This window comes from Dipodomys spectabilis, unplaced genomic scaffold, assembly GCF_019054845.1.
Source record: "Dipodomys spectabilis isolate Male_0828 unplaced genomic scaffold, ASM1905484v1 ptg000319l, whole genome shotgun sequence".
Lineage (NCBI taxonomy): Eukaryota > Metazoa > Chordata > Mammalia > Rodentia > Heteromyidae > Dipodomys > Dipodomys spectabilis.
Genome location: NW_024870996.1, coordinates 2,558,575 through 2,630,663, shown reverse-complemented (window position 1 = coordinate 2,630,663; position 72,089 = coordinate 2,558,575). Strand labels below are relative to the sequence as shown.

The following is a 72,089-nucleotide window of genomic DNA, read 5'->3' as shown; positions in this document are numbered from 1 at the left end:
ATTTGTCATAGCTAAGGTATAGAACCAACCCCGAAGCCCCCCAGTAGATGAGTGGATTAAGTAAATGTGGTAAATACATGCAAAATGGAATTCTATGCCTCTATCAGAAAGAATGACATTGCTCAATTTATTGGAAATGGAAAGACTCAGAAAAATTATATTAATTTAAGTAAGCCAGGCTCAAAGAAATATAGATCCATTGTTTCCCTTATTTGGAAAAAACTAGTGTACATTTAGGTTAAGCAGAAATGTTCAAAAGTGATGTACAGAGGCTTATAAAAAATGAACTCTGCAATTAAAGAGAGGGTTAAGGCAGGGGTAGAATATAGTTGTGAGGTTGGAATCAAGGTCAGAAAGAAGTACATTGCGCCATTTGTTAGGAAATGGAAAGAGTTGGAAAAAATATTAAGTGAAGTAAGCCAGGCCCAAATAAACATAGGTCCCATAGTTTCCTCAATTTGCAATAATTAGTATATATCTGCGATAAGCAGCAAAGATCAGATAAGATGATGTTAAGCGAAATGGACCCAAGGTTAGGGACAAAGGTTTTTAATTTTCCTCCTTGGTATGGTTTCTAACCTATTTAAAAGAGACCATGTGCTTTTTTTTGTTGTTTTGTATGTTCCTCCCCCATGGTATAATCTCTGTTTTCACTGTATTGAATGTTGGTTTGATTTCAGTAGGGTTAGAGAAATAACAAAATGTTTATACAAGTTGACCCATTACCACAATCAGATGTACAGGATGTTATTTTGAAATGCAAACTTTTCAATTTCGGCAGAGGTGGAGATGGGACTGAGGGGATGTAGTTGAAGAGTTGGGAGAAAGGGGATAGTAGCAGAAAAATAAAGGAGGAGGAAACAATTGTGGATAAGAAATGCACTCATTAATTGTAACCCTTCTATACAATATTTTCACAGTAAAAATTTATTTAAAATATGCTATGTCAAAAATGAACTTTATCATTTAAGCAGGGTGGGAGGGGGGTAAATGTAATTCTGGAGATAGGGGAAGGGATGGCAGTGGAAACTCAACGGAGGAGGCAACAATGTTTGATAAGAAAAATACTCATTATCTTACTCCTGTAACTGTAACCACTCTGTAAAGTATTTTCACACTAAAAACTTATTTAAAAAAGATGATAAATCAAATAAGATAGGTATACAAGTGGTTATTTTCCCCTTCTTGTTATTGTTTTTAACATATTTTTAATGAACTATTTGATTTTTTTCCCTTAAATGTGTTCCTCCCCATGGTAGAACCCCTGTTTTCACTGTATTTGATTCTAGTGCACTGCATTGTGTATATATTTATCTAATTTGGGGAGGGGAAGGTAAAAAAAAAATAATAGTGCATCCGTTTGCAAAGGGCTAGACTTCTACAATTTTCATAGAACTTCTTCTATTCTCATTTGAGAGGGGAGATAAGAAGGTTTATGACTCTCCTGCATGTGCTGGCATTAAAAAAATGATATAGTGATATCAAACTCTCAGGTTGATATTATTTCTTTAATGAGGAAATAGGGCCAAGACACACACAAATTCTATATGGAACTTTAGAAATGCACATAAGTGTTCAATTTAGGCCTATGTTTACTCAAATATGGGTTATTTATATAAAACTTACAAATGCATAGATAGGGTGATTGAAAACATACTTGAAAATATCCAAAATGAAGGGTCATCACATGTGTCTTCTTTACAAACAAAATAGCAGAAACTATGAATTTCCTACAGCTCTGAAACTTATTGTAGCAGTGCTACATGAAGAAAAAAAATAAATTTCCTACCCACAGTTCATTGAACCTTCAAATATTGTGTAATTTTTGATGAAAATAAGAGCAATTTCGTAATAAATACCTTCAATATAGAAAATAGACACAATGCATCTCCCATTTTATCTTTATAAACATGGCATGAAAAGTCAAGTACTCAAACTGAATTCTAGACCATAAAATACAGCGGTTGTTTTAAGAAAATAATATAAGAATAACTTCATTTACATTTTGTACATTAGGCAATGGGGAGGAAAACGAAACCACCTCTAATATTTGTGAGGTATGTAAAGTTCTCTGTATGTTATTTTCACAATAAAAAGACAAAAAAAAAGAAATATGGCACACAGAGTTAGACATAATTACCGACACAAAACATATGCCTTTGTCCTGCTTTGAATAGAGATCTAGAAATATATCTCTAGAAATAAATTGGATTAGGACTGTCTTACTTTCCATTACATGCTGCAGAGATTTCAGAAGAAATACAAAAATCTCACTATGGTATTTATGACTACATTCTCTCACATTTTCATATATATTTCCTACAATTTATTATAAAAACAATACTCAAATTTATCCATGAACTAAAGAAATTATGTAATATCAACATGTTCCAGTGAAACATTACCTCTTTGCATTTCACAAGATGGTATGGGAACCTGCATGATCTGATTTTGTGATTTTTATCATAGGGACACTGCAACAACCTCTCAGGATCCACAGATTCCTCTGAAAGAGAACAAATACCTCGGGAAAATCAATATATTGGGGAACATACAAGTCTTCAATGTTGCTTCCATTATTAACTAGACCTTAATTCAGGAATCCTAATTTGGGGCATATAGATTCAAAATATGACAAAGAGTATTACTCTGGAATTTAACTTCTGATGTATTCTCAGTTCCTATTAGTTAGTTCTTAATTTTTATTATGAAAAATATTTATTCTAGTTGAAAAAATATTAATTTGAGTCAAATGGAGCTCTTAGCATGTTTTATCTTCTGAAAGCAAACATCCATTGAGCGCCCTTGATTTAATTACTTTCTTACATTTCAATCTAGAATGTGCCCATAATTTATATTCTTTTTCACCTTTCAATCTAGAACATCAAAAGTCAAAGTTATAATTATCAAAATGTCTAAAGTTTCAGATTCATATCATGACGAATCCTATTATCCTATTCTCTCAGTCCTGTCAATATACTTTCTATGATTCCAAACAAGAAAAAAAATATAGCATGAACTAGACCATTTAAAATAATTTTCAAAACAAATGCTTAAACATGTTTACCTTTTTCCATTGTGACAGACAGATATAAGCAATTCCTGCGGATAAAAAAAAAATTCTCTGAGAGAAAACAAGACTAAATACTCCAAAATCACGTCTTAAATGTTGTGATTTTGCCGTTGATATGAAAAACAACTGGGTAGAACCTATTCATCTCTAATACTTATTTTTGCTAGACACACTTGTATTGAAGTACATTGATAACTGTTTACTTCACAAATTATGGTCACTTATAATAAGCTATAGAAATGTATAACCTTTGAAGTCAAAATTAATTTCATATTTTTCATACATTTTTCTTCAACATACAAAAACAGAGGATAATGCATCATGACAACTTTTAAGCGAATGGGGAAAAGGTTTTCTAAGTTATTGGTGTCTGAATTAACAAATTCCAATTTCCATTTTACAACCATCTAATACCTATTGAAAATAGGCACTTGTCTGAAGGAGGATTTTCCTTTTTCATAGATATATCGTGATTCCTATTCAGATTATAAGATCAGTATGGAGTATTATTCAGGTAACTGATTCTTAGAGAATATATGCATCACAAAGCAAAGGAATAATTGAGACTAGTAAGAGTCAAAGTTTGAGATGGGTGCTGTCATTCAATAGGTAGTAAATTTTAGTAGTACAGTGTCTAGTGGCCATGAAGCAGAGCCAGAAGACATTACACTATGACTAACTCACATAAAAGTGACAGTAATAAAAGTAAATTTTAAATACCCCAAAATGGAAATATGTATTTTCTTAAGTCTAAGGAAGTAAAGAATTTTCATTATTTTACCAATGAAATAATACTGCCTAGTTGGAGAATACTATAAGAACTACATTTGGGATGTCAGCGAGAAATGTCTCAGTCACATACAAAAAGATGATTTACATGTCTATGTCGTGGAAGTCGGGAAAGAAATCTAGGGACTGTTACCTGTCTCCTTCAGTTAACTGGATTCACCAAACCAGTCAGGATGTCTTCCTCCCCAGGTCAGACGATGTCCCACTAGTAGGTTTTCCACAGCAACAGCTACTTCTCTATAATGACTTCTCTACATGGGGCCAACGCTATTGTGATGTAGTTCCTCAATCTCACTTCCGTTTACCAACTGATGGAATTCAGCCATACTTCCGCATATGACAACGCAAGTGCTGACTTCCGGCTTGAACCCGGAAGACAATGTCACATTTCTTTTTGGTATGAATTGTTGTACTCCAATTCAGTATAATAGAAATGTGTGAGTATTCAGTAGAGCACTAATGTGAACGGATATGTCACAATTTTTATCTACACACCAACTACTGGTTCTGTGTAAATTGTCCTGCCCACACATCTGTAAACTTACTATGGCTTATATAGCCACAATAAGTCATTCTTTATGTATTATTCTTTCCTTGTTTAGTTTCCTTACCAATCAATATTTTTATTAGGAGACAGTTTCACAACAAGACTCTTAGAGAAATTAAACACCTTCTGCCAAAAACGTTCCTTAGCCTTCCTTGTAGATAACATGGATCTTTATACATATTTCTTTTAGTTCACATTTTTGATAAAAATTAATTTAAAGTAACATTGATGTTTTCTCGGATTTCACAAAGCAATTAGTCACAAATATTAAATGAAAACAGCAAGAGAAAAACAAGTTCCCAGATGAATTTCTTCATTTATATACCATATATTTCACTTACAAAAATATTAATGTTACTAAATACTATACAATAAACTATAAAAGCTATAAAAAAATCCTTGTGAATGTATGGCTTTAGGAATGCCTTTGCATTATTTAATCACCAATAACATAAACTACATGCAAATTTCCTGCACTATAACTTCCAATTACAGAATTTGCAACTCAAGAATCTATTGACAGGTTTATGTAGAACAACACAAATTCAGTTAGATTTTAATAAAAGAGGAAGGTATTATGCCAGGTTTTGGAAAGGTGTATTGAAGCGTTTCTGATATATAAAAGGTGGTACAACATATATGTCACATATTATGTAGATTTTGTATCATCATTTTTCATAAACACCAAGTCATTTTATTTAAAAATATGCCAAAGAGTTTTTGTTATACCCTAAGGAAACTTTGAGCATTTTGTATATCGTACTAGCAAGGATCTTCATTAACAAGTAGACAATTGGTGCCAGGGGCTTACAACTCTAATCCTAGATTTATATTGCAGTCCAAAATGCAGGAAAACCCAGTGATTCAACTCCAATGGCTTAGAAAACCCAAGAGTGCACTATCCTAATATAAGTATGTATAGGAACAACCTAGCGTAAATTAAACTATTTGATGATATAATAATGAGGCCAGGATGTTTTTGGTCTATAATTTTGTCTGTTTTGAATAGCTGTGTTTTTGTGTTTTGAGGCCTGAACTCTGGGTCTGGGAGCTGTCCCTCAGTTCTTCAGCTCAAGGCTAGTGCTCTACCACTTGAGCCACAGCGGGACTTCCGGTTTTTTTCTTCTTGCTTATGTGGTGCTGAGGAATCGAACCCAGGGCCTCGTGCATGCAAGGCAAGCGCTCTACCACTGAGCCACCTTCCCAGCCCCTTGAATAGCTGTTTAATGATTCTGAGGAACTGAAACATTTCAGTATTTCTATCGGTAGAAAAATGTAAAAAATGGTTTAAGATAATTGAAACAAGGACAGACACTGGTGGCTCATGCCTGTAATCCTAGCTATTCAGGAGTCTGAGATTGAGGATGACGGTTCAAGGCAAACCTGGGCAGGAAAGTCCGTGAGACACTTATCTCCAATAAAGCACTAGAATACTACATGTGGTACTGCGGTTCCAGTGGTAGAGTGCTTGCCTTGAGCTGAGGAGCTCAAGGACAGCGCCCAAGGAAATACTTCAAGCCCCATGACCGACCAAAAAAAAAAAAATAGATAATTGAAACTAACCAACATGGGAGAGAAAAATAAAAGTCCATGATTTGTCATTAAATGGAGGATCTGGAAACATCTCTAATTAAAATAAAAAACATGGACAGCTTGGTACAGATAAAGAAAGGGATGTGTGGCACTGCTGGATATCTCAGGAAGTTAATCATAAACACCAAAGCAAAGCAGGAAACCTCTCTGAAGTAGATACAAAGGATTCCCATCAGAGGGCTTCTCCAAAGTAATGATGAAGGTTTGTAAGTTCTATCATGTGTGCTTGGGATTTGACAGTGTTCATGTAAGAATCATTATTTTAGTACTCTAAGGAAATCTTGTGCTTCTGTCAATTGAATCAAATTCTAAGACATTATCCCACTTCTTCTTATGCATGAATGAACTCCAATATATTTCAATTGTATTAAAATTCAGTAAATTTGGTTTCTACATAGAATTCTTCCTGGTATTGGCCAGCACACACACTGATGCTCATTGGCATGCTTTCTGTTAAGCCAGCAGGGTTTTCTCTGCCTTCCATATGTTCCAGGAGGCTACAATACACATGATACTTTTATTGAAAACTTGTTTAAGTGCAAGTAATAGAAATAAATTTAGACATAAGGTCTGAAAGAATTAAGCACATTTTACAGAAGGAGTAGACTTTGACTGGTTTTATTGATAGAATTTGCCTAATGATAGTGTATCATTTTTAATTGTCATTATCATTAGGCAAATTCTATGAATGTAACTAGATATATATTCTAATAATATAACTATGTATATAACTAGATATTATTTCTACTGAAGAAATAGTAAAATCTCACTGAATTTGTTTTCTAGTAATTGACATTCAAGCATTTATGAAAGATTTCAATTTAAATTAAAATATTTCTACCAAAAGTCAGACAGCCTTACCAAAAGGGAAAATGAAATAATGAACCATTTCCTTCTTCCCAATACTAGACTCAGAATTACAGGGAGCTATGTGATACATTATCCCAAACTCGATCCTCAACAATCACCATTTTCTGAGGAAAACATCTATGAACTGATTTATGTTAGAGAAATTATGTTCCCTCTAAAATGGAGACATGCAAATAATTCTCAATGAATATACTGACATTCAGTTTCTTGTGAGGTAGTTTTGTGCCTGGACAATAGTATTGCACATATTCACAAAATATAGTCATTGATAGTTCCTCTACTGATGATACATAGGCTCCTATTTTCCTGCAATGAACCCTTTTGGAAAATGGAGAAATTTACAAGCAAGGATTTGTTTCCTTATTTACATTTATTACTGTATGAAAGGGCAGAAATAGTCTCTATTTTCAGAAATTTTCACTATAATATGCCTTGTGACAGTTTGCTCCTTCCTACATTGATTCCTTGAGACTTTTACAGTCTCTACTATATCCAATATGAATAGAAAATATTGAGATTCACACATAGACTTTCTTCACCAGGAGTTCAAGTAAATATTCGTGTTGAATCAATCACAAGAATTGTATTTACATTCAAATATTTCTGCAAAGAATGCACATAATGTTTTACATCATTCATTACCAAGATTACTGCTGTCTAAATATGCACATCGTCAGATACAACCTGGTTTCAAAACCACCATATATGTTGACCTTCTTCTGAATTCACATTTCTAACCTACATCCTCACTACATAGTTCCAACATTTTTTCCAAAGATTAATACTCATAAAATGTGCTTAAACCATCAGCCTAACTTACAACAGGAATGTTTTTAGTGTATTATTCATTCATGTGCAATACTGTCTGAAAATAAAATGCGTTTTCAGAAAGAAAGATAAATAATACCGGCTTGTATGAACAAGGAAATACCTTCTGGGGAAAACAAATATTAATGATTGCACTATTGTGTAAACTAATTGCTAAAATTTGTATGAATATTTTTATTGTGTTTATGGCACATCAGTATCTGCAAAATGTAAAGTTCTTAGATGGCTTAGCCTCAATCCCAATGTAGAAGATTTTAGATTTTAGTAGAAGATTGTAATTTATCTTTTCTCAAGAAAGAAAATTTATCACATCAATTACTCTAAATTTCTCATGAAATCGAGGTGCCAGCTTTTCTACTGAATGAGGTCAGAGGATTGCAGTTCAAAGGCATCCAATGCAGGAAAACACATGTGACTCAATTCCCGTAACCTTCTATAACACCCAAAGTTGAACTGTGCCTCAAGTAGTGAAGGGATCTCCTGCAGTGAGTGCAGGGATACAGTTTAATATCCAAAACCAACAAAAAAATTCTCTCAGGAAGAAGCATTTTTGAAATGTCATTCTTGCAACATAATATCATACCCATATTCCTGTTGCATTCTGAAAGACATAGAATGATAGCTTTCCTTGACTCTCTTTCTCCTTCATATTTCTTGCCATTTGTTTGTCCTGGCATGTTTTCTTAATATTAAATAAACAATTTCACTTTGTTAATTATTCTTTTATTACTATGGGTGTTCAAATGTCAATGTATTGGCACTGATGACACTCACATCATATGAAGCATAGAGAATATCTGAAAGGAAAATTTGAAATATTAATATAGATGCTTGGATTCAAATTTATTGCTGTTATTACATTGTCGAATTCATTATTTCATACTACAATCAGTCAAACAACGTTTGTGTCCCTTTCGTCAATTTATTTTGAACCAAACATATTTGAACTAAAAGAATTTCATGACGTCTAGTAGCATCCAGAGTAAATAAAACTTTAGGCCCTATTATGTTTTAATACCGTCATTTGACAATTCTCATAAAAGGAGTCTCTACTGAATGTTTATGACCATTCATTCCTTTGGACCCTAAACTATGTTAAAACTTATTTTGTTTTTCTTGCTCTGAGACATACTACTATAGTACTGTACATTTACCACGGATTTTATTACTACACACAAAATAGAAGAAAGTAAAACAGTGTTATAGATACATAAACAAACAATAGTGAGAAGAAAGATATAATATCCATTTGGAGAATTTTGAAGAATACAGAAAATTACACCAAGGTGCATATCTTCTAATCCTAAGATAATTTTCAGGAAATTTCTTCTATAAAAGAATAGTAAAAGGGTATTAAACCTGCTGGGTAGTTTGTGCCCTTATTATCTGTTTCAGTTGACACAAGCACAAGTTGATCTGAGAGTTCTGGCATCAGGAATTGAAATTGAGCAATCTTTGCCCTATCACTTTAAGAGAGACCTATATCAAGGGAGGCATTCTAAAAGGTGACAATTGTTGTTTAAAAACCCAACTAGTGGGGTTGTTTTCTTCCTTCTTATATAAGGTATCCAGCTGTATTTTACTGACTCCGATTTACTTTAGAAGATACACAAGATATACCGATTTTGCCCACCTTCCTAACACTTTCTGTAGGTTTTCTCTTGGATGTTTCTAGGTTATGCAATAATGAACATATAGTACCATTCTATCTCCACTTTCCCATGTCTATTATCGTCGTTCTTTCTCAAAAATTCGTGGTATGTGCAACAGCATCAGAATGCTTCTCTTCCTACCAGTTTAGAATACTATAGTATCAAGCAAGCATAAATGCAAAAGTTACTGATATTCATGTTATGGTTTTGAACACAAGAAATATTTGTATGTCTTCTCTTTGGTGGTTCAGAATCACTACACATGTGTATTAGGAGTTTTGTTTCCAATTAAAACTGAGTTCTAAGTCCAGTTTTAAGGGTTAATTTCCCCAAAGTTTCTTTTTTGTTTCTTTACCAATTTTTATTTTGGTATTCTTGTGCAAAATTTCACACCTAAGGAATTCCGGGAAGATGGCGGAGGAGAAGCTGGAATCTGAACAAGCTCTTGCATAGAAAACAGTTTCAGAGTTCCAGTGAACAGTCCCAAGCCAGAGAATCACACCAAGTGTGCCATCACAGGACAGAGAGTTAGTCAAGAGGGGGGAAGCCAAGCAGACACATCTGAGCAGCTGCCGCTGTGGCGCCAGGGTCGCGGCAGCGACCACTGCCGCGGGGGCATACCTGAGACACAGTCCGGGACGAAGGAGCCAGACGAAGCAGATGAGCGGATTCTACTCAACACCAGCAAGAACCAACAAGGAGCGGACAACTTCATCCTGCACTTTGCAGACCAGAGACGACCCAGGATCCAAGACTCGGCGTGAGCAGAAGCCCGACTTCCTCACTCCTTTTCAGGCAGCAGAGGAGGGAAGGACACCCCTCCACCCCCAGCACCGGTGATCTCCATCTTGGATACCGACAAAGCTCAGAGGAGCGGCTAGCTCCAGCTCAGGCCTTGGAATAAAACGAGTCATTTAGCAGGTCACAAGAACTTAACGGCCAAGTAACCTCACAGACTCAGTTCCATCCAGGTAAAAGTCACCCAGCTCAAGCGCCAGCCATTGGAGTGGCTCTCCTCACCGGGTACCCAGAGCCAGAGGCTGCCCCTCCCTCTAGCAGCCACCACAATCAATTGAAATACAGAAACCCTGAGAATGGCTCCAGGCTGGGTGCTGTGAGTTTTTTTTCACAAAATACCCCCAGGGAAAAGCTACTGTTTGTTGAAAGGCCTCAACTCTACCCAGAACCTAGCCCCATCACTGCATCCCCCTCTTGTGTGATTCTCAAGGCAGATCACCCTCCCAGTAAACTAATCTGGGAGGGGCATCTCAAAATCTTGGGTAAAGCAGAGCATTTTTCTGCCTGTTCCAACAAACTGACTTAAGAAACCAATCAAGCCACAGGACCTCAACCTGACCAGAGATTCCAACCAGACTCTGGTTACAGACAAACGGGAGATACAGGACTCTTCCCACCCCTCCCCCCCGCAAAAAAATTAAAGAACTTTTTTTTTTCTTCTTCTTTTCTTTTTTTGTTTTGCTTTTTTTTCTCGTTTTTTGTTACCTTATATATATAAAAACATTTTTTTCCTTTTCTAAAAGTTTTATTAATCTTTCATTTTTGCCTCTTCTGAAAATATAATTGTTTTCCAGTAACTTTTTTTTTTCTCATAAATTTTATTTTTGGAATAACGTGAATGTGTGTTTTCCTTTCTTTTCTTGTCTTCTTTCTTTTTCTTTCATTCTTAATTATCTTTTTGTTTTTTGTCTAGCTCTACTGAACTTCTGATCTTTTCTTCTCACTTTCCTATCCTTTCCACCTTTTCCTCTTTTGTTCTTCTTTATGTGACTTAACTCCTGTCCTGCACATCCTCAGATAAACCCATAGTTAACTAGTAGACCCTATCCCGCATTGTGTACACACTTAATCCACAAACTTATTACTCAATTCAAAACCTCTGAGACTTAAATTCATTAATAGCAGTACTACCTCTTTATACCTATATAATATTTTAAGCATGTTTTTAAAGTTTTTCACATCTCCTCTATGTCCCTCCCTTTTTCTCAACATATTCACATTCCTCTCTAAATAGATGGTCTTTTAATCTCTATAATAACATTAATTTTTACGTTTCCATTTTTTTCTGGTCTCTTTTCATTCTCCTTTCCCTTTCTTCTTTTTCTCTCTCTCTCTACTTGCATCCTACCCAACCTATTTCCTGCATTGAGATTAGGACATAGTTAACTCTCCCTGTGCCTCCCCACACCAATCTATTCCTATTTTTTACCCACATCTCTCCCTAACCCTAATAATTTCTGGTTTTCCAAATTCTTCTCTGCGGTTCCAAGTCCTTTAACATATAGTTGTTTGATGTCGAATAGATGTATCTGTTGAACTAGATTGTATCTGTAGACTATTGACTGTACAAATGCAAACTTTGGTTGATGGTTGCCTTAAGATAGTGTTCTAGCACAAAACTGGTGCTATCTTCATCTCAAATGGGCAGAGTAAGCCGGAAAAACACAAGAAAAATGGCAAATTCGGGTTTCTCAATTTCCAATCTTGATAATCAGGGGTTAGAACAGATAATGAATAATCCAGAGGAGTGTTCCCAAATAGCTCTACAAACACTGCTGGCAAACATGATAAATGAGAAGTTTGACAAAGTACAAAGGACTCTGTATGAGCGTTATAGGGAGAGAGAAGAGGCATCCCAAAAGGAATATCATAAGCATGAGGAAGCTACTCAAAAACTGATACAGGAGTTGCGTGAACAACTTGAGAATACTCAAAGAGAAAGGGAGGAATGGCTGAGCAGGCTGAGAACACTCAAAGAGATCTGCAGGAATCCCACGAACGGGAGGAAGCTAATCAAAGAGTAATACAGGAATTGAGAGACCAGGTAGAGAACACAAAGATCACTAAAGGCATTCATGGAATCCATTAACAAAGAGTTGAAGGAAGTCAGGGAGACCACAAAGGGAATGCTGAATGGAACCCAACAGAAGGAATGGGAGCCCAAAGAAACCATAACCAATCAACTAAGTGATTTGAGGACAAACACTGAACACCAAATTAAGGAAGTAAAGAAATTCATACAGGACCTAAAACAGAGCTTCAACAAAGAACTTGAAGCCATCAAAGCTGACCAACTAGAAGGAAAAGAGATAAAAAACAAAGTAGAGAGTCTTGACAGCAGGTTAGACCATGCAGAAGATCGAATCTCAGGGATTGAAGACAGCCTAGATATTATAGAGAAAGTACATACAACCATCCAAGACAAGTCCAAGAAATATGATAGATCTATCCAACACCTGGAAGACACCATCAGAAGGCCTAATCGATAATGTGTGTAGAGGAGCACCTAGAAACAGAAGTTAATGGTCTAGGAAATTTGTTTAACAGGATCCTAGCAGAGAACTTCCCAAACATGCAAAAAGATAGGCCTGTCGAGATACAAGAAGCCTTTAGAACCCCAAATAGACCAGACCAGAATAGGACATCCCACTGCCACATTATAATCCACACAGGATCAACTCAGAACAAGGAAAAGATCCTTAAAGCTGTCAAGGAGAAAAGGGTAATCACCTATAAAGGGAAACCAATTAGAATCACCTCAGATTTCTCAGCAGAGACAATCAAAGCAAGAAGAGCCTGGAATGATGTATGCCATGCCCTAAAAACAAACAACTATCAACCAAGAATACTGTACCCAGCTAAACTCTCCTTCATAACTGAAGGCCAAATAAAAACCTTCCATAGCAAAGAAAAATTGAAACAATACATCTCCACCAAACCAGCCCTACAAAAGATTCTTAAAGATGTCCTACACATAGAAAACCAACAAGACCGCAATAAAGGCCAAGAAACTGCACCCAAACTGAGAATCCAAGAACCACAGGAAGAACCCAGTTTTCGCAGCCCCCAAGAAGGTAGATAACATGGCAGGAACTCCCAAATACCTCTCAGTCCTATCTCTTAATGTTAACTGACTGAACTCTCCAATTAAGCGACATAGACTGCCTAGTTGGATTAAAAAACAAGACCCTTCTATCTGCTGCCTGCAGGAGTCACATGTTGCCCGTAAAAACAAACACATTTTCAATGTTAAAGGCTGGAACAAAATCTACCAAGCAAACGGACCCCATAAACAGGCGGGAGTTGCAATCCTAATATCAGGTAAAATAGACTTCAAATTAAAATTCGTGAGAAGAGATAAAGAAGGTCGCTACATACTAATTAAAGGATCTCTCCTTCAGGAGGATATTACAATTCTAAATATCTATTCGCCAAACAATGGAGCACCCAAATTTATCAAAGAAACACTACTTTCCCTCAAATCCCATATAGATCCAAAGACATTAATTGTGGGGGATTTTAACACACCACTCTCCCCACTAGATAGATCAACTCGGCAAAAACTCAACAGAGAAACCGCAGATCTAAACAGCTGCATAGATCAACTAGACTTAACAGACATCTACCGAACATTTCACCCTGCAGCATCAGAATACACGTTTTCCTCAGCAGCACATGGAACCTTTTCTAAAATAGACCACATTTTAGGCCACAAAGCAAACTTGTCTAAATTAAGAAACATTGAAGTTATACCGTGCATTCTCTCTGACCACAAGGGAATAAAATTAGAACTCAACACCCAACGCCACCAAAGAATGTCCGGTATCACATGGAGGCTGAACAAAACACTGCTGAATCATGAGTGGGTCATGGAAGAGATTAGAAAGGAAATTCAAATGTTCATGCTATTCAACAAAAATGAACACACAAAATACCAGCTCCTCTGGGACACAGCAAAGGCAGTACTCAGAGGCAAGTTTATAGCTCTGAGCTCCTACATCAACAAATTGGAGAGATCTGAAACTAACAATTTAATGACACATGTAAACCTCCTTGAAAAAAACCAGCAAGATAAACCCCAATCCAGTAGACAGAAAGAAATAATCAAAATTAAATCAGAATTAAATGAATTAGAATCCAAAAAAACTATAGAAAGAATCAACAAAACAAAGAGTTGGTTCTTCAAAAAACTTAACAAAATTGCCAGACCCTTAGCAAATCTTATCAGAAAAAGAAGAGAACACACCCAAATAAATAAACTCAGAGATGAGAATGGAAACATCACCACGGAAACAACCAAGATTCAGAACATTATAAGGGAATACTTCTCAAACTTTATGCTAATAAGTTTGAGAACCTGACAAAAATGGACCCCTTCCTGGCAAAACTAAACCAAGATGAGTTAAACTATCTTTACAGGCCTATATCAAGCATTGAAATAGAAAGAGCAATAAGAGGCCTCCCAGCTAAGAAAAGTCCAGGACCAGATGGTTTTACAGGGGAATTTTACAAGGCCTTCAAAGCAGAGCTCACACCAATTCTCCTCCAACTCTTCAATGAAATTTAAAGAGAAAGCTCACTACCGAAGACATTCTATGAAGACATCATAACCCTCATCCCAAAACCAGGCAGGGACCCATCAAAGAAAGAGAACTATAGACCCATTTCTTTGATGAACATTGATGCAAAACTTCTCAACAAAATTTTGGCCAACCGACTTCAACAATTCATCCAAAAAATCATAAACCACGATCAAACAGGATTCATTTCAGGGATGCAAAGCTGGTTCAATATACGCAAATCAATTAATATTATTCATCATATCAACAGGAGCAAGAATAAGAACCACATGGTTATCTCAATAGACGCAGAAAAAGCATTCGACAAGATCCAACACCCCTCTTTGATGAAGGTTTTGGAAAAATTAGGAATCCATGGAACATTCCTCAATACAATAAAGGCTGTATATGACAAACCTACAGCCAGCATTATACTCAATGGTGAAAAACTAAAGCCATTTCCCTTTAAGTCAGGAACAAGACAAGGATGCCCACTCTCTCCACTTCTCTTCAATCTAGTATTAGAATGCCTAGCTACAGCAATAAGTCAAGATGCAGACATAAAGGAGATTCATTAGGGAAAGAAGAAATAAAACTCTCCCTCTTTGCAGATGACATGATCTTATATTTAAAGAATCCCATAGACTCCACTACCAAATTACTCAAGCTGATTCAAAACTTTGGCAAAGTAGCAGGTTATAAAATTAACCCACAAAAATCAATGGCTTTTCTGTATGCCAACAATGAGAAAAGTGTGGCTGAAATTAGGAAAGCAACTCCATTTGTAATAGCCCCACAAAAAATAAAATACCTAGCAATTAACTTAACTAAAGAAGTGAAGGACCTCTATGATGAAAACTTTAAAATCTTGAAAAAGGAAATCAACACAGAACTTAAAAAATGGCAAAACCTCCCATGCTCCTGGATTGGAAAGATTAACATCGTGAAAATGGCAATACTTCCCAAGGCTATCTACAAATTCAACGCAATACCTATCAAAATTCCACCCTCATTCTTCAAGGAAATAGAAGAGTCAATCCAAAAATTCATATGGAACAATAAAAGACCCTGAATAGCAAAAACGCTCCTCAACGGAAAGAACACTGCTGGAGGAATATCAATACCAAATTTCAAACTCTACTATAAAGCCATAGTAATCAAAACAGCTTGGTATTGGCATAAGAACAGACCTCAGGAACAATGGAATAGAATTGAAAACCCAGAAATGAACCTACAGACCTATAGCCATCTAATCTTCGATAAGGGAGCTAAAACAATAGAATGGAAGAAAGACAACCTCTTCAGTAAATGGTGCTGGCAAAATTGGTTAACTACATGTAGAAAATTTAAGCTAGATCCTTATATATCACCCTGCACCAGAATCAACTCCAAATGTATCAAAGACCTTGAACTCAAAGCAGACACTCTGAAAACATTACAGGATGGAATAGGAGAAACCCTGGGTCTCCTTGTCTCAGGCCGAAATTTTCTGAATAGAGACCCGGAAACACAACAAATCAAAGAAAGGTTGGACAAATGGGATTGCATAAGGTTGCAGAGCTTCTGCAGGGCAAATGACATAGCTAGCAAGATCAATAGAAAGCCCACGGATTGGGAGAAGATCTTTATTAGCCATACAACGGACAAGGGTCTCATATCTAAAATACACTTGGAACTCAAAAAATTAAACCCCCCAACAACAAATCCTCAAAGAAACAACTGCCCAATAAGTAAGTGGGCGAAAGACTTAAAGAGAAGCTTCTCTGAAGAAGAAAGAAGGATGGCCAATAGACACATGAAAAAATGTTCAACATCCCTAGCCATAAAAGAAATGCAAATCAAAACAACATTGAGATATCACCTCACTCCAGTTAGAACAGCAAAAATCAAGAACTCTAACAACAACAGATGCTGGAAGGGATGTGGACAGAAAGGAACCTTACTTCATTGTTGGTGGGAATGTAAACTTGTTCAACCACTTTGGAAAGCAGTATGGAGGTTCCTCAAAAGACTTCACATAGAACTCCCCTATGACCCAGCAATCCCACTATTGGGCATTTACCCAAATGTTTACAAACAAGACCACACTAAAGCTACCAGCACAACTATGTTTATTGCAGCATTATTTACCATAGCTAAGATATGGAACCAACTCAGATGCCCCTCAGTAGATGAATGGATCAAGAAAATGTGGTATATATACACAATGGAATTCTATGCCTCCATCAGAAAGAATGACATTTCCCCATTTGTTAGGAAATGGAAAGGCTTGGAAAAAATTATATTAAGTGAAGTAAGCCAGGCCCAAAGAAACATAGGTCCAATGGTTTCCCTTATTTGCAATATCTAGTATAGGTATGAGTCAAGCAGAAAAAGTCAGATAATGTGATGTTAGGAAAACAAACCCTGAAATATGTATTTTAATGTATTTGTTTCTTTCATGCATGTGTTTCTAACGAATTCATAAGATTATTTCTTTGTTGCTTTGTATGTCACTCCCCCACAGTGTAACCCCCGCTTTCACTATATTTGATGTCAGTATAACATGTGGAGGAGACGGGGCAAACAAGTCGTTTAAGGATTCAGGTGGACCTGTTGCAACAATGAGAAGTACAAAATGTCATGTCAAAACCAGCTTTACAATGTCGGAGTGAGGGTGGGGAGGGGGGATAGGATTTGGTCGGGGGGAAGGAGGAGGGTGGGAAGGGAGGTGAAGGGTAAACAAAGGAGGAGGCTGCAATGCTTGGTAAGAAATGTATGCATTATCCTGCCCGTGTAATTGTAACCCCTCTGTACAGTATGTTCACAAATAAAATAAAATTAAATTAAAAAAAAATAGCATGGGTAACCCATGCACAGCAGGAGGACCACGTATGTCAGGAGTCAATGAAAATCAGGTTAAAATCATGGGTTAAATGTTCAAATCGAGGCATTTTGACAAAAGAATTCAATTAAGTTCTATTTATATGTTTTGTTTTTTTAAAATAAAATAATGTCAAATGTATTTCTCTGGTTTGGAAATAAATAACCTGAATATTTATGGGTAGATCTAAAGGTACATGAAATTAGAAAATGACAATGACAAATATACTCAAATAATTATGTGCTCTGTTCAACTTATTAATCCATGAAAAGTTGATAATTTCCCAATGAGAAAATGAAGAGTAATCCTCAGACATTGTCTCCCTAAACAACTCTCCAGGGGGTTCCTTCAATTGTTTCTATGATAAGAGTTCCACTTAGAATATTTTCCTCACGTTACAAAATTCAAAATAGTATACTTCTGTAAGGTGATCATGTTCATGTAAATATTTTTCATTCCATACAATTCTTTTATCTTTTATATAGCAAACATAGACATTTATTTAAAATAGAGTAATTTTTTTTCAAAAATATATGAACAATATTTCATTGATTCTAATACGATAAAAGAATTGATCAGAGAAATCCAGAAAAATATTTCCGTGTTTACTTGGATATTCCTATTGAGTTGATGAGTAAATTTAAAAAGTGTAAAGAGTTTTAAATGTTTAAAACGTTTAAAATAGTTTAAAATGTTTAAAATGATGATAGTGATCATCACCTCATATAGATTGTTTTTCTTTAATTAGAGAATCAGTGTTCAATCCAAAAAGTATTGATTGTTAGGAAGAAAGAATTTTATTGAGAACAGTACACTTTTTAGTCATTTTATATAGTTTGTTTATTTTCTTCTTACCCAGGAACATGAGATCCAGATGAAAGTTGCATTTCAGTTGCCACTTGTGAAAGTATTTCATTGTGTTCCTAAATTTTGGGGCTAAGGTATATCCAAACATAATTGCTATGTATGATACAGATATTCAGTTTAGGTGCTAGATGATGTCTGAGTTCAGGCACTTTGCTGAGCAAGATATAAACAGGTGTATTGAAGAAACTAAACTAGTACCATGAAACAGTGACTCAAAAATAATTAGAAATAGTTGTAAAGCTTCAAGAAGAAAATTTAAAAATGCCTCTTTAAGACATGTTTTGTTCACTTTGGTTAGAATTGCCAGACTTCAAGTAATAGGATGATAGGATTTAAAGATTTGCACTAGTAAGGATGAAATTATTGAGCAAAATATTCAATGAGTGACCATGACAGATAAAAGTGTCATCATTATTTAAAGGGAGATTTATGGATGAAACAAACTGTTTACATAGTGATACAGGTGGGCCCATTGCAAAAATGAGATTGTCATACAAGATGTTATATCAGAAAACAAACATTACAACTTTGGCCTCCGTGGTGTGGGGTTGTTGTTTTGGGTGGGGAAGTGGAAGGAGGGGATATGAGAAGGGATGATAATGTGAAACAAAGGAGAAAGAAACAATGCTTGATAAGAAATGTACTCATTACCTTTCTCATGTAATAGTAACCCCTCTGTATAGTTTTTCTCAGTTAAAAATATGGAAAACTGAAGGAGCTCTTTATACTAAACTCAATCATCCTAAGAGAATGTTACCAAGAGTTGATTACACAAACAGGGAAATAATCATCAAGCATTGCAATGGTCTAAAGGGGCTACGTTATTGTAGGACTTGTACTAGAAGTGAAACAAATATACTTTCCTTTCAAACTTTCCTTCCATTGAGCATATAGTATATACTTATTGGTTTGATTCCATGGAACTCAATGGTGAACATTGAGAGGACACACAGCCATATTTGCAGAAATGTCAACATGATTCTATGCAACGAATTTTCTCATACAGAAATTGAACATTTTATATTTTGATGAAATTTGTTTCTAGATTATGGATTACAGCATTAAATAATTGAAAATTACTCAACAAAATTATGAATCACACACTGTGCATCAGTAGACTTAAGCAGGTCCCTTTACCAGTGGCATGTCATTTACCCAAACTGTAGCACAGTCTTGTAACTTGATTAACAGCAAGAAGTCTGCCTTACCAAGTTCTTATGAAAGATTTAATGTATAACTGTGAGGAAAGTGAGGAAATATTTAGACTCACTTTCAGAGATTTCAAATGTACTTCCACAGGGAGAAAACATTTTAATTGTGTAGTTAGTTGCTTGGACTTACAGAAAAATATAGGAAATGGAATAGGACACTGAACCTGTGAGAAGCCAAACCGCTGACGTTACAGAAACTAAGAACAAAGTATGGTTTTTATTTATGACAGGGTCGTTAAAAATATAAGATTGTACGTGCAAGGAGAGTGAAGATAAACCGCACCTTTCTGATGTCTGTCAAAGTAAACCACCAAGCAGAGCAAGAAACCTTACCCTCTCGATAGATAAGGACTAACATCAAGTAGCTGTCTCAACAGCAGAGGTCACGTGCTTACCATGTGCCTTCAAGATGAGGCTGCAGTTATTCTAGCATTGATAGAACCATAATTTCTTTGTCATGATAAATCAGTTTATTGAACATCATCCCACCTTATGGCAAGTCAATGCTTCCCCGTAGGTAAAAATGATAAAAGCAAAGGTTGCACAGCATGCTCTATTTTTTCCCCTTTTAAGCTTTCTGAGAACTCTGCTGTTGTTCAGTAGAATTGAACACTTGGTGGCTTTCCTATCCTTTCTAACACATATAAAATATCATACTGTTTATATCTATTTGCTTGGGTCTGACCTTCTGTCTGGTTTGAGTGGTACACTAATTGCCAGTGCAGGTTTCATTCTTTTTTTGTGGCAGTTTTCATAAGAACAGGAAATCAGAAATTCATATATCATAAAGTAGATCTAAAATTGTGTGCATACAGGGCAATAGAAGACTTTTCTTTATAATGACACCACAAATTTCTTGTTCACCTACTGAAGACATGTACTCATATGAAGAAGGTTTAATCACTAACATATCATTTATGCAATACTTACCATGTTCTTCTACCTGGACCATGAGGCAGCAGGAACTACTTCAGTTCCTTCAAAAGATAGTGTAAAAATAGTGTATAGAGGGGTTACAATTACATGAGTAAGGTAATGAATACATTTCCTATCGAGCATTATCACCTTCTCCTTTGATTTTCCCCTACAATTGCTTACCACCCCACCTCCTCAATTACCCCACACTCACAAATTGTAAAGCTGGTTTTCAGTATAATGTCTCATACATATTATTGTTACAACTCGTCAGCCAGGATCCTATTTCAGCATTTGTTATTTCCCTTCCCTCCACAAACTAGAAAAATGTATAAAAAAGACCCAGGACACCTTCATCAACTACAGTGAAAATATGGGTTATAGTTTGGAGAAGAACATACAAGAAAAATAAATAAATCTCATAGAAGAGTTTAGAATCATTAAAAATAATAGCAAGAAATTAGGAACAACTTGTGTCCCTAGGTATTCATTTCATTTATCCTCTTCTTGTATAGTCATATATACATAACTTTTGGACCTTTCTGCTTCTCCTCGATTTATACTATTTACTGTAAATGAGGGAAATCATGAGACCCATGTTTCTTTGCGCTGGCTTATTTCACAATATAATTTTTTCCAAGACTTTCCATTTCCTAACAAATGGGGTGATATCATTCCTTCTGATGGAGGCATTTAATTCATTCTTAACTTCGGATTAGAAGGATAAATAAGGGGAAGGTGGGGAACAGTGAATGTTGTGAATTAACGTGTTTTGTCCAGCCTTGAATAAAATTAATTGTTTACAAAGTAATTGTCTTCAGAAAGGGAATATTAGATAAGAAATATATTTCACTTTTAGATAGTAAATATATTGTAGAAACTGTGTCGAATCTTCTAACAAATAGGTAAATATTAGCACCCTTTTCGAGGTATATCTTTGATCATAATACAATGATTAAAAATAAAAAAAACACTGGCTATTAATGTAATGTCACTTAAATGAATTCTGTCCAAATGAAAGATTATTTTTCCTACAATATCTTCAGTGTTTTGTAAATGTGGTTAGTGATTTTAGATCTACATGTCTGATAATTTTCTTTTCCTTCTCCATTAATATCTGGGTTTCCTCTAGAGGAAGCAAAATAAAGTGAATTGGAACACTTCACTGAAAATTTTCTCTTCAGAGATGCTGTGAAATTTCGTCGATGTTGTTTAAATACCTGTGGATAATTTTTAAGTTGCTACTTTGGTATTTTATTAGATAAGAGTATGAACAGGTGAGCGACATTGGCTAAAACCTATAATCTTAAGTACTCAGGGAGGTGAGATCTGAGGTAAGGTTCAAAGACAGCACATTCAGGAAAGTCCATGAGATATTTTACTCCAAATTACCATCAGAAAATTCAAAGTGGCGAACTTTCTCAAGGGGCAAAGCTCAAGCCTTGAGCTAAAGTATGCAGAGACAAAGCCCACGCTTACAGTACAAACTCCAAGACAGACCAATAAAAATAAAGCCAGAAGAGAAGAATTTGCAATATTTCTGTGTAACATTGAAGGACTAAAAAGCACAATGTTTGACAGAAGTGTTTCAAATTGCTCCCTGCCGTATGATGATATGACATTTTTGCAGGAAATATATAGAGAGCTTTGCCAAGTTCCGAATCTATCAATTCAAAGTTTTCCATTAAAATCATCTCAATCTCATTACAAAGTGGTTTCCATGTGAGGGAGAATGTGTGATATTAATGGGCTTTTCCTACATATACCTTGGTTCTTAATAATGTGTTATATACTATCAAGAGTCTTCCATGAATGTCTTACTGACAGTAGATATTTACAAATGTACAAAGTAATTTTTGTGAATATTGAGAGGCGAACATTGAATTGCATTGGAATCAATGCAGAAGTTATAGGATTATTTTGTCTTGCAATGACAGAGACAAGAGTTACAGGGAATTGTCAATGGAGATATAAAAAGAATCAGCTTATTTTGATCTTAGGGGGACTCAAGAATCTTGACTATTTTACACAATGAATAATTGTGCATAATTGAAGAATATTCAATCAAACAAAATGTGGGATTGAAGTGCATACAAGCCCAAAGCGCGTCTTTCAGGGACACCTTGGATTTAGCCAAGTGTACATTACTTAGAATGCCTAGGATATTGGGTGAAGAAAGAAATCCGACGAAAGGACTGTTTCCTAAGTTCTAAATGTAGGTTGACCTCTCAGAATAGGTACGTTTGTCTGGGAATAATATGTTCCATTTCACTAATTAATAATGTAGAATATGATTAAAAATAGAAGAAAAATATATAAATAAATATAGTATGATAATATTATATTTATAATATATAATGATTAAAAAATAATATATAATTATAATATAAATAAAATAATATGTGGCTACTAATACAAATTTCCCATCAATTTATGTGTTCCAAAAAGAAGAATGGGTAGGAAAATTTTACAGATTTTTTTAAATCACCTAATTTTGCAACGTATTTCTCAAGACACAAGACTCTAAATCATGTCAATATTTTTCATGTGTCATCTATTCTGCAGAAGAAATGGGACTTCTTCCCATTGTCTGTGAAAGGGAAAAATAGATTTTTGCAAGAGTATAAACAATCGACATTTATTAGTTTGGGGGGACAATGTGCACTCTTTGAAGATACCATATTTTGTACAGAGAATTTGTGATTTATCAGAGAAGAATTTATGCATCGTTTGAGAAATTTTTAGCTACATTACTAAAATATTCTGGAAAGATTAATCTGTAAGTTTGGATTGTAATTCAAGATCAGTTTATGAAGCCATATGTAATGAATATTTGTTTTCGACTGGTGTATAAATTGCCTGTCATATTTTGGACCCCAAGCCCACCATATTTTAGTTCATTTGGCATTCTTGATCCACAAAGTTCTTATGGCCAAAAGGGATAAATTTTCAAGAATATTTTAGGAAGATCTCCCTTGCCAAAAAGTATTTATTACTGGTTAGATTTCTATGTAATCAAAAGAATTGAAGTAGTTGACGACAGACGAAGTTTTACTTGGGACAGTCTTGCTTACATATATGATAGGTGTGAAAATGTGAGGTTTCTGCTTTGGAGCATATTTGAGCATCAGGATCTCCTGGTTTGCAATTTCAAATGACTATTTAGATTCCTATATAAATTTTTGACCAAAAATTATTTCAACATTAATTTGTCAATATTGGCTGGAAACCTGGTGACCCAGGGAAACCTGTGCATTCTTAGGAACCTCAAGAAATCAGAGCAATTTTCACGTGTATGTATATGTAATACAAACACATTGACTTAAGAATCTACATGTAAACCTATGAGAATTGAGAAGAGTGTATGTATCAATACTCTTCTTTCTAAAGGAATATTGTCAAGGTGATGTACAGAGGAATTTGAATTACATATGTAAGCATGAATGACTACTTTTCTCGTCATATGTTTTTACCCATTGTTCACTTTTATTGGTTTTTTTTTGTTTGTTTGTTTTTTTTACCTAAAATCTCTATCCTCTCCCACCAGGTGTAATGTTTATTACTAACATGTAGTTTTGTTGTGATTGTTGTTGTATGGTTTGCCCATTATCCTTTGTCTCAGATTTTGTTGTTGCCCTTCCCATACCTAATTCTCATTAACTTACATGGAATACAGTGTGTACCAAAATCAAATACAGTGACAACATTGTACAAAACATAGGAAAATAAAATAAGAAGGCAAGTAAAGTGAAATACCTTCACACAGTATATTTTTAAAAATCAAGTAAACCAAATGATTTTTTATTTCAGAGCTTATTTTGTTTAGCCTAATATTCTATGGTCATATGTACATTACTATTAAGGTATTGTGATCCTCTATAAGGACTAAAATGGACAAATACCAGTTTTTAGAAGTAAAGGAAACCATGAAGCCTATGTTAATTTGGGTCTGGCCCCCTTTAATTAATGTTATATATTTAACTTTTTCAATCTCGTTACCAATAGCTCTATGTCATTATTTCTAATGGCAAATAGAATTCCATTGTGTTTATATCGCACATTTTCTGATCCATTAATCTGCTCTCAGGCATCTGGAGTGGTTCCTGGTTTTCCCTATGGAATGAAAATAAATTTGTCATTCTAATGGAATGTGGTGTAATGTAAGTATTGACTTTATTCGGCTTCATTTCATTGTCAGAGACATTGAGCTTTTCTTCATATGTCCTTTGGCTATTCTCAATTTGCCCTCAGTGAAGTCTGTCTTTAAATATTTAGACTTCTTTTCATAGAGTGGGGTTATTGTTCAGGTTTTTCTTTTAGGGTGGTGTTTGACTTGTTGAATATTGCTTATATTTCAGCTCTAAGATCTTCGTCTTTCTTGGCTAGTGAAGAACTTCTCCCAGTCTTTTGGCTGTTTATTTACTTATGTAGTTATGCCCTTTGCTATAAAGAACCTGTGCAGGTTCAAGAAATATAGTTGGTCCAATGATTCTTTGACTTGATGTATTTGTGCATCTCTAATGAGAAAGTTTCAAAATGTTCTATGAGACCTAGTATTTCTCTATTTCTTCCATTCTGAGTATTGTGTTTAACCTCGAGGTCTGATTCATTAGGAAATTGGTTTGACATGGTGATGTTTAATCTAACTTTAAGCATCTACAGGAAGTTAATGAGTATTACAACACTATGTATTGAATATTGCTTTTCCATTTTACTGCGTTTACCATGCTTCTACTTAAACTTACCTAATGAAGAGTCATAATGTTTTCTTTAGAAGTGGCACTTAAAATACTGGCGCTCATCGTTCTTTTTTATTTTTTTGTCTTAATTGGTATATGTCCAGTTTCAGCCAAAGAGGATTGCAAGAGCTTAATTGCAATGTGTATATGAAAAAAAGATTAGGGTAAGAAAAATCAACTTCAAGAAACATGAGGTTTATAATGGTTGGTGACTTTCTTTAAAAAAAAAAAAAAACCTATGAAAAACTCTTTCTTTTTTCTTGCTATTTTTCCTTTATTTTTCATAGTGTTTCTTCATTCTTGTCACTATATTTGATTTCATAGCCTGTGGACTGTAAACTTTAATAAAGTGTAAGAAAAATGGGGGATAAGGTAACATGTAACAAGAAAACATTTCACTGTGACACATATATACTTATAATAACTCTGTACATAACACTGACTGTAAGTTTAATGAAAAAGAAGAGTATTGATACATACATTTATTTTAATTTTCATAAGTTTACACACGGATTTGTATGTAGAATGGTTGTCAGTCTATACACAGACATGTGTTGATAAATCTGTTCTCTTCATATCCCTACTGGAAAAGGCTCAGGTTTCCCTGAGTCTAAAAGTTCCAAGCTATCCTTCACAAATTAATGATGAATTCATTCCTGCTCACAATTTCTGAAAGAAAACTAAGAAATATTTGCAATTATACACTAGGTGCAGAAAAAAGCCCATAATCAAAAAGTCTCCCATTTCAACACCAACAATAAATATGAGCCACATTCTCACCTCTTTAACTTCCTCATCTGTATGCAAAAGATTCAACTCTATTTATAGCATTGGAGTCCTAACAACCATTTTCACAAAGTGGATCTTCCTAAAATATGCTTCAAAAATTATTCCCTTTTGCATCTGGAATGTTTTGGTCAACAGTGCCAAATCAACTATAAATATGTGGGGGCATATATATGTGGGGCAAATTACACACAAATTGAATATGATGATAGTCATTGAAGATGGTTCCAAAAAAGTGCTTTTGATAATCTACAGATAACAGTCCACTCTTTCATGGAACATTTTAGAATCCTCTTGCCCTAAAAATATCGCATTTTTAGCACACAATCATGCTATCCTCACAAATTGCAATTTGCCCCCTCAACAGAATAAGATTTTCATGTTATTTTGTGTATATATACATTAACCTGGTTTTTTCTGCCACATGTTTGGGAAAGAACTCCTAGAATCTTGTTTAGATGAGATTATACATGGAAATCATTGAGATGGATGAGAAGCCTATATAGTAAGAAATATATTTCAGAATTTGGTTGAAAAGTCCCTGTGAAATTTTAATGGCTTTTCTATATGGGAATATATAATTGGTGTAAGATTTTTATAAGAGGTCTAATATCATTACAGTTTTGTTATGTATTTATTGGGCTCTGCAATTATATCAATATATGAAATGGAAGATGATATTCACAGGTAAACTGAAGGCGAATAAATAATGAGTATGATTTGTTCTCTATTGGGAAACAAATGTAGAATTTTGAATTGATTATTGAAGTTTCTATATTCCAACCTTGCCAGGTCTATGTGGATAGTGACATGGTGATTTCCAATGAGGACATAAACACCCGGCTTTGCTTCTGAATTCAAGGTAAATGTGAATAGGGTTTGAAAAGGTAGTAGAAATTAAAACAAATTCACTTGGATGAGTGAGCATCAACAATATATTAATGAATGTAAGATGTAGATGAAACAATGAGAAATAATTTGATCTCATGGCTTGTTCATAGAATGATTCCTGCAAAGAAATACAAAAAATATTATTTTACTTTCTATGGAAAACACTAGAATATTTATTTCTGTATTCTGCATATGAACAAGAACTAAACTAGCAGTTTGAGAGATATTCAAAAACTAATGAGAGCACATCATCAGTTATTTCCAAAAAATTTCATGCTTACTTCCACTTCTCTTCTCATTTAAATTTGATCATTGTATACAAACCTAACAAATAATGACCCTTGGACACTCTCTGCCTCAACACATTGTAACTTCATTGAACATTTGAAGTGTGAACCTACTCAATCTATTAATTCAGCGATTATTTTACAATTCTTCAAAATTTACTCTAATATCACCCATTCAGGCTCAGCCAGGGCTTGACACAGTTTCTGACTAGGTCCTTTGCAATATATTCATGGATGTATCATGCATCCAGGAAAATAGGAAGAAATACTTCACGTGGTTGTACAGAAAAGAAAATCCAGAGTGGTTTTACTATATAGTGTTATTGCAATGAACTTAAGCCAACACTCCATTTCAATATTTGTGAACGGATGCATAAAAAGAAATCACAAGGAGTGATTGTTTTATGAGATATATCCTACCAATGGATACATGCTTTATGGACGCAAGTAAAATATGAAGGGATACCATGCAAATACCTTCAGGTACAATTACAAGAAATATTCCATGGCTGAAACAAATAAACGGCTTTTCCATTCTTATTTGTGCACAAAACAAAGTCTATTGTGAACTCATAAGTACATTGTGATGTTGTATCAGCTAAATATATTCAGCAGTTCAGAAAAATAGTTAACCTTTAAGACACATATGCATGTCACCTCTCAGTAATATTGGACTCTAAAAAATATTGGACTTTGAAATGAACATAGAAAATTTCCATTAACTTAGGGTAACATTCCTACATTAACAGTGCTTTCTCAAATATGTATCGTTATGAGAATTATATGCCAGAAACATACCAACATTTGGAAAATATCACTTGGATCAAGCCCAGGTTAAGAAGCTTGAATATCAATGGACCAAGCAAATATTCAACACTCATTGACAAAAAAGACACATGAAAAAATCCATGATAACCTGTATTTAAGTAAAATCAAAAACTGAAAGCAGAAAAAATACCCTCACTTTTCAATTCCAAGAAAACATAATAATGTGTGCAGCATCTACTTATGGGTATTGAAACAGAGTAGGAAAAAATGTACACCATTTCAGTTTGTACACACACATCACAAAATTTCCACCCATAAATGGACAGGTAACAGATATATCTGATCACAAACACAGCTCACACACACACACACACACACACACACACCACTACACACACACCTACACACACACATATATATAATAGCAAAGTTAGGGTTGGATAAATCTTCAAGAGATACATCAACAAGTAGCACGGTGTTCTACACTCTCAGATTCAAGAATTTACAGGTTCTTTAGTATTATCTATATTTTAGATGCTAGAAAAATTATGATTCCATAAGCAAGACTTATTAGCATAAGGGAACAGAATTAGTAATCCCATTAGAACATATTAAGTGTTCTACGAACCAATGAAGTAAGTAAATCCACTGTCTCATCAAACATTACTCAAAGAAATTCAGAGTGTAAATAAATGATATTATACATAGGGAATGAATAAAATCTAACTTGCTCCAAAGGAAAAAATTCAGAGTTTTTGGAAATACCAGTGAGTATGGGGCATTGTTGATGAATATTGCATTACATTCCGATCTTTGGTTATTGTTCTTGCTAGTCATTGGGCTTGAACTTTAGGCTTGGGCAAGGTCCCTGAGCTCCTTAGAGCTCTACTGTTCTACCACTTGAGCTACAGAGACGCTTCCAGTTTTGAGGTGGTTAATTGGTGATGGGAGTGTGACAAATATTCCTGAGATCTGATCCTCAGATCTCAGCCTCCAACAGGTCCCTAAGCAACCTGTACCAGGTTTTTTTCTCTGTTATCCAGAGTGTGCTGATGATTTTTGAGCTTGTCTGTTCCCAATATTTATGCACACTACTTGTCTACGAGTAACCATCGTTTTCCTTAAGTAGAATACATTCTATAGTATTCAATTTTGAGGGGTTTAATTGCCAGAAATGAATCTGCAAAATATTCTTCATTAATCTATAATTAGATCCTTATGGGTCAAACATGTGAGATGCTAGAATAAACATTATCACCTGGCCTGCCTCAAGAATGGTTTGCTTCCCCCAAAATAGTTTTCCACGACATTTTAATTTTCCTCTGCGTGACAGAGGATGAGAAATTCCATAACCCCAAGAATAAATGTATTGGGTTGATCAAATACTAATTGATCTGTTCAGTTTGTAAACAGATCAAATACTAATTGATCTGTTCAGTTTGTAAACAGGATTTTTAGTCTCTTCTATAATCTTTATGAATGAGCAAATTGTCACCAGATGTAAGGGTGCATTTATCTATTACTATTATTCCTACTCAGCACTGTTTTCACTATATAAACTGCCAATGCATCCTTCACCTAATTTTGTAATATGTTCGACATACAACAGATATTTGAATACAAATAATTAGTATTCTTACTACCATTTCACAGGAAGAATATATGAGGCCTGACTGTGAGGACAGGCTCACATAAATTCCCCTTGGTCTTATATTGAATAAGCTTTTTGGGGGAAGGTCCAGTCATGGGGCCTGAATGCTGGGCCTGGACGATGTCCCTCAACTCTTCCGCCTAAGGCTAGCACTCTACCACTTGAGCCACAGCACCACTTCTTGCTTTTTTCCCTTTTGCTTATGTGGTGCTGGGGAATCAAAACCAGGCCTCATGCATGCAAGGCAAGCTCTCTACCACTGAGCCACCTTCCCAGACATTGTTGTTGTTTTTTTTTTTTCTATACTGATCAGAGATGAAAATTCTTAACATTATCAATATATATAGAATATATTGTCTCACAAAAAGGAAGAGGTCTCATATAGGCAAGCAAGACAAATGACATGATTCCAAATTAAATAAATGCTTATGAAGTATTCCAAGAAAACCCAATTACTGTTCACTTTTTCCTCTATTTGCCATCTTACCATGTCAGAGAGACTTGATGTGTTCAAATTCCATAAAATCAAGAATATAACCTATTTTGTGACTCTAGAAGGACAAGTTCATTCTAGTAATTAAAATTATTTAAACAATCTCATAAATACTCCCTGAGATAGCATAACTTTTGTAATTACACCTCTAATTTTGAATTTCCAATCTATACCATATCTAATGTGTATTTATACTTTAAACAGCAATGTGAAATTTGAAATCCATGTATGTATTGCTGTTAAAAATAGCTCTAAATACATTTTATTAATATGTATCTTTGTAAAGTGAAAATTGTAAATCATCTCAAGAATCCTCAAATATTTTATACTAATTTATGGAGAAAATTTAAATCAGATAGCCATTCCTATAATGTTCATTAATGAATTTCAGAAGGAACACATAGTAACCCACCCATAAGTCTGTAATTTTATCAATTACCAACTGAAGACAATGCCATTTACACTATCATATGTGATGTGATGAGTGAATCCTGAAAACATGAAAATGGTTATAAAAAGATTGGCCCAACATAATACTGTTATCTATGGCTTCCCTGATTTAAATTTATTATAAGAGAATGAGAAGAATATTCAGATAACGTAATCTGATTTGAAGTATTTGGGTGATTGCATTTTGTATCAGTCCTAGTGAAACTGTATTTGATTTTGCCACCTATCACAGGTTCACCAGTTCAGAGAGCAATCCAAAACTTCCTTTGTAGTGAGCAAAATATATGGTTATATAGAAGAGCAAGTTTTTTATTCATTTATCCTATTTCTTTACTTTGAATTTTAAAAGACAATAGTACATCAGAAGAAAACCATTTTCTTTACCTGTTGTTGCCAGATGATTTGATTGTGCCCCAAACAAAACTTGGGCTAGGATCTTCCAAGGCTTCTGCGAAAGGGAGAATTACATACTTGACTGAGGTGCTAGAATAGATTGGCTCTAACATTATACATTGATAAAGAAGAACAACAAGGTTGTTGTCCCTAAGAGACTCCCAAGAAACTTTTAGTTGGATAACAAAGACTGAAATGTATGAATTCTTACCCATGTGCAACAACATATCATTTAAATGTTTGACATGGTTTTTAATCAGTTAAGACTGCATATTTTCATTATGTTATTGATATTAGCATACAAGACAATCAAAATTGAACAAAGAATTTTTAATTTCACTACTAAGGGAAGAAATGATACAACAGTACAAAGTAAGTTGAGAGTAAATAATGGAAAATGCAGGAAGTTCAACAAGCTTTTTACCTTTATCCCAGTCTTCCTCAGAGGACACACATTGCCATGTACTTTTAGAACTCTTGGATTGTTTCTCATTCCATATGATGTTATCTACAAACAAAGAGAAAACTAGCATCACAATAGGATGCAGGTGCAAAGGGCCTACACTGATTTGGATTGTATTTTAATTATCAAGCTTACCTACATCATCTTCAAGGGAAGTTTTGTCCATACAAGTTGCAATATGTTCAGTGAGTTGATCTCGTGGAACCAGGTGACGAGCATTAAAGGGACAAGTAGCCAATCTGGCAGCAATGTCAGGATGATTCTGTATAACAAAAGTTCAAATATGAAGAAACATTTTAAAATTTTCACTTTTTAGATTACTTTGTTCAGGATATCTACCATAGGCTTGACACCATGGTATAGGTACTGTGCTAGTACATTCTTTTTTTAATACATATTTTTTATTGTAAAGATACTGTACAGAGGGATTACAGCTATATGAATAATGTAATGAGTACATTTCCTATGGAGCATTGTTACTCCCTCCTCTTTTTTTCCCCTAAGATCTCTTCCCTCCTCATCTCCCCAACTCCTCTCCTCTACACATCACCCACACAGCTAAAGTTGTAAAGTTCATTTTCAACATAGTGCCTTGTATATTTCATTGTTACAATGGGTCAACCTGTATCCCAAAAAGTATGGAGGTTCATCAAAAGACTCCACATTGAGCTTCTCTTCGATCACACAATCCCTCTTTTGCTCATTTACCCAAATGAATACAAGACCATACTAAAAATACCACCATTATTTGTCATAGCTAAGATATGGAACCAACCCAGAAGCCCCCCAGTAGATGAGTGGATTAAGTAAATGTGGTAAATACATGCAAAATTGAATTCTATGCCTCTATCAGAAAGAATGGTATTGCTCAATTTGTTGGAAATGGAAAGACTCAGAAAAAATTTCATTAATTGAAGTAAGCCAGGCTCAAAGAAACATAGGTCCATTGTTTCCCTTATTTGGAAAAAACTAGTGTACATTTAGGATAAGCAGAAATGTTCAAAAGTGATGTACAGAGGCTTATAAAAAATGAACTCTGCAATTAAAGAGAGGGTTTAGGTAGGGGTAGAGTATACTTGACAGGTTGGAATGAATTTCAGAAAGAAGTACATTGCGCCATTTGTTAGGAAATGGAAAGACTTGGAAAAAATATTAAGTGAAGTAAGCCAGGCCCAAATAAACATAGGCCCCATAGTTTCCTCAATTTGCAATAATTAGTATATATCTGCGATAAGCAGCAAAGATCAGATAAGATGATGTTAAGCGAATGGACCCAAGGTTAGGGACAAAGGTTTTTAATTTTCCTCCTTGGTATTGTTTCTAACCTATTTAAAAGAGACCATGTGCTTTTTTTTGTTGTTTTGTATGTCCCTCCCCCATGGTATAATCCCTGTGTTCACTGTATTGAATGTTGGTTTAATTTCAGTAGGGTTAGAGAAATAACAAAATGTTTATATAACTTGACCCATTACCACAATCAGATGTACAGGACCTTATTTTGCAATGCAAACTTTACAATTTCGGCATAGGTGGAGATGGGACTGAGGGGATATAGTTGAAGAGTTGGGAGGGAGGGGATAGTAGCAGAAAAATAAAGGAGGAGGAAACAATTTTGGATAAGAAATGCACTCATTAATTGTAACCCTTCTGTACAGCATTTTCACAGTAAAAATTTTTTTAAAATATGCTATGTCAAAAATGAACTTTATCATTTAAGCAGAGTGGGAGGGGGGTAAATATAATTCTGGAGATGGGGGAAGGGATCGCAATGGAAACAACGGAGGAGGCAACAATGTTTGATAAGAAAAATACTCATTATCTTACTCCTGTAACTGTAACCACTCTGTAAAGTATTTTCACACTAAAAACTTATTTAAAAAAGATGATAAATCAAATAAGATAGGTATACAAGTGGTTACTTTTCCCTTCTTGTTATTGTTTTTAACATATTTTTAATGAACTATTTGATTTTTTTCCCTTTGGTGTGTTCCTCCCCATGGTAGAACCCCTGTTTTCACTGTATTTGATTCTAGTGCACAGCACTGTGTATATATTTTTCTAATTTGTGGAGGGGAAGGTAAAAAAAAAAAATAATTAGTGCATCCGTTTGCAAAGGGCTAGACTTCTACAATTTTCATAGAACTTCTTCTATTCTCATTTGATAGGGGAGATAAGAAGGTTTATGACTCTCCTGCATCGGATGGCATTAAAATAATGATACAGTGATATCAAACTCTGAGGTTGATATTATTTCTTTAATGAGGAAATAGGGCCAAGACACCCATAAATTCTATATGGAACTTTAGAAATGCACATAAGTGTTCAATTTAGGCCTATGTTTACTCAAATATGGGTTATTTATATAAAATTTACAAATGAATAGATAAGGTGATTGAAAACATATTGGAAAATATCCAAAATGGAGGGTCATCACATCTGTCTTCTTTACAAACAAAATAGCAGAAACTATGAATTTCCTACAGCTCTGAAACTTATTGTAGCCGTTCTACATGAAGAAAAAAAGTAATTTTCTACACACAGTTCAGTGAACCTTCAAATATTGTGTAATTTTTGATGAAAATAAGAGCAAGTTTGTAATAAATACCTTCAATATAGAAAATAGACACAATGCATCTTACATTTTATGTTTATAAACATGGCATGAAAAGTCAAGTATTCAAACTGAATTCTAGACAATAAAATACAGCGGTTGTTTTAAGAAAATAATTTAAGAATAAGTTAATTTACATTTTGTACATTAGGAAATGGGGAGAAAAACAAAACCACCTCTAACATTTGTGAGGTATGTAAAGTTCTCTGTATGTTATTTTCACAATAAAAAGACAGAAAAAAAGTAATATGGCACACAGAGTTAGACATAATTACCGACACAAAACATTTGCCTTTGTTCTGCTTTGAATAGAGATCTAGAAATATATCTCTAGAAAAAAATTGGAATAGGATTGTCTTACTTTCCATTACATTCTGCAGAGATTTCCGAAGAAATACAAAAATCTCACTATGGTATTTATGCCTACATTCTCTCACATTTTCACATATATTTCCTACAATTTATTATAAAAACAATACTCCAATTTATCCATGAACTAAAGAAATTATGTAATATCAACATGTTCCAGTGAAACATTACCTCTTTGCATTTCACAAGATGGTATGGGAACCTGCATGATCTGATTTTGTGATTTTTATCATAGGGACACTGCAACAACCTCTCAGGATCCACAGATTCCTCTGAAAGAGAACAAATACCTCGAGAAAATCAATATATTGGGGAACATACAAGTCTTCAATGTTGCTTCCATTATTAACTATACCTTAACTCAGGAATCCTAATTTGGGGCATATAGATTCAAAATATGACAAAGAGTATTACTCTGGAATTTAACTTCTGATGTATTCTCAGTTCCTATTAGTTAGTTCTTAATTTTTATTATGAAAAATATTTATTCTAGTTGAAAAAATATTAATTTGAGTCAAATGGAGCTCTTAGCATGTTTTATCTTCTGAAAGCAAACATCCATTGAGCGCCCTTGATTTAATTACTTTCTACATTTCAATCTAGAATGTGCCCATAATTTATATTCTTTTCCCCTTTCAATCTAGAATATCAAAAGTCAAAGTTATAATTATCAAAATGTCTAAAGTTTCAGATTCATATCATGACGAATCCTACTATCCTATTCTCTCAGTTCCTGTCAATATACTTTCTGTGATTCCAAACAAGAAAAAAACAATAGCATGAACAAGACCATTTAAAATAATTTTCCAAAACAAATGCTTAAACATGTTTACCTTTTTCCATTGTGACAGACAGATATATATAAGCAAAGCCTGTGGATAAAAAAAAAAAATTCTCTGAGAGAAAACAAGACTAAATACTCCAAAACTACATGTCTTAAATGTTGTGATTTTGCCGTTGATATGAAAAACAACTGGGTAGAACCTATTCATCTGTAATACATTTTTTGCTAGACACACTTGTATTGAAGTATATTGATAACTGTTTACTTCACAAAATATGGTCACTTATAATAAGCTATAGAAATGTATAACCTTTGAAGTCAAAATTAATTTCATATTTTTCATACATTTTTCTTCAACATACAAAAACAGAGGATAATGCATCATGACAACTTTTAAGCGAATGGGGAAAAGGTTTTCTAAGTTATTGGTGTCTGAATTAAAAATTCCAATTTCCATTTTACAACCATCTAATACCTATTGAAAATAGGCACTTGTCTGAAGGAGGATTTTCCTTTTTCATAGATATATCGTGATTCCTATTCAGATTATAAGATCAGTATGGAGTATTATTCAGGTAACTGATTCTTAGAGAATATATGCATCACAAAGCAAAGGAATAATTGAGACTAGTAAGAGTCAAAGTTTGAGATGGGTGCTGTCATTCAATAGGTAGTAAATTTTAGTAGTACAGTGTCTAGTGGCCATGAAGCAGAGCCAGAAGACATTACATTATGACTAACTCACATAAAAGTGACAGTAATAAAAGTAAATTTTAAATACCCCAAAATGGAAACGTGTTTTCTTAAGTCTAAGGAAGTAAAGAATTTTCATTATTTTACCAATGAAATAATACTGCCTAGTTGGAGAAAATTATAAGAACTACATTTGGGATGTCAGCGAGAAATGTCTCAGTCACATACAAAATGATGATTTACATGTCTATGTCGTGGAAGTCCGAAAAGAAATCTAGGGACTGTTACCTGTCTCCTTCAGTTAACTGGATTCACCAAACCAGTGAGGATGTCTCCCTCCCCAGGTCAGACGATGTCCCACTAGTAGGTTTTCCACAGCAACAGCTACTTCTCTATAATGACTTTTCTACATGGGGCCAACGCTATGGTGATGTAGTTCCTCAATCTCACTTCCGTTTTACCAACTGATGGAATTCAGCCATACTTCCGCATATGACAACGGAAGTGCTGACTTCCGGCTTGAACCCGAAAGACAATGTCCCATTTCTTTTTGGGAGTTGTTGTACTCCAATTCAGTATAATAGAAATGTGTGAGTATTCAGTAGAGCACTAATGTGAACGGATATGTCACAATTTTTATCTACACACCAACTACTGGTTCTGTGTAAATTGTCCTGAAAACACATCTGTAAACTTACTATGGCTTATATAGCCACAGTAAGTCATTCTTTATGTATTATTCTTTCCTTGTTTAGTTTCTTTACAAATCAATATTTTCATTAGGAGACAGTTTCACAAAAAGACTCTTAGAGAAATTAATCACCTTCTGCCAAAAACGTTCCTTAGCCTTCCTTGTAGATAACATGGATCTTTGTACATATTTCTTTTAGTTCACATTTTTGATTAAAATTAATTTAAAGTAACATTGATGTTTTCTCGGATTTCACAAAGGAAATAGTCACAAATATTAAATGAAAACAGCAAGAGAAAAACAAGTTCCCAGATGAATTTCTTCATTTATATACCATATATTTCACTTACAAAAATATTAATGTTACTAAATACTATACAATAAACTATAAAAGCTATACAAAAATCCTTTGAATGTATGTCTTTAGGAATGCCTTTGCATTATTTAACATAAAGTACATGCAAATTTCCTGCACTATAACTTTCAATTACAAAATTTGAAACTCAAGAATCTATTGACAGGTTTATGTAGAACAACATAAATTCAGTTAGATTTTAATAAAATAGGAAGCTATTATGCCAGGTTTTGAAAAGTTGTATTGAAGCGTTTCTGATATATAAAAGGTGTTAGAACAGATAGGTCACATATTATGTAGATTTGGTATCATCATTTTTCATAAACACCAAGTCATTTTATTTAAAAATATGCCAAAGAGTTTTTGTTATACCCTAAGGAAACTTTGAGCATTTTGTATATCTTACTGGCAAGGATCTTCATAAACAAGTAGACAATTGGTGCCAGCGGCTTACAACTCTAATCCTAGATTTGTATTGCAGTGCAAAATGCAGGAAAACCCAGTGATTCAACTCCAATTGCTTAGAAAACCCAAGAGTGCACTGTCCTAAAATAAGTATGTATAGGAACAAACTAGCGTAAATTAAACTATTTGATGATATAATAATGAGGCCAGGATGTTTTTGGTCTATAAATTTGTCTGTTTTGAATAGCTGTTTTTATTTATTTTTTTGGGGGGGGGGGGGTCCGGTCGTGAGGCCTGAACTCTGGGTCTGGGAGCTGTCCCTCAGCTCTTCAGCTCAAGGCTAGCGCCCTAGCACTTGAGCCACAGCACCACTTCTGGCTTTTTTCTTTTTGCTTATGTGGTGCTGAGGAATCGAACCCAGGGCCTCGAGCATGCAAGGCAAGTGAACTACCACTGAGCCACCTTCCCAGCCCCTTGAATAGCTGTTTAATGATTCTGAGGAACTGAAACATTTCAGTATTTCTATCGGTAGAAAAATATAAAAAATGGCTAAAGATAATTGAAACAAGGACAGACACTGGTGGCTTATGCCTGTAATCCTAGCTATTCAGGAGTCTGAGATCTGAGGATGACGGTTCAAGGCAAACCTGGGCAGGAAAGTCCGTGAGAGACTTATCTCCAATAAAGCACTAGAAAACTAGACGTGGTACTGTGGTTCCAGAGGTAAAGTGCTTGCCTTGAGCTGAGGAGCTCAAGGACAGCGCCCAAGGAAATACTTCAAGCCCCATGACCCACCAAAAAAAAAAAAGATAATTGAAACTAACCAACATGGGAGAGAAAAATAAAAGACCATGATTTGTCATTAAATGGAGGATCTGGAAACATCTCTAATTAAAATAAAAAACATGGACAGCTTGGTACAGATAAAGAAAGGGAAGTGTGGCACTGCTTGATATCTCAGAAAGTTAATCATAAACACCAAAGCAAAGCAGGAAACCTCTCTGAAGTAGATACAAAGGATTCCCATCAGAGGGCTTCTCAAAAGTAATGATGAAGTTTTGTCAGGTCTATCATGTGTGCTTGGGATTTGACAGTGTTCATGTAAGAATCATTATTTTAGTACTCTAAGGAAATCTTGTGCTTCTATCAATTGAATCAAATTCTAAGACATTATCCCACTTCTTCTTATGCATGAATGAACTCCACTATTTTTCAATTGTATTAAAATTCAGTAAATTTGGTTTCTACATTGAATTCTTCCTGGTATTGGCCAGCACACACCCTGATGCTCATTGGCATGCTTTCTGTTTAGCCAGCAGGGTTTTCTTTGCCTTCCATATGTTCCAGGAGGCTACAATACACAAGATACTTTTATTGAAAACTTGTTTAAGTGCAAGTAATAGAAATAAATTTAGACATAAGGTCTGAAAGAATTAAGCACATTTTACAGATGGAGTTGAATTTGACTGGTTTTATTGAGAGAATTTGCCTAATGATAGTGTACCATTTTTAATTGTCATTATCATTAGGCAAATTCTATGAATGTAACTAGATATATATTGTAATGATATAACTATGTATATAACTAGATATTTTTTCTACTGAAAAAATAGTAAAAACTCACTGAATTTGTTTTCTAGCAATTGACATTCAAGCATTTATGAAAGTTTCCATTTAAATTAAAACATTTGGACCAAAAGTGTACACAGCCTTACCAAAAGGGAAAATGAATTGATGAACCATTTCTTTGGGGCAATACTAGACTGAGAATTACAGGGACCTATGTGATACATTGTCCCAAACTCGATCCTCAACAATCACAATTTTCTGAGGAAAACATCCATGAACTGATTTATGTTAGAGAAATTATGTTCCCTCTAAAATGGAGACATGCAAATGATTCTCAATGAATATACTGACATTCAGTTTCTTGTAAGGTGGTTTTGTGCCTGGACAATAGTATTACACATACTCACAAAATATAGTCATTGATAGTTCCTCTACTGATGATACATAGGTTCCTATTTTACTGCAATGAACCCTTTTGGAAAATGGAGAAATTTACAAGCAAGGATTTGTTTCCTTATTTACATTTATTACTGTATGAAAGGGCAGAAATAATCTCCTCTATTTTCAGAAATTTTCACTATAACATGCCTTGTGACAGTTTGCTCCTTCCTACATTGATTCCTTGAGACTTTTACAGTCTGTACTAAATCCAATATGAATAGAAAGTATTGAGATTCACACATAGACTCTCTTCACCAGGATTTCAAGTAAATATTCGTATTGAATCAATCACAAGAATTTTATTTACATTCAAATGTTTCTGTAAAGAATGCACATAATGTTTTACATCATTCATTACCAAAATTACTGCTGTCTAAATATTCACATCGTCAGATACAACCTGGTTTCAAAACCACCATATATGTTGACCTTCTTCTGAATTCACCTTTCTATCCTACATCCTCACTACATAGTTCCAACTTTTTTTCCAAAGATTAATCCTCATAAAATGTGCTTAAACCATCAGCCTAACTTACAACAGGAATGTTTTTAGTGTATTATTCATTCATGTGCAATACTGTCTGAAAATAAAATGCGTTTTCAGAAAGAAAGATAAATAATACTGGCTTGTATGAACAAGGAAATACCTTCTGGGGAAAACAAATATTAATGATTGCACTATTGTGTAAACTAATTGCTAAAATTTGTATGAATATTTTTATTGTGTTTATGGCACATCAGTATCTGCAAAATGTAAAGTTCTTAGATGGCTTAGCCTCAATCCCAATGTAGAAGATTTTAGATTATAGTAGAAGATTGTAATTTATCTTTGACTCAACTAAGAAAATTTATCACATCAATTATTCTAAAATTCTCATGAAATCCAGGTGCCAGCTTTTCTACTGAATGAGGTCAGAGGATTGCAGTTCAAAGGCATCCAATGCAGGAAAACACATGTGACTCAATTCCAATAACCTTCTATAACACCCAAAGTTGCACTATGCCTCAAGTAGTGAAGGGATCTTCTGCAGTGAGTGCAGGGATACAGTTTAATATCCAAAACCAACAAAAAAATTCTCTCAGGAAGAAGCATTTTTGAAATTGCATTCTTGCAAAATAATATCATAGCCATATTCCTGTTGCATTCTGAAAGACATAGAATGATAGCTTTCCTTGACTCTCTTTCTCCTTCATATTTCTTGCCATTTGTTTGTGCTGGCATGTTTTCTTAATATTAAATAAACAATTTCAATTTGTTAATTATGCTTTTATTACTATGGGTGTTCAAATGTCAATGTACTGGCACTGTTGACGCTCACATCATATGAAGCATAGAGAATATCTGAAAGGAAAATTTGAAATATTAATATAGATGATTGGATTCAAATTTATTCCTGTTATTACATTGTCGAATTCATTATTTCATACTACAATCAGTCAAACAACGTTTGTGTCCCTTTCGTCAATTTATTTTGAACCAAACCGATTTGAACTCAAAGAATTTCATGACTTATTTCATACTACAATTAGTCAAACAACGTTTGTGTCCCTTTCGTCAATTTATTTTGAACCAAACCGATTTGAACTCAAAGAATTTCATGACTTCTAGTAACATCCAGAGTAAATAAAACTTTAGGCCCTATTAGGTTTTAATACCGTCATTTGACAATTCTCATAAAAGGAGTCTCTATTGAATGTTTATCACCATTCATTCCTTTGGATCCTAAACTATGTTAAAACTTATTTTGTTTTTCTTGCTCTGAGAAATACTACTATAGTACTGTACATTTACCACTGATTTTAGTACTACACACAAAATAGAAGAAAGTAAAACAGTGTTATAGATACATAAACAAACAATAGTGAGAAGAAAGATATAATATCCATTTGGAGAATTTTGAAGAATACAGAAAATTACACCAAGGTGCATATCTTCTAATCCTAAGATAATTTTCAGGAAATTTCTTATATAAAAGAATAGTAAAAAGGTGTTAAACCTGCTGGGTAGTTTGTGCCCTTATTATCTGTTTCAGTTGACACAAGCACAAGTTGATCTGAGAGTTCTGGCATCAGGAATTGAAATTGAGCAATCTTTGCCCTATCACTTTAAGAGAGACCTATATCAAAGGAGGCACTATAAAAGGTGACAATTGTTGGTTAAAAACCCAACTAGTGGGGTTGTTTTCTTCCTCCTAATGTAAGGTATCCAGCTGTATTTTACTGACTCCGATTTACTTTAGAAGATACACAAGATATACCGATTTTGCCCACCTTCCTAACACTTTCTGTAGGTTTTCTCTTGGATGTTTCTAGGTTATGCAATAATGAACATATAGTACCATTCTATCTCCACTTTCCCATGTCTATTATCGTCGTATTTTCTCAAAAATTCGTGGTATGTGCAACAGCATCAGAATGCTTCTCTTCCTACCAGTTTAGAATACTATAGTATCAAGCAAGCATAAATGCAAAAGTTACTGATATTCATGTTATGGTTTTGAACACAAGAAGTATTTGTATGTCTTCTCTTTTGTGGTTCAGAATCACTACACATGTGTATTAGGAGTTTGCTTCCAATTAAAACTGAGTTCTAAGTCCAGTTTTAAGGGTTAAATTCCCCAAAGTTTCTTTTTTGTTCCTTTAACAATTTTTATTATGGTATTCTTGTGAAAAATTTCATACCTAAGGAGTTCCGGGAAGATGGCGGAGGAGAAGCTGGAATCTGAACAAGCTCTTGCATAGAAAACAGTTTCAAAATTCCAGTGAACAGTCCCAAGCCAGAGAATCACACCAAGTGTGCCATCACAGGACAGAGAGTTAGTCAAGAGGGGGGAAGCCAGACAGACACATCTGAGCAGCTGCCGCTGCGGCGGCAGGGTCTCGGCAGCGACCACCGCCGCAGGGGCATACCTGAGACACAGTCCAGGACGAAGGAGCCAGACGCAGCAGATGAGCGGATTCTACTCAACACCAGCAAGAACCAACAAGGAGCGGACAACTTCATCCTGCGCTTTGCAGACCAGAGACTACCCAGGATCCAAGACTTGGCGTGAGTAGAAGCCCGACTTCCTCACTCCTTTTCAGGGAGCAGAGGAGGGAAGGGCACCCCTCCCCCTCCAGCACCGGTGATCTCCATCTTGGATACCGACAAAGCTCGGAGGAGCTTCTAGCTCCAGCTCAGGCCTTGGAATAAAACGAGTCATTTAGCAGGTCACAAGAACTTAACGGCGAAGTGACCTCACAGACTCAGTTCCATCCGGGGAAAAGTCACCCAGCTCAGGCGCCAGCCATTGGAGTGGCTCTCCTCACAGGGTAACCAGAGCCAGAGGCTGCCCCTCCCTCTAGCCGCCACCACAATCAATTGAAAAACAGAAACCCTGAGAATGGCTCCAGGCTGGGTGCTGTGATTTTTTTTTCACAAAATAGCCCCAGGGAAAAGCTACTGTTTGTTGAAAGGCCTCAACTCTACCCAGAATCTAGCCCCATCACTGCATCCCCCTCTTGTGTGATTCTCAAAGCAGATCACCCTCCCAGTAAACTAACCTGGGAGGGGCATCTCAAAATCTTGGGTAAAGCAGAGCATTTTTCTGCCTGTTCCAACAAACTGACTTAAGAAACCAATCAAGCCACAGGACCTCAAGCTGACCAGAGACTACAACCAGACTCTGGCTACAGACAAAAGGGAGATACAGGACCCTTCCCACCCTTCTCCCCAAAAAAACAAAAATCAAAAACTTTTATTTTTCTTCTTCTTTTCTTTTTTTGTTTTGTATTTTTTTCTTGTTTTTTGTTTTCTCATATATATAAAAACATTTTTTTCCTTTTCTAAAAGTTTTATTAATCTTTAATTTTTGCCTCCTCTGAAAAAATAATTGTTTTCCAGTAACTTTTTTTTTCTCATAAATTTTATTTTAGGAATATCGTGAATGTGTGTTTTCCTTTCTTTCTTGTCTTCTTTCTCTTTTTCTTTCATTCTTAATTATCTTTTTGTTTTTTGTCTAGCTCTTCTGAACTTCTGATCTTTTCTTCTCACTTTCCTATCCTTTCCACCTTTTCCTCTTTTGTTCTTCTTTATGTGACTTAACTCTTGTCCTGCACATCCTCAGATAAACCCGTAGTTAACTAGTAGACCCTATCCCCCATTGTGTACACACTTAATCCACAAACTTATTACTCAATTCAAAACCTCTGAGACTTAAATTCATTAATAGCAGTACTACCTCTTTATACCTATATAATATTTTAAGCATGTTTTTAAAGTTTTTCACATCTCCTCTATGTCCCTCCCTTTTTCTCAACATATTCACAATCCTCTCTAAATAGATGGTCTTTTAATCTCTATAATAACATTAATTTTTACGTTTCCATTTTTTTCTGGTCTCTTTTCATTCTCCTTTCCCTTTCTTCTTTTTCTCTCTCTCTCTACTTGCATCCTACCCAACCTATTTCCTGCATTGTGATTAGGACAGAGTTAACTCTCCCTGTGCCTCCCCACACCAATCTATTCCTATTTTTTACCCACATCTCTCCCTAACTCTAATAATTTCTGGTTTTCCAAATTCTTCTCTGCGGTTCCAAGTCCTTTAACATATAGTTGTTTGATGTCGAATAGATGTATCTGTTGAACTAGATTGTATCTGTAGACTATTGACTGTACAAATGAAAACTTTGGTTGATGGTTGCCTTAAGATAGTGTTCTAGCACAAAACTGGTGCTATCTTCATCTCAAATGGGCACAGTAACCCGGAAAAACAAAGAAAAAATGGCAAATTCGGGTTTCTCAATTTCCAATCTTGATAATCAGGGGTTAGAACAGATAATGAATAATCCAGAGGAGAGTTCCCAAATAGCTCTACAAACACTGCTGGCAAACATGATAAATGAGAAGTTTGACAAAGTACAAAGGACTCTGTATGAGCGTGATAGGGAGAGTGGGGAGGCATCCCAGAAATTTATACAGGAATATCATAAGCGTGAGGAAGCTACTCAAAAACTGATACAGGATTTGCGTGAACAACTTGATAATACTCAAAGAGAAAGGGAGGAATGGCGTGAGCAGGCTGAGAACACTCAAAGAGATCTGCAGGAATCCCACGAACGGGAGGAAGCTAATCAAAGAGTAATGCAGGAATTGAGAGACCAGGTAGAGAACACAAAGATCACTAAAAGAATTCATGGAATCCATTAACAAAGAGCTGAAGGAAGTCAGGGAGACCACAAAGGGAATGCTAAATGGAACCCAACAGAAGGAATGGGAGCCCAAAGAAACCATAACCAATCAACTAAGTGATTTGAGGACAAACACTGAACACCAAATTAAGGAAGTAAAGAAATTCATACAAGACCTAAAACAGAGCTTCAAGAAAGAACTTGAAGCCATCAAACCTGATCAACTAGAAGGAAAAGAGATAAAAAACAAAGTAGAGAGTCTTGACAGCAGGTTAGACCATGCAGAAGATCGAATCTCAGGGATTGAAGACAGCCTAGATATTATAGAGAAAGTACATACAACCATCCAAGACAAGTCCAAGAAATATGATAGATCTATCCAACACCTGGAAGACACCATCAGAAGGCCTAATCTAAGGATAAAGGGTGTAGAGGAGCACCTAGAAACAGAAGTTAATGGTCTAGGAAATTTGTTTAACAGGATCCTAGCAGAGAACTTCCCAAACATGCAAAAAGATAGGCCTGTCGAGATACAAGAAGCCTTTAGAACCCCAAATAGACCAGACCAGAATAGGACATCCCACCGCCACATTATAATCCACACAGGATCAACTCAGAACAAGGAAAAGATCCTTAAAGCTGTCAAGGAGAAAAGGGTAATCACCTATAAAGGGAAACCAATTAGAATCACCTCAGATTTCTCAGCAGAGACAATCAAAGCAAGAAGAGCTTGGAATGATGTATGCCATGCCCTAAAAACAAACAACTATCAACCAAGAATACTGTACCCAGCTAAACTCTCCTTCATAACTGAAGGCCAAATAAAAACCTTCCATAGCAAAGAAAAATTGAAACAATACATCTCCACCAAACCAGCCCTACAAAAGATTCTTAAAGATGTCCTACACATAGAAAACCAACAAGGCCGCAATAAATGCCAAGAAACTGCACCCAAACTGAGAATCCAAGAACCATAGGAATAACCCAGTTTTCGCAGCCTCCAAGAAGGTAGATAACATGGCAGGAACTCCCAAATACCTCTCAGTCCTATCTCTTAATGTTAACGGACTGAACTCTCCAATTAAGCGACATAGACTGCCTAGTTGGATTAAAAAACAAGACCCTTCTATCTGCTGCCTGCAGGAGTCACTTCTTGCCCGTAAAAACAAACACATTTTCAATGTTAAAGGCTGGAACAAAATCTACCAAGCAAACGGACCCCATAAACAGGCGGGAGTTGCAATCCTAATATCAGGTAAAATAGACTTCAAATTAAAATTCGTGAGAAGAGATAAAGAAGGTCGCTACATACTAATTAAAGGATCTCTCCTTCAGGAGGATATTACAATTCTAAATATCTATTCGCCAAACAATGGAGCACCCAAATTTATCAAAGGAACACTACTTTCCCTCAAATCCCATATAGATCCAAAGACATTAATTGTGGGGGATTTTAACACACCACTCTCCCCACTAGATAGATCAACACGGCAAAAACTCAAGAGAGAAACCGCAGATCTAAACAGTTGCATAGATCAACTAGACTTAACAGACATCTACCGAACATTTCACCCAGCAGCTTCAGAATACACGTTTTTCTCAGCAGCACATGGAACGTTTTCTAAAATAGACCACATTTTAGGCCACAAAGCAAACTTGTCTAAATTCAGAAACTTTGAAGTTATACCTTGCATTCTCTCTGACCACAAGGGAATAAAATTAGAACTCAACACCAAAAGACACCAAAGAAAGTCCGGTATCACATGGAGGCTGAACAACACACTGCTGAATCATGAGTGGGTCATGAAAGAGATTAGAAAGGAAATTCAAATGTTCATGCTATTCAACAAAAATGAACACACAAAATACCAGCTCCTCTGGGACACAGCAAAGGCAGTACTCAGAGGCAAGTTTATAGCTCTGAGCTCCTACATCAACAAATTGGAGAGATCTGAAACTAACAATTTAATGACACATGTAAACCTCCTTGAAAAAGAGCAGCAAGATAAACCCCAATACAGTAGTCGGAAAGAAATAATCAAAATTAAATCAGAATTAAATGAATTAGAGTCCAAAAAAACTATAGAAAGAATCAACAAAACAAAGAGTTGGTTCTACGAAAAACTTAACAAAATTGACAGACCTTTAGCAAATCTTATCATTTAAAGAAGAGAACACACCCAAATAAATAAACTCAGAGATGAGAATGGAAACATCACCACGGAAACAACCAAGATTCAGAACATTATAAGGGAATACTTCTCAAAACTTTATGCTAATAAGTTTGAGAACTTGACAAAAACTGACCTCTTCCTAGCAAATATTGACATGCCAAAACTAAACCAAGATGAGTTAAACTATCTTAACAGGCCTATATCAAGCATTGAAATATAAAGAGCAATAAGAGACCTCCCAGCTAAGAAAAGTCCAGGACCAGATGGTTTTACAGGGGAATTTTACAAGGCCTTCAAAGCAGAGCTCTCACCAATTCTCCTCCAACTCTTCAATGAAATTGAAAGAGAAAGCTCACTACCGAACACATTCTATGAAGCCATCATAACCCTCATCCCAAAACCAGGCAGGGACCCATCAAAGAAAGAGAACTATAGTCCCATTTCTTTGATGAACATTGATGCAAAACTTCTCAACAAAATTTTGGCCAATCGACTTCAACAATTCATCCAAAGAATCATACACCACGATCAAACAGGATTCATTTCAGGGATGCAAAGCTGGTTCAATATACGCAAATCAATTAATATTATTCATCACATCAACAGGAGCAAGAATAAGAACCACATGGTTATCTCAATAGACGCAGAAAAAGCATTCGACAAGATCCAACACCGCTTTATGATGAAGGTTTTGGAAAAATTAGGAATCCATGGCACATTCCTCAATACAATAAAGGCTGTATATGACAAACCTACAGCCAGCATTATACTCAATGGTGAAAAACTAAAGCCATTTCCCCTTAAGTCAGGAACAAGACAAGGATGCCCACTCTCTCCACTTCTCTTCAATCTAGTATTAGAATGCCTAGCTACAGCAATAAGACAAGATGCAGACATAAAGGGGATCCAAATAGAGAAAGAACAAATAAAACTTTCCCTCTTTGCAGATGACAGGATCTAATATTTAAAGAATCCCATAGACTCCACTCCCAAATTACTCAAGCTGATTCAAAACTTTGGCAAAGTAGCAGGTTATAAAATTAAACCCCAAAAATCAATGGCTTTTCTGTCTGCCAACAATGAGAAAAGTGTGGCTGAAATTAGGAAAGTAACTCCATTTGTAATAGCCCCACAAAAAATAAAATACCTAGCAATTAACTTAACTAAAGAAGTGAAGGACCTCTATGATGAAAACTTTAAAATCTTGAAAAAGGAAATCAACACAGAACTTAAAAAATGGCAAAACCTCCCATGCTCCTGGATTCGAAAATTAACATCGTGAAAATGGCAATACTTCCCAAGGCTATCTAAAATTCAATGCAATACCTATCAAAATTCCACCCTCATTCTTCAAGGAAATAGAAGAGGCAATCCAAAAATTCATATGGAACAATAAAAGACCCCGAATCGCAAAAACGCTCCTCAACGGAAAGAACACTGCTGGAGGAATATCAATACCAAATTTCAAACTCTACTATAAAGCCATAGTAATCAAAACAGCTTGGTATTGGCATAAGAACAGACCTCAGGACCAATGGAATAGAATTGAAAACCCAGAAATGAACCTACAGACCTATAGCCATCTAATCTTTGAGAAGGGAGCTAAAACAATAGAATGGAAGACAGACAGCCTCTTCAGTAAATGGTGCTGGCAAAACTGGTTAACTAAATGTAGAAAACTAAAGCTAGATCCTTATATATCACCCTGCACCAGAATCAACTCCAAATGGATCAAAGACCTTGAACTCAAAGCAGACACTCTGAAAACATTACAGGATGGAATAGGAGAAACCCTGGGTCTCCTTGGCTCAGGCCGAAATTTTCTGAATAGAGACCCGGAAACACAACAAATCAAAGAAAGGTTGGACAAATGGGATTGCATAAGGTTGCAGAGCTTCTGCAGGGCAAATGACATAGCTAGCAAGATCAATAGAAAGCCCACGGATTGGGAGAAGATCTTTACTAGCCATACAACGGACAAGGGTCTCATATCTAAAATATACTTGGAACTCAAAAAATTAAACCCCCCAACAACAAATCCTCAAAGAAACAACTGCCCAATAAGTAAGTGGGCGAAAGACTTAAAGAGAAGCTTCTCTGAAGAAGAAAGAAGGATGGCCAATAGACACATGAAAAAATGTTCAACATCCCTAGCCATAAAAGAAATGCAAATCAAAACAACATTGAGATATCACCTCACTCCAGTTAGAACAGCAAAAATCAAGAACTCTAACAACAACAGATGCTGGAGGGGATGTGGACAGAAAGGAACCTTACTTCATTGTTGGTGGGAATGTAAACTTGTTCAACCACTTTGGAAAGCAGTATGGAGGTTCCTCAAAAGACTTCACATAGAACTCCCCTATGACCCAGCAATCCCACTTTTGGGCATTTACCCTAATGATTACAAAAAAGACCACACTAAACCTACCAGCACAACTATGTTTATTGCAGCATTATTTACCATAGCTAAGATATGGAACCAACCCAGATGCCCCTAAGTAGATGAATGGATCAAGAAAATGTGGTATATATGCACAATGAAAATCTATGCCTCCATCAGAAAGAATGACATTTCCCCATTTGTTAGGAAATGGAAAGGCTTGGAAAAAATTATATTAAGTGAAGTAAGCTAGGCCCAAAGAAACATAGGTCCCATGGTTTCCCTTATTTGCAATATCTAGTATAGGTATGAGTCAAGCGGAAAAAGTCAGAGAATGTGATGTTAGGAAAACGAACCCTCAAATATGTATTTTAATGTTTTTGTTTCTTTCATGCATGTGTTTCTAACGAATTCATAAGATTATTTCTTTGTTGCTTTGTATGTCACTCCCCCACAGTGTAACTCCCGCTTTCAATATATTTGATGTCAGTATAACATGTGGAGGAGACGGGGACAAACAAGTCATTTAAGGATTCAGGTGGACCTGTTGCAACAATGAGAAGTACAAAATGTCATGTCAAAACCAGCTTTACAATGTCGGAGTGAGGGTGGGGAGGGGGGATATGATTGGGTGGGGCGGAGGGACGAGGGTGGGAAGGGAGGTGAATGGTAAACAAAGGAGGAGGCTGCAATTCTTGGTAAGAAATGTATGCATTATCCTGCCCATGTAATTGTAACCCCTCTGTACAGTATGTTCTCAAATAAAATAAAATAAAATTTTAAAAAATAATAGCATGGGAAACCCATGCACAGCAGGAGGACCACGTATGTCAGGAGTCAATGAAAATCAGGTTAAAATCATGGGTTAAATGTTCAAATCGAGGCATTTTGACAAAAGAATTCAATTAAGTTCTATTTATATGTTTTGTTTTTTTAAAATAAAATAATGTCAAATGTATTTCTCTGGTTTGGAAATAAATAACCTGAATATTCATGGGTAGATCTAAAGGTACATGAAATTAGAAAATGACAATGACAAATATACTCAAATAATTATGTGCTCTGTTCAACTTATTAATCCATGAAAAGTTGATAATTTCCCAATGAGAAAATGAAGAGTAATCCTCAGACATTGTCTCCCTAAACAACTCACCAGGGGGTTCCTTCAATTGTTTCTATGATAAGAGTTCCACTTAGAATATTTTCCTCACGTTACAAAATTCAAAATAGTATACTTCTGTAAGGTGATCATGTTCATGTGAATATTTTTCATTCCATACAATTCTTTTATCTTTTATATAGCAAAGCATAGACATTTATTTAAAATAGAGTAAATTTTTTTTAAAAATATATCAACAATATTTCATTGATTCTAATACGATAAAAGAATTGATCAGAGAAATCCAGAAAAATATTTCCATGTTTACTTGGATATTCCTATTGAGTGGATGAGTAAATTTAAAAAGTGTAAAGAGTTTTAAATGTTTAAAACGTTTAAAAGAGTTTAAAATGTTTAAAATGGTGATAGTGATCATCACCTCATATAGATTGTTTTTCTTTAATTAGAGAATCAGTGTTCAATCCAAAAAGTATTGATTGTTAGGAAGAAAGAAGTTTATTGAGAACAGTACACTTTTTAGTCATCTGATATAGTTTGTTTATTTTCTTCTTACCCAGGAACATGAGATCCAGATGAAAATTGCATTTCAGTTGCCACTTGTGAAAGTATTTCATTGTGTTCCTAAATTTTGGGGCTAAGGTATATCCAAACATAATTGCTATGTATGATACAGATACTCATTTTAGGTGCTAGATGATGTCTGAGTTCAGGCACTTTGCTGAGCAAGATATAAACAGGTGTATTGAAGAAACTAAACTAGTACCATGAAACAGTGACTCAAAAATAATTAGAAATAGTTGTAAAGCTTCAAGAAGAAAATTTAAAAATGCCTCTTTAAGAAATGTTTTGTTCACTTTGGTTAGAATTGCCAGACTTCAAGTAATAGGATGATAAGATTTAAAGAATTGCACTAGTAAGGATGAAATTATTGAGCAAAATATTCAATGAGTGACCATGACAGATAAAGGTGTCATCATTATTTAAATGGAGGTTTATGCATGAAACAAATTGTTTACATAGTGATACAGGTGGGCCCATTGCAAAAATGAGTTGTCGTACAAGATGTTATATCAGAAAACAAACATTACAACTTTGGCCTCCGGGTTGTGGGGTGAAAGTTTTGGGTGGGGAAGTGGAAGGAGGGGATATGAGAAGGGATGATAATGTGAAACAAAGGAGAAAGAAACAATGCTTGATAAGAAATATACTCATTACCTTTTTCATGTAATAGTAACCCCTCTCTATAGTTTTTCTCAGTTAAAAATATGGAAAATTAAAGGAGCTCTTTATACTAAACTCAATCATCCTAAGAGAATGGATATTGCCATGTTACCAAGAGTTGATTACACAAACAGGGAAATAATCATCAAGCATTGCAATGGTCTAAAGGGGCTACGTTATTGTAGGACTTGTGCTAGAAATGAAACAAATATACTTTCCTTTCAAACTTTTCTTCCATTGAGCATAGTATATACTTATTGGTTTGATTCCATGGAACTCAATGGTGAACATTGAGAGGACACACAGCCATATTTGCAGAAATGTCAACATGATTCTATGCAACGAAATTTCTCATACGGAAATTGAACATTTTATATTTTGATGAAATTTGTTTCTAGATTATGGATTACAGCATTAAATAATTGAAAATTACTCAACAAAATTATGAATCACACACTGTGCATCAGTAGACTTAAGCAGGTCCCTTTACCAGTGGCATGTCATTTACCCAAACTGTAGCACAGTCTTGTAACTTGATTAACAGCAAGAAATCTGACTTACCAAGTTCTTATGAAAGATTTAATGTATAACTGTGAGGAAAGTGAGGAAATATTTAGACTCACTTTCAGAGATTTCAAATGTACTTCCACAGGGAGAAAACATTTTAATTGTGTAGTTAGTTGCTTGGACTTACAGAAAAATATAGGAAATGGAATAGGACACTGAACCTGTGAGAAGCCAAAGCGCTGACGTTACAGAAACTAAGAACAAAGTATGGTTTTTATTTATGACAGGGTCGTTAAAAATATAAGATTGTACATGCAAGGAGAGTGAAGATAAACCGCACCTTTCTGATGTGTGTCAAAGTAAACCACCAAGCAGAGCAGGAAACCTTACCCTCTCGATAGATAAGGACTAACATCAAGTAGCTGTCTCAACAGCAGAGGTCACGTGCTTACCATGTGCCTTCAAGATGAGGCTGCAGTTATTCTATCATTGATAGAACCACAATTTTTGTCATGATAAATCAGTTTATTGAACATCATCCCACCTTATGGCAAGTCAATGCTTCCCCGCAGGTAAAAATGATGAAAGCAAAGGTTGCACAGCATGCTCTATTTTTTCCCCTTTTAAGCTTTCTGAGAACTCTGCTCTTGTTCAGTAGAATTGAACACTTGGTGGCTTTCCTATCCTTTCTAACACATATAAAATATAATACTGTTTGCTTGGGTCTGACCTTCTGTATGGTTTGAGTGGTACACTAATTGCCAGTGCAGGTTTCATTCTTTTTCTGTGTCAGTTTTCATAAGAACAGGAAATCAGAAATTCATATATTATAAAGTAGACCTAAAATTGTGTGCATACAGGGCAATAGAAGATTTTTCTTCATAATGACACCCCAAATTTCTTGTTCACCTACTGAAGACATGTACTCATATGAAGAAGGCTTAATCACTAACATATCATTTATCTAATACTTACCATGTTCTTCTACCTGGACCATGAGGCAGCAGGAACTACTTCAGTTCCTTCAAAAGATAGTGTAAAAATAGTGTACAGAGGGGTTAAAATTACATGAGTAAGGTAATGAATACATTACCTATCGAGCATTATCACCTTCTCCTTTGATTTTCCCCTACAATCCCTTGCCACCCCACCTCCTCAATTACCCATACTCCCAAATTGTAAAGGTGGTTTTCAGTATAATGTCTCATACATATTATTGTTACAACTCGTCAACCAGTATCCTATCTCAGCATTTGTTATTTCCCTTCCCTCCACAAATGAGAAAAATGTATAAAAAAGACACAGGACACTGTCATCAAATACAGTGAAAATATGGGTTATAATTTGGGAAGAACATACAAGAAAAAATAAATAAATCTCATAGAAGAGTTTAGAATCATTAAAAATAATAGCAAGAAAGTAGGAACAACTTGTGTCCCTATCTATTCATTTCATTTATCCTCTTCTTGTATAGTCATATATACATAACTTTTGGACCTTTCTGCTTCTCCTCGATTTATACTATTTACTGTAAATGAGGGAAATCATGAGACCCATGTTTCTTTGCGCTGGCTTATTTCACAATATAATTTTTTCCAAGACTTTCCATTTCCTAACAAATGGGGTGATATCATTCCTTCTGATGGAGGCATTTAATTCATTCTTAACTGCGGATTAGAAGGATAAATAAGGGGAAGGTGGGGAACAGTGAATGTTGTGAATTAACGAGTTTTGTCCAGCCTTGAATAAAATTAATTGTTTACAAATAATTGTCTTCAGAAAGGGAATATTAGATAAGAAATATATTTCACTTTTAGATAGTAATTAGATTGTAGAAACTGTGTCGAATCTTCTAACAAATATGTAAATATTAGCACCCTTTTTGAGGTATATCTTTGATCATAATACAATGATTAAAAACAATAAAAAAACACTGGCTATTAATGTAATCTCACTTAAATGAATTCTGTCCAAATGAAACATTATTTTTCCTACAATATCTTCAGTGTTTTGTAAATGTGGTTAGTGATTTTAGATCTACATGTCTGATAATTTTCTTTTCCTTTTCCATTAATATCTGGGTTTCCTCTAGAGGAAGCAAAATAAAGTGAATTGGAACACTTCACTGCAAATTTTCTGTTCAGAGATGTTGTGAAATTTCGTCGATGTTGTTTAAATAGCTATGGATAATTTTTAAGTTGCTACTTTGGTATTTTATTAGATAAGAATAAGAACAGTTGAGCAACATTGGCTAAAACCTATAATCCTAAGTACTCAGGAAGGTGAGATCTGAGGATAAGGTTCAAAGACAGCACAGGTAGGAAAGTCCATGAGATATTTTACTCCAAATTACCATCAGAAAATTCAAAGTGGCGAACTTTCTCAAGGGGCAAAGCTCAAGCCTTGAGCTAAAGTATGCAGAGACAAAGCCCACGCTTACAGTTCAAACTCCAAGACAGACCAATAAAAATAAAGCCAGAAGAGAAGAATTTGCAATATTTCTGTGTAACATTGAAGGACTAAAAAGCACAATGTTTGACAGAAGTGTTTCAAATTGCTCCCTGCCGTATGATGATATGACATTTTTGCAGGAAATGTATAGAGAGCTTTGCCAAGTTCCCAATCTATCAATTCAAAATTTTCCATTAAAATCATCTCAATCTCATTACAAAGTGGTTTCCATGTGAGGGAGAATGTGTGATATTAATGGCCTTTTCCTACATATACCTTGGTTCTTAATAATGTGTTATATACTATCAAGAGTCTTCCATGAATGTCTTACTGACAGTAGATATTCACAAATGTACAAAGTAATTTTTGGGTATATTGAGAGGTGAACATTGAATTGCACTGGAATCAATGCAGAAGTTATAGGATTATTTTGGTCTTGCAATGACAGAGACATGAGTTACAGGGAATTGTCAAGGGAGATATAAAAAGAATCAGCTTTTTTTGATCTTAGGGGGACTCAAGAATCTTGACTATTTTTACACAATGAATAATTGTGCATAATTGAAGAATATTCAATCAAACAAAATGTGGGATTGAAGTGCATACAAGCCCAAACCGCGTCTTTCAGGACACCTTGGATTTAGCCAAGTGTCCATTACTTAGAATGCCTAGGATATTGGGTGAAGAAAGAAATCCGACGAAAGGACTGTTTCCTAAGTTCTAAATGTAGGTTGACCTCTCACAATAGGTACGTTTGTCTGGGAATAATATGTTCCATTTCACTAATTAATAATGTAGAATATGATTAAAAATAGAAGAAAAATATATAAATAAATATAATATAATAATATTATATTTATAATATATATTATGATTAAAATATAATATATAATTATAATATAAATAAAGTAATATGTGGTTACTGATACAAATTTCCCATCAATTTATGTGTTCCAAAAAGAAGAATGGGTAGGAAAATTTTACAGATTTTTTAAATCACCTAATTTTGCAACGTATTTCTCAAGACACAAGACTCTAAATCATGTCAATATTTTTCAAGTGTCATCTATTCTGCTGAAGAAATGTGACTTCTACCCATTGTCTGTGAAAGGGAAAAATAGATTTTTGCAATAGTATAAACAATCGACATTTATTAGTTTTGGGGGACAATGTGCACTCTTTGAACATACCATATTTTGTACAGAGAATTCGTGATTTATCAGAGATGAATTTGTGCATCGTTTGAGAAATTTTTAGCTACATTACTAAAATATTCTGGAAAGATTAATCTGTAAGTTTGGATTGTAATTCAAGATCAGTTTATGAAGCCATATGTAATGAATATTTGTTTTCAGACTTGTGTATAAATTGCCTGTCAAATTTATGGACCCCACACCCACCATATTTTAGTTCATTTGGCATTCTTGATCCACAACGTTCTTATGGCCAAAAGGAATAAATTTTCAAGTATATTTTAGGAAGATCTCCCTTGCCAAAAAATATTTATTACTGGTTAGATTTCTATGTAATCAAAAGAATTGAAGTAGTTGACTTCAGATGAAGTTTTACTTGGGATAGTCTTGCTTACATATATGATAGGTGTGAAAATGTGAGGTTTCTGCTTTGGAGCATATTTGGGCATCAGGATCTCCTGGTTTGCAATTTCAAATGACTATTTAGATTCCTATATAAATATTTGACCAAAAATTATTTCAACATTAATTTGTCAATATTGGCTTGAAACCTGGTGACCCAGGGAAACCTGTGCATTCTTAGGAACCTCAAGAAATCAGAACAATTTTCACGTGTATGTATATGTAATACAAACACATTGACTTAAGAATCTACATGTAAACCTATGAGAATTGAGAAGAGTGTATGTATCAATACTCTTCTTTCTAAAGGAATATTGTCAAGGTGATGTACAGAGGAATTTGAATTACATACGTAAGCATGAATGACTAATTTTCTCGTCATATGTTTTTACCCATTGTTCACTTTCATTGGTTTTTTTTTGTTTGTTTTTTTTACCTAAAATCTCTATCCTCTCCCACCAGGTGTAATGTTTATTACTAACATGTAGTTTTGTTGTGATTGTTGTTGTATGGTTTGCCCATTATCCCTTTGTCTCAGATTTTGTTGTTGCCCTTCCCATACCTAATTCTCATTAACTTACATGGAATACAGTGTGTACCAAAATCAAATACAGTGACAACATTGTACAAAACATAGGAAAATAAAAATAAGAAGGCAAGTAAAGTGAAATACCTTCACACAGTATATTTTTAAAAATCAAGTAAACCAAATGATTTTTTATTTCAGAGCTTATTTTGTTTAGCCTAATATTCTATGGTCATATGTACATTACTATTAAGGTATTGTGATCCTCTATAAGGACTAAAATGGACAAATACCAGTTTTTAGAAGTAAAGGAAACCATGAAGCCTATGTTAATTTGGGTCTGGCCCCCTTTAATTAATGTTATATATTTAACTTTTTCAATCTCGTTACCAATAGCTCTATGTCATTATTTCTAATGGCAAATAGAATTCCATTGTGTTTATATCGCACATTTTCTGATCCATTAATCTGCTCTCAGGCATCTGAGTGGTTCCTGGTTTTCCCTATGGAATGAAATAATTTGTCATTCTAATGGAATGTGGTGTAATGTAAGTATTGACTTTATTCGGCTTCATTTCATTGTCAGAGACATTGAGCTTTTCTTCATATGTCCTTTGGCTATTCTCAATTTGCCCTCAGTGAAGTCTCTCTTTAAATATTTAGACTTCTTTTCATAGAGTGGGGTTATTGTTCAGGTTTTTCTTTTAGGGTGGTGTTTGACTTGTTGAATTTTGCTTATATTTCAGCTCTAAGATCTTCGTCTTTCTTGGCTAGTGAAGAACTTCTCCCAGTCTTTTGGCTGTTTATTTACTTATGTAGTTATGCCCTTTGCTATAAAGAACCTGTGCAGGTTCAAGAAATATAGTTGGTCCAATGATTCTTTGACTTGATGTATTTGTGCATCTCTAATGAGAAAGTTTCAAAATGTTCTATGAGACCTAGTATTTCTCTATTTCTTCCATTCTGAGTATTGTGTTTAACCTCGAGTCTGATTCATTAGGAAATTGGTTTGACATGGTGATGTTTAATCTAACTTTAAGCATCTACAGGAGGAAGTTAATGAGTATTACAACACTATGTATTGAATATTGCTTTTCCATTTTACTGCGTTTACCATGCTTCTACTTAAACTTACCTAATGAAGAGTCATAATGTTTTCTTTAGAAGTGGCACTTAAAATACTGGCGCTCATCGTTCTTTTTTATTTTTTTGTCTTAATTGGTATATGTCCAGTTTCAGCCAAAGAGGATTGCAAGAGCTTAATTGCAATGTGTATATGAAAAAAAGATTAGGGTAAGAAAAATCAACTTCAAGAAACATGAGGTTTATAATGGTTGGTGACTTTCTTTAAAAAAAAAAAAAAACCTATGAAAAACTCTTTCTTTTTTCTTGCTATTTTTCCTTTATTTTTCATAGTGTTTCTTCATTCTTGTCACTATATTTGATTTCATAGCCTGTGGACTGTAAACTTTAATAAAGTGTAAGAAAAATGGGGGATAAGGTAACATGTAACAAGAAAACTATTCACTGTGACACATATATACTTATAATAACTCTGTACATAACACTGACTGTCAGTTTAATGAAAAAGAAGAGTATTGATACATACATTTATTTTAATTTTCATAAGTTTACACATGGATTTGTATGTAGAATGGTTGTCAGTCTATACACAGACATGTGTTGATAAATCTGTTCTCTTCATATCCCTACTGGAAAAGGCTCAGGTTTCCCTGAGTCTAAAAGTTCCAAGCTATCCTTCACAAATTAATGATGAATTCATTCCTGCTCACAATTTCTGAAAGAAAACTAAGAAATATTTGCAATTATACACTAGGTGCAGAAAAAAGCCCATAATCAAAAAGTCTCCCATTTCAACACCAACAATAAATATGAGCCACATTCTCACCTCTTTAACTTCCTCATCTGTATGCAAAAGATTCAACTCTATTTATAGCATTGGAGTCCTAACAACCATTTTCACAAAGTGGATCTTCCTAAAATATGCTTCAAAAATTATTCCCTTTTGCATCTGGAATGTTTTGGTCAACAGTGCCAAATCAACTATAAATATGTGGGGGCATATATATGTGGGGCAAATTACACACAAATTGAATATGACGATAGTCATTGAAGATGGTTCCAAAAAAGTGCTTTTGATAATCTACAGATAACAGTCCACTCTTTCTTGGAACATTTTAGAATCCTCTTGCCCTAAAAATATCGCATTTTTAGCACACAATCATGCTATCCTCACAAATTGCAATTTGCCCCCTCAACAGAATAAGATTTTCATGTTATTTTGTGTATATATACATTAACCTGGTTTTTTCTGCCACATGTTTGGGAAAGAACTCCTAGAATCTTGTTTAGATGAGATTATACATGGAAATCATTGAGATGGATGAGAAGCCTATAGTAAGAAATATATTTCAGAATTTGGTTGAAAAGTCCCTGTGAAATTTTAATGGCTTTTCTATATGGGAATATATAATTGGTGTAAGATTTGTATAAGAGGTCTAATATCATTACAGTTTTGTTATGTATTTATTGGGCTCTGCAATTATATCAATATATGAAATGGAAGATGATATTCACAGGCAAACTGAAGGCGAATAAATAATGAGTATGATTTGTTCTCTATTGGGAAACAAATGCAGATTTTTGAATTGATTATTGAAGTTTCTATATTCCAACCTTGCCACGTCTATGTGGATAGTGACATGGTGATTTCCAATGAGGACATAACACCCGGCTTTGCTTCTGAATTCAAGGTAAATGTGAATAGGGTTTGAAAAGGTAGTAGAAATTAAAACGAATTCACTTGGTTGAGTGAGCATCAACAATATATTAATGAATGTAAGATGTAGATGAAACAATGAGAAATAATTTGATCTCATGGCTAGTTCATAGAATGATTCCTGCAAAGAAATACAAAAAATATTATTTTACTTTCTATGGAAAACACTAGAATATTTATTTCTGTATTCTGCATATGAACAAGAAACTAAACTAGCAGTTTGAGAGATATTCAAAAACTAATGAGAGCACATCATCAGTTATTTCCAAAAAATTTCATGCTTACTTCCACTTCTCTTCCCATTTAAATTTGATCATTGTATACAAACCTAACAAATAATGACCCTTGGAAACTCTCTGCCTCAACACATTGTAACTTCATTGAACATTTGAAGTGTGAACCTACTCAATCTATTAATTCAGCGATTATTTTACAATTCTTCAAAATTTACTCTAATATCACCCATTCAGGCTCAGCCAGGCCTTGACACAGTTTCTGACTAGGTCCTTGGCAATATATTCATGGATGCATCCATGCATCCATGAAAATAGGAAGAAATACTTCACGTGGTTGTACAGAAAAGAAAATCCAGAGTGGTTTTACTATATAGTGTTATTGCAATGAACTTAAGCCAACACTCCATTTCAATATTTGTGAATGCATGCATAAAAAGAAATCACAAGGAGAGATTGTTTTATGAGATATATCCTACCAATGGATACATGCTTTATGGACGCAAGTAAAATATGAAGGGATACCATGCAAATACCGTCAGTACAATTACAAGAAATATTCCATGGCTCAAACAAATAAACGGCTTTTCCATTCTTATTTGTGTACAAAACAAATTCTATTGTGAACTCATAAGTACATTGTGATGTTGTATCAGATAAATATATTCAGCAGTTCAGAAAAATAGTTAACCTTTAAGACACATATGCATGTCACCTCTCAGTAATATTGGACTCTCAGAAATATTGGACTTTGGAATGAACATAGAAAATTTCCATTAACTTAGGGTAACATTCCTGCATTAACACTGCTTTCTCAAATATGTATGGTTATGAGAATTATATGCCAGAGACATACCAACATTTGGAAAATATCACTTGGATCAAGCCCAGGGTAAGAAGCTTGAATATCAATGGCCCAAGCAAAGATTCAATACTCATTGACAAAAAAGACAAATGAAAAATCAATGATAACCTGTAATTAAGTAAAATCAAAAACTGAAGGCAGAAAAAATACCCTCACTTTTCAATTCCAAGAAAACAAAATAATGTGTGCAGCATCTACTTATGGGTATTGAAACAGAGTAGGAAAAAATGTACACCATTTCAGTTTGTACACACACATCACAACATTTCCACCCATAAATGGACAGGTAACAGACATATCTGATCACAAACACAGCTCACACACACACACACACACACACACACACACACACACACACACACACCTACACACACACCTACACACACACATATATATAATAGCAAAGCTACGGTTGGATAAATCTTGAAGAGCTACATCAACAAGTAGCATGGTGTTCTACACTCTCAGACTCAAGAATTTACAGGTTCTTTAGTATTATCTACATTTTAGATGCTAGAAAAATTATGATTCCATAAGCAAGACATATTCGCATAAGGGAACAGAATGAGTAATCCCATTAGAACATATTAAGTGTTCTACGAACCATTGAAGTAAGTAAATACCACTGTCTCATCAAACATTACTCTCTGAAATTCAGAGTGTAAATAAATGATATTATACATAGGGAATGAATAAAATCTAACTTGCTCCAAAGGAAAAAATTCAGAGTTTTTGGAAATACCAGTGAGTATGGGGCATTGTTGATGAATATTGCATTACATTCCTATCTTTGGTTATTGTTCTTGCTAGTCATTGGGCTTGAACTTTAGGCTTGGGCAAGGTCCCTGAGCTCCTTAGAGCTCTACTGTTCTACCACTTGAGCTACAGAGACGCTTCCAGTGAGGTGGTTAATTGGTGATGAGAGTGTGACAAATATTCCTGAGATCTGATCCTCAGATCTCAGCCTCCTACAGGTCCCTAAGCAACCTGTACCAGGCTTTTTTTCTCTGTTATCCAGAGTGTGCTGATGATTTTTGAGCTTGTCTGTTCCAAACATTTATGCACACGACTTGTCTACGAGTAACCATAGTTTTCCTTAAGTAGAATACATTCTATAGTATTCAATTTTGAGGGGATTAATTGCCAGAAATGAATCTGCAAAATATCCTTCCTTAATCTATAATTAGATCCTTATGGGTCAAACATGTGAGATGCTAGAATTAACATTATCACCTGGCCTGCCTCAAGAATGGTTTGCTACTCCAAAAATAGTTTTCCACGACATTTTCATTTTCCTCTGCGTGACAGAGGATGAGAAATTCCATAACCCCAAGAATAAATGTATTGGGTTGATCAAATACTAATTGATCTGTTCAGTTTGTAAACAGGATTTTTAGTCTCTGCTATAATCTTTATGAATTAGCAAATTGTCACCAGATGCAAGGGTGCATTTATCTATTACTATTATTCCTACTCAGCACTTTTTTCACTATATAAACTGCCAATGCATCCTTCACCTAATATTGTAATATGTTCGACATACAACAGATATTTGAATAAAAATAATTAGTATTCTTACTACCATTTCACAGGAAGAATATATGAGGCCTGACTGTGAGGACAGGCTCACATAAATTCAGCTTGGTCTTATGTTGAATAAGCTTTTTTGGGGGAGGTCCAGTCATGGAGCCTGAATTCTGGGCCTGGACGATGTCCCTCATCTCTTCCGCCTAAGGCTAGCACTCTACCACTTGAGCCACAGCACCACTTCTTGCTTTTTTCCCTTTTGCTTATGTGGTGCTGGGGAATCAAAACCAGGCCTCATGCATGCAAGGCAAGCTCTCTACCACTGAGCCACCTTCCCAGACATTGTTGTTGTTTTTTTTTTCTAGACTGATCCGAGATGAAAATTCTTAACATTATCAATACATCTAGAATATATTGTCTCACAAAAAGGAAGAGGTCTCATATTGGCAAGCAAGACAAAAGAGATGATTCCAAATTAAATAAATGCTTATGAAGAATTCCAAGAAAACCCAATTACTGTTCACTTTTTCCTCTATTTGCCACCTTACCATGTCAGAGAGACTTGATGTGTTCAAATTCCATAAAATCAAGAATATAACCTCTTTTGTGACTCTAGAAGGACAAGTTCATTCTAGTAATTAAAATTCTTTAAACAATCGCACAAATACTCCCTGAGATAGAATAACTTTTGTAGTTACACCTCTAATTTTGAATTTCCCATCTATACCATATCTAATGTGTATTTATACTTTAAACAGCAATGTGAAAATTGAAATCCATGTATGTAATTCTGTTAAAAATAGCTATAAATACATTTTATTAATATGTATCTTTGAAAAGTGAAAATTGTTAATCATCTCAAGAATCCTCAAATATTTTATACTAATTTATGGAGAAAATTTAAATCAGATAGCCATTCCTATAATGTTCATTAATGAATTTCAGAAGGTAGACATATTAACCCACCCATAAGTCTGTAATTTTATCAATTACCAACTGAAGATACTGCCATTTACACTATAATAATTGATGTGATGGGTGAATCCTGAAAACATGAAAATGGTTATAAAAAGATGGGCCCAACATAATACTGTTATCTACAGCTTCCCTGATTTAAATTTATTATAAGAGAATGAGAAGAATATACAGATAAAGTAATCTGATTTGAAGTATTTGGGTGATTGCATTTTGTGTCAGTCCTAGTGAAACTGTATTTGATTTTGCCACCTATCACAGGTTCACCAGTTCAGAGAGCAATCCAAAACTTCCTTTGTAGTGAGCAAAATATATGGTTATATAGAAGAACAAGTTTTTTATTCATTTATCCTTTTTCTTTACTTTGAATTTTAAAAGACAATAGTACATCAGAAGAAAACCATTTTCTTTACCTGTTGTTGCCAGATGATTTGATTGTGCCCCAAACAAAACTTGGGCTAGGATCTTCCAAGGATTCTGCGAAAGGGAGAATTACATACTTGACTGGGGTGCTAGAATACATTGGCTCTAACATTATACATTGATAAAGAAGAACAACAAGGTTGTTGTCCCCAAGAGACCCCCAAGAAACTTTTAGCTGGATAATAAAGACTGAAATGTATGAATTCTTACCCATGTGCAACTACATGTCATTTAAATGTTTGACATGGTTTTTAATCAGTTAAGACTGCATATTTTCATATATGTTATTGATATTAGCATACAAGACAATCAAAATTGAACAAAGAATTTTTAATTTCACTACTAAGGGAAGAAATGATACAACAGTACAAAGTAAGTTGAGAGTAAATAATGGAAAATGCAGGAAGTTCAACAAGCTTTTTACCTTTATCCCAGTCTTCCTCAGAGGACACACATTGCCATGTACTTTCAGAACTCTTGGATTGTTTCTCATTCCATATGATGTTATCTACAAACAAAGAGAAAACTAGCATCACAATAGGATGCAGGTGCAAAGGGCCTACACTGATTTGGATTGTATTTTAATTATCAAGCTTACCTACATCATCTTCAAGGGAAGTTTTGTCCATACAAGTTGCAATATGTTCAGTGAGTTGATCTCGTGGAACCAGGTGACGAGCATTAAAGGGACAAGTAGCCAATTTGGCAGCAATGTCAGGATGATTCTGTATAACAAAAGTTCAAATATGAAGAATCATTTTAAAATTTTCACTTTTTAGATTACTTTGTTCAGGATATATACCATAGGCTTGACACCAAGGTATAGGTATTGTGCTAGTACATTCTTTTTTTAATACATATTTTTTATTGTAAAGATACTGTACAGAAGGATTACAGCTATATGAATATTGTAATGTGTACATTTACTATGGAGCATTGTTACTCTCTCCTCTTTTTTTCCCTAAGATCTCTTCCCTCCTCATCTCCCCCACTCCTCTCCTCTACCCCTCACCCACACAGCTTAAGTTGTAAAGTTCATTTTCAAGATAGTGACCCATTGTTACAATGGGTCAACTTGTATCCCACACAGTATGGAGGTTCATCAAAAGACTCCACATTGAGCTTCTCTGTGATCAAACAATCCCTATTTGATTATTTACCCAAATGAATACAAGACGATACTAAAAATACCACCATTATTTGTCATAGCTAAGATATGGAACCAACCCAGAAGCCCCCCAGTAGATGAGTGGATTAAGTAAATGTGGTAAATACATGGAAAATGGAATTCTATGCCTCTATCAGAAAGAATGATATTGCTCAATTTATTGGAAATGGAAAAACTCAGAAAAAATTACATTAATTGAAGTAAGCCAGGCTCAAAGAAACATAGGTCCATTGTTTCCCTTATTTGGAAAAAACTAGTGTACATTTAGGATAAGCAGAAATGTTCAAAAGTGATGTACAGAGGCTTATAAAAAATGAACTCTGCAATTAAAGAGAGGGTTAAGGCAGGGGTAGAGTATAGTTGAGAGGTTGGAATGAAGGTCAGAAAGAAGTACATTGCGCCATTTGTTAGGAAATGGAAAGACTTGGAAAAAATATTAAGTGAAGTAAGCCAGGCCCAAATAAACATAGGCCCCATAGTTTCCTCAATTTGCAATAATTAGTATATATCTGCGATAAGCAGCAAAGATCAGATAAGATGATGTTAAGCGAAGTGGACCCAAGGTTAGGGACAAAGGTTTTTAATTTTCCTCCTTGGTATTGTTTCTAACCTATTTAAAAGAGACAATGTGCTTTTTTTTGTTGTTTTGTATGTCCCTCTCCCATGGTATAATCCCTGTGTTCACTGTATTGAATGTTGGTTTAATTTCAGTAGGGTTAGAGAAATAACAAAATGTTTATATAACTTGACCCACTGCCACAATCAGATGTACAGAACCTTATTTTGAAATGCAAACTTTACAATTTCGGCAGAGGTGGAGATGGGACTGAGGGGATGTTGTTGAAGAGTTGGGAGGGAGAGGATAGTAGCAGAAAAATAAAGGAGGAGGAAACAATGTTGGATAAGAAATACACTCATTAATTGTAACCCTTCTGTACAGTATTTTCACAGTAAAAATTTATTTAAAATATGCTATACCAAAAATGAACTTTATCATTTAAGACGGGTGCGAGCGTGGTAAATGTAATTCTGGAGATGGGGGAAGGGATGGCAGTGGAAACTCAACGGAGGAGGCAACAATGTTTGATAAGAAAAATACTCATTAGCTTACTCCTGTATCTGTAACCACTCTGTAAAATATTTTCACAATAAAAACTTATTTAAAAAAAGATGATAAATCAAATACGATAGGTATACAAGTGGTTTTTTTTTCCCTTTTTGGTATTGTTTTTCACATATTTTTAATGAACTATTTGATTTTTTTCCCTTTGGTGTGTTCCTCCCCATGGTAGAACCCCTGTTTTCACTGTATTTGATTCTAGTGCACTGCATTGTGTATATATTTATCTAATTTGGGGAGGGGAAGGTAAAAAAAAAAATTGTGCATCCGTTTGCAAAGGGCTAGACTTCTACAATTTTCATAAAACTTCTTCTATTCTCTTTTGAGAGGGGAGATAAGAAGGTTTATGACTCTCCTGCATGGGCTGGCATTAAAAAAATGATACAGTGATATCAAACTCTCAGGTTGATATTATTTCTTTAATGAGGAAATAGGGCCAAGACACCCATAAATTCTATATGGAACTTTAGAAATGCACATAAGTGTTCAATTTTGGCCTATGTTTACTCAAATATGGGTTATTTATATAAAATATAAATTTGAAAATATCCAAAATGGAGGATCATCACATGTGTCCTCTTATAAACAAAATAGCAGAAACTATGAATTTCCTACAGCTCTGAAACTTATTGTAGCAGTGCTACATGAAGAAAAAAAGTAATTTTCTACCCACAGTTCAGTGAACCTTCAAGTATTGTGTAATTTTTGATGAAAATAAGAGCAATTTTATAATAAATACCTTCAATATAGAAAATAGACACTATGCATCTCCCATTTTATGTTTATAAACATGGCATGAAAAGTCCAGTACTCCAACTGAATTCTAGACCATAAAATACAGCGGTTGTTTTAAGAAAATAATTTAAGAATAACTTAATTTACATTTTGTACATTAGGCAGTGGGGAGGAAAACGAAACCACCTCTAATATTTGTGAGGTATGTAAAGGTCTCTGTATGTTATTTTCACAATAAAAAGACAGAAAAAAAGAAATATGGCACACAGAGTTAGACATAATTACCGACACAAAACATTTTGCCTTTGTTCTGCTTTGAATGGAGATCTAGAAATATGACTCTAGAAAAAAATTGGATTAGGATTGTCTTACTTTCCATTACATGCTGCAGAGATTTCAGAAGAAATACAAAAATCTCACTATGGTATTTATGCCTACATTCTCTCACATTTTCACATATATTTCCTACAATTTATTATAAAAACAATACTCAAATTTATCCATGAACTAAAGAAATTATGTAATATCAACATGTTCCAGTGAAACATTACCTCTTTGCATTTCACAAGATGGTATGGGAACCTGCATGATCTGATTTTGTGATTTTTATCATAGGGACACTGCAACAACCTCTCAGGATCCACAGATTCCTCTGAAAGAGAATAAATACCTCGGGAAAAACAATATATTTGGGAACATACAAGTCTTCAATGTTGCTTCCATTATTAACTAGACCTTAACTCAGGAATCCTAATTTGGGGCATATAGATTCAAAATATGACAAAGAGTATTACTCTGGAATTTAACTTCTGATGTATTCTCAGTTCCTATTAGTTAGTTCTTAATTTTTATTATGAAAAATATTTATTCTAGTTGAAAAAATATTAATTTGAGTCAAATGGAGCTCTTAGCATGTTTTATCTTCTGAAAGCAAACATCCATTGAGCGCCCTTGATTTAATTACTTTCTTACATTTCAATCTAGAATGTGCCCATAATTTATATTCTTTTTCACCTTTCAATCTAGAACATCAAAAGTCAAAGTTATAATTATCAAAATGTCTAAAGTTTCAGATTCATATCATGACGAATCCTATTATCCTATTCTCTCAGTTCCTGTCAATATACTTTCTGTGATTCCAAACAAGAAAAAAAAAATAGCATGAACTAGACCATTTAAAATAATTTTCAAAACAAATGCTTAAACATGTTTACCTTTTTCCATTGTGACAGACAGATATATATAAGCAATTCCTGCGGATAAAAAAAAAAAAAAATACAATTCTCTGAGAGAAAACAAGACTAAATACTCCAAAACCACATGTCTTAAATGTTGTGATTTTGCCGTTGATATGAAAAACAAGTGGGTAGAACCTCTTCATCTCTAATACTTTTTTTTGCTAGACACACTTGTATTGAAGTATATTGATAACTGTTTACTTCACAAATTATGGTCACTTATAGTAAGCTATAGAATGGTATAATCTTTGAAGTCAAAATTAATTTCATATTTTTCATACATTTTTCTTCAACATACAAAAACAGAGGATAATGCATCATGACAACTTTTAAGCGAATGGGGAAAAGGTTTCTAAGTTATTGGTGTCTGAATTAACAAATTCTAAATTCCATTTTACAACCATCTAATACCTATTGAAAATCGGTACTTGTCTGAAGGAGGATTTTCCTTTTTCATAGATATATCGTGATTCCTATTCAGATTATAAGATCAGTATGGAGTATTATTCAGGTAACTGATTCTTAGAGAATATATGCATCACAAAGCAAAGGAATAATTGAGACTAGTAAGAATCAAAGTTTGAGATGGGTGCTGTCATTCAATAGGTAGTAAATTTTAGTAGTACAGTGTCTAGTGGCCATGAAGCAGAGCCAGAAGACATTACACTATGACTAACTCACATAAAATTGAAGTAATAAAAGTAAATTTTAAATACCCCAAAATGGAAACATGTGTTTTCCTAAGTCTAAGGAAGTAAAGAAGTTTCATTATTTTACCAATGAAATAATACTGCCTAGTTGGAGAAAACTATAAGAACTACATTTGGGATGTCAGCGAGACATGTCTCAGTCACATACAAAAAGATGATTTACATGTCTATGTCATAGAAGTCGGAAAAGAAATCTCGGGACTGTTACCTTTCTCCTTCAGTTAACTGGATTCACCAAACCAGTCAGGATGTCTTCCTCCCCAGGTCAGACGATGTCCCACTAGTAGGTTTTCCACAGCAACATCTACTTCTCTATAATGACTTCTCTACATGGGGCCAACGCTATTGTGATGTAGTTCCTGAATCTAACTTCCGTTTTACCAACTGATGGAATTCAGAGATACTTCCGCATATGACAACGGAAGTGCTGACTTCCGGCTAGAACCCGGAAGACAATGTCCCATTTCTTTGTGGTATGAATTGTTGTACTTCAATTCAGTATAATAGAAATGGGTGAGTATTCAGTAGAGCACTAATGTGAACGGATATGTCACAATTTTTATCTACACACCAACTACTGGTTCTGTGTAAATTGTCCTGCCCACACATCTGTAAACTTACTATGGCTTATATAGCCACAATAAGTCATTCTTTATGTGTTATTCTTTCCTTGTTTAGATTCTTTACAAATCAATATTTTTATTAGGAGACAGTTTCACAAAAAGACTCTTAGAGAAATTAATCACCTTCTGCCAAAAACGTTCCTTAGCCTTCCTTGTAGATAACATGGATCTTTGTACATATTTCTTTTAGTTCACATTTTTGATAAAAATTAATTTAAAGTAACATTGATGTTTTCTCGGATTTCACAAAGGAAATAGTCACAAATATTAAATGAAAACAGCAAGAGAAAAACAAGTTCCCAGATGAATTTCTTCATTTATATACCATATATTTCACTTACAAAAATATTAAAGTTACTACATACTATACAATAAACTATAAAAACTATACAAAAATCCTTGTGAATGTATGGCTTTAGGAATGCCTTTGCATTATTTAATCACCAATAACATAAGCTACATGCAAATTTCCTGCACTATAACTTTCAATTACAGAATTTGCAACTCAAGAATCTATTGACAGGTTTATGTAGAACAACATAAATTCATTTAGATTTTAATAAAATAGGAAGTTATTATGCCAGGTTTTGGAAAGGTGTATTGAAGTGTTTCTGATATATAAAAGGTGGTACAACATATAGGTCACATATTATGTAGATTTTATATCATCATTTTTCATAAACACCAAGTCATTTTATTTAAAAATATGCCAAGTTTTTGTTATACCCTAAGGAAACTTTGTGCATTTTGTATATCGTACTGGCAAAGATCTTCATTAACAAGTAGACAATTGGTGCCAGGGGCTTACAACTCTAATCCTAGATTTGTATTGCAGTCCAAAATGCAGGAAAACCCAGTGATTCAACTCCAATTGCTTAGAAAACCCGAGTGCATTATCCTAAAATAAGTATGTATAGGAACAAACTAGCATAAATTAAACTATTTGATGATATAATAATGAGGCCAGGATGTTTTTGGTCTATAAATTTGTCTGTTTTGAATAGCTGTTTTTTTTTGTTTTTTTGGGGGGGGGTCCGGTCGTGAGGCCTGAACTCTGAGTCTGGGAGCTGTCCCTCAGCTCTTCAGCTCAAGGCTAGCGCTCTACCACTTGAGCCACAGCGCAACTTCCGGCTTTTTTCTTTTTGCTTATGTGGTGCTGAGGAATCGAACCCAGGGCTTCGAGCATGCAAGGCATGCAAGGCTGAGCCACCTTCCCAGCCCCTTGAATAGCTGTTTAATGATTCTGAGGAACTGAAACATTTCAGTATTTCTATCGGTAGAAAAATATAAAAAATGGTTTAAGATAATTGAAACAAGGACAGACACTGGTGTCTCATGCCTGTTCCTAGCTATTCAGGAGGCTGAGATCTAAGGATGACGGTTCAAGGCAAACCTGGGCAGGAAAGTCCGTGAGACCCTTATCTCCAATAAAGCACTAGAAAACTAGACGTGGTACTGTGGTTCCAGTGGTAGAGTGCTTGCCTTGAGCTGAGGAGCTCAAGGACAGCGCCCAAGGAAATACTTCAGCCCCATGACCGACCAAAAAAAAAAAAAAAGATAATTGAAAATAACCAACATGGGAGAGAAAAATAAAAGACCGGTTCCGGGAAGATGGTGGAGGAGAAGCTGGAATCTGAACAAGCTCTCGCATAGAAAGCAGTTTTAGAGTTCCAGTGAACAGTCCTAAGCCAGAGAATCACACAAAGTGTGCCATCACAGGACAGAGAGTTAGACAAGAGAGGGGAAGCCAATACAAGGAGACACATCTGAGCGCCTGCCAGCAGCCGCGGCGGCGGCAGCAGGGTCGCAGCGGCGACCGCAGCCGCGGCCATACCTGAGCGCTCACACAGAGAGTCCGGGACGAAGGAGCCAGACGCAGCGGGTGAGAGGATTCTAATCAACACCAGCAAGAACCGACAAGGACCGGACAACTTCATCCTGCACTTTGCAGACCAGAGACGACCCAGGATCCAAGACTCGGCGTGAGTAGAAGCCCGACTTCCTCACTCCTTCTCAGGGAGCAGAGGAGGGAAGGCCAGCCCTCCCCCCCCAGCACCGCTGATCTCCATCTTGGATACCGACAAAGCTTGGAGGAGCTGCTAGCTCCAACTCAGGCCTTGGAATAAAATGAGTCATTTAACAGGTCACAAGAACTTAACGGCAAAGTGACCTGCCAGACTCAGTTCCATCCAGGGAAAAGTCACCCAGCTCAGGCACCAGCCATTGGAGTGGCTTTCCTCACTGGGTAACCAGAGCCAGAGGCTGCCCCTCCCTCTAGCAGCCACCACAATCAATTGAAAAACAGAAACTCTGAGAATGGCTCCAGGGTGGGCTCTGTGAATTTTTCACAAAATAGCCCCAGGGAAAAGCTACTGTTTTTTGAAAGGCCTCAACTCTACCAAAACCTAGCCTCATCACCCCTCTTTTGTGATTCTCAAAGCAGATCACCCTCCCATTAAACTAACCTGGGAGGGGGAATCTCAAAATCTTGGGTAAAGCAGAGCATTTTCCTGCCTGTTCGCCCAAACTGACTTAAGAAACTAATCAAGCCACAGGACCTCAAGCTGACCAGAGACTCCAACAAGAGGCTGGTAACAGACAAAAGGGAGATACAGGATTCTTCCCACCCCTCCCAAAAAAAAAATCAAAAAAAAAAATCAAAGTACTTTTTTTTCATCTTTTCTTTTTTCTTTTCTTTTCTTTTTTTTTTTTTTTGGTCCCTTATATAGATAATTTTTTTTCCTTTTCTAAAACTTTTATTAATCTTTAATTTTTGCCTTTTTTGAAAAAATAATTGTTTTCCAGTAACTTTTTTTCCCTCTGATAATTTTTATTTTAGGAATACGTGAATGTAAGTTTTCCTTTCTTTTCTTGTCTTCTCTCTCTTTTTCTTTCTTTCTTAATTATCTTTTTGTTTTTTGTCTAGCTCTACTGAACTTCTGATCTTTTTTTCTCCCTTTCTTATCCTTTTCACCTTTTCCTTTCTTTTGTTCTTCTGTATGTGACTTAACTCTTGTCCTGCACATCCTCAGATAAACCCATAGTTAACTAGTAGACCCTATCCCCCATTGTGTACACACTTAATCCACAAATTTATTACTCAATCCAAAACCTCTGAGACT

The 72,089-nt window shown here is 34.9% G+C and overlaps 3 protein-coding genes across 3 annotated transcripts in view; all 3 read right to left on the bottom strand.

Annotated features, from left to right (window-relative positions):
* Positions 1–4,188, bottom strand: part of LOC122128001 (gametocyte-specific factor 1-like) — a 5,805-nt gene extending 1,617 nt beyond the window's left edge. Inside the window, exons 1-2 of the mRNA XM_042702305.1 lie at positions 4,158–4,188; positions 2,406–2,506 (exon numbers count right to left, since the gene is read on the bottom strand). Of these exons, the coding sequence (XP_042558239.1) occupies positions 2,406–2,506; positions 4,158–4,188 (132 nt within the window). The remainder of the gene's footprint in view (positions 1–2,405; positions 2,507–4,157) is intronic.
* Positions 4,189–30,615: 26,427 nt separating this feature from the next.
* On the bottom strand, positions 30,616–35,309 carry LOC122128000 (gametocyte-specific factor 1-like). The gene is made up of 5 exons (XM_042702304.1): positions 35,300–35,309; positions 34,638–34,738; positions 31,622–31,748; positions 31,043–31,078; positions 30,616–30,671 (listed from the first exon to the last, which is right to left on the bottom strand). The coding sequence occupies exons 1-5, from the start codon at positions 35,307–35,309 to the stop codon at positions 30,616–30,618; spliced, it is 330 nt and encodes a 109-aa protein (XP_042558238.1).
* Positions 35,310–40,678: 5,369 nt separating this feature from the next.
* LOC122127999 (gametocyte-specific factor 1-like) lies at positions 40,679–67,620 on the bottom strand. Its single transcript, XM_042702303.1, has 5 exons — positions 67,611–67,620; positions 66,948–67,048; positions 63,972–64,098; positions 63,392–63,427; positions 40,679–40,746 (listed from the first exon to the last, which is right to left on the bottom strand). The coding sequence occupies exons 1-5, from the start codon at positions 67,618–67,620 to the stop codon at positions 40,679–40,681; spliced, it is 342 nt and encodes a 113-aa protein (XP_042558237.1).
* Positions 67,621–72,089: the final 4,469 nt, after the last annotated feature.

Excerpts from the sequence above, each read along its gene's own strand:
- LOC122127999 (XM_042702303.1), bottom strand. Across the intron at positions 64,099-66,947 it reads ATCTTGTGAAATGCAAAGAG|AATCATCCTGACATTGCTGC; the intron begins GTAATGTTTCAC and ends TTTGTTATACAG. Across the intron at positions 40,747-63,391 it reads TAGCCCAAGTTTTGTTTGGG|ATATTCTCTATGCTTCATAT; the intron begins GCACAATCAAAT and ends TTTTCCTTTCAG.
- LOC122128000 (XM_042702304.1), bottom strand. Across the intron at positions 31,079-31,621 it reads TTCCCTTGAAGATGATGTAG|AAGCCTTGGAAGATCCTAGC; the intron begins GTAAGCTTGATA and ends TCCCTTTCGCAG. Across the intron at positions 30,672-31,042 it reads TAGCCCAAGTTTTGTTTGGG|GATTCACTCATCACATCACA; the intron begins GCACAATCAAAT and ends TCATGTTTTCAG.